The 72,089-nt window shown below is 41.7% G+C and overlaps 1 long non-coding RNA gene across 3 annotated transcripts; it reads right to left on the reverse strand.

Annotated features, from left to right (window-relative positions):
* Nucleotides 1–29,903: 29,903 nt before the first annotated feature.
* LOC138852836 (uncharacterized) lies at nt 29,904–38,772 on the reverse strand. Of its 3 annotated transcripts, none has more exons than XR_011392115.1 (4): nt 38,693–38,772; nt 36,948–37,099; nt 35,409–35,558; nt 29,904–29,927 (listed from the first exon to the last, which is right to left on the reverse strand). It is a non-coding gene; the product is annotated as an uncharacterized lncRNA (long non-coding RNA). The 3 variants fall into 3 exon arrangements; XR_011392116.1 differs by lacking the exon at nt 29,904–29,927 and adding an exon at nt 30,781–30,950; XR_011392117.1 differs by lacking the exon at nt 29,904–29,927 and adding an exon at nt 34,531–34,766.
* Nucleotides 38,773–72,089: the final 33,317 nt, after the last annotated feature.

Consider the following 72,089-nt stretch of genomic DNA (forward strand, 5'->3'; position numbering starts at 1 on the left):
AAAGTGTTAAATGAATTGGTAGATGCGTATAATTCAACTCCGCACTCGGGGATTGGTGGTAAAACCCCATTGCAAGTCCATGATATTACGACATTGAATGATATAAGGAATCAGTTTCGCATAAATTATAAAAATGGAAGATCCAATAAGAAACGAATCAGTAAGAAATTGGCTGTTGGAGACACAACAACAGTGACTCTTAGCAGATCATCCGCGTTTAACCGAGGGTTTCACACACAACATACAGAGGAAATATTTAAAATATATAGAATTAATAATTCTCAACCTATAACAACATATCATTTGAAAGATTTGAAAGGTGAAAAGATTAAAGGAACATTTTATCGCGAAGAATTGACCCCAGTCATACCACCTCCAGAATATATTATCGACAGAGTATTGAAACGAAAAAAAATTGGTGGAATTACGCATTATTTGGTATCTTATAAAGGTTATGATTCCACTTTTAATTCGTGGGTCAAAGAAGGAGATTTGTTGAAGGTACAATGAAAAAATCATTATTAGAAAAAATTAAAGAATTAATTACATTACTTAATAGTCTCCCACGCAATCAACGGAAGAGTTTATTACAACAGTTTAAGAAAACACACACAAGTTGTATCTGAGATTTTCAAGAATTTGATCAAGAATAAAATACCATTAGACCCTAAAATATTTAAAAAGTACAAGAACGAGATTTGATCATTAGCTTGTAAGAAAATTGGTTTTCAGCGTAAAAAGAAATATTTGCTGAGTATCAGAGGTGGAAATCTTCTTAGTATTATATTACCTCTAGCAGTAGATATTATTTCAAGATTGTTTAATAAATCATGAAAGAATTTTATCTTGTACCAACTTCACTTATGAAACGCAAACCTCTCGAGATAGTAAAATTGGGAGGTGATGAGAATTTAGGAGGAGGAGGTGGATGCTTGAAGCGTGGTGTTAAACGCAAGATTAAGCTCAGTCCCGTCAGGGAAGTCAACCCACCTGCTCTCACCTCGGTGAAACCTCAGAAAACCCCAGATTTGTCAAGATTCATGCACATAAGAGTAAGTGCGAGAAATATAGAATATGTGAAATCAATGTTGGTATTATTGCAAAGAAATCCTTTGGTGAGTTGGGATGAGAATGGTGACCTTCTTACCCCCATTACTGGACGTAATATTATTGAAATATTAAATGTTTTATCAGAAAACAATGTGAAATCAGCAAGAAGAATCGATTCTGATTACTTAACAGAAATAAAGCATTTATTAAATATAACAGGTATACATTTTGATTTCGTGAAGAATACAAAAGTGAGAAGACAATTATTACATAAAGGAGGCGGTGTAAGGAGAGAGGAATCATCGTGGATAACATATTAGGTGAGTATATAAACTCTGTGATGTTATGTTTTTACTCAGTGTGTGTTATAAGAGTGTGGAGATGGCTGAACGTCTTCTATACGTCTGTAGTGATTCCAGTCTTGATTTATTTCCCGCCAATACACCTTCGGCTTTCATTAATAAATTATATGACCCCATTATATTAGATAATAAAATTGATTATGAGGTTGCTCTGAAAAATATAATTTACCCCAAGACGCATTATATACCACAAAAGAATTTGAAGATATGTATTAAATATGAGAAATCTACATTAAATAAATATATGCATAAAATTGATATGAGCAAAATTATTGGAGGTGATATGGCAAGGATTTTAGAGGCAATAAATGAGGATATTAATGAAAATCTGCTAATAGCAGTTAAACATATAACGGGTATTATCATCCACAAAAACTCAATTGTGTTCACATATCATCCAGGAATAAACAGAGTGGTTATTAACTTGAAAAAAAAAATTATACTACCTTCTGATATTACCAGTGGTTATGTGGGGTTGGAATTTGATAAAGAAGGAAGCGATATGTTAGGGTTCTCAGGTAATGAAATTTTGTATGTCTTTACCAATAAAAAAGAGATTATTTTTAACGAGTCTGGTGTGAAGGCGGTAAACCCACCCGATCCTGAATCAGGTATTAATTATATGTTAATTTATAGTGATTTGATTGATCCCATTAATTTTGGCGATCAGTTGGTATCTCTTTTGGGAGTAGTTGATATTAATACATTAAGATCTAATTATGACCCCACAATGTATAAACCACTTAATAAAAAGATAATTGATCAAGTGAGTATTAAGTTCGCTGATCAGAAAGGAAGGTTAATTCAATATAATGACAAGTGTTCTACTGTATGTGTACTACATTTAAGACCTATAAAACGAGAGTGAATGATCAAGTTGAGTTAATATTGAACGAACCGTCAAGATGAGAACGAGTTTCTCCCCTCCTTCAGTGGAATCATTCCTGAAACTCTGATACTTCGAGGGTGAAAGGGGGAGGTTTAGATATCATATTATATAAAGCTAGAGGGAGGGGCGGAGGATTAATGTCATTTCTCGGTGGGATGGCCAGAAAAGCATTACCATTCTTATTGAATACCTTTGCTCCGGGAGTATTACAATACGGACAAAATGTGTTGAACGATGTTAATAATGGTATTGCATTGAAAAATTCTGCGAGAAATAGAGGTGTAGAAACATTGAAGGTGTCGGACAGAAGTTATTATCCGGAGGAAGTAGAAAGATTGGTTTGAAACGATTGAAATTTAATAATAAAAGAAAGTGGAATATTTAATTAATTTTAGTTTATTGTTAACTGTCATATTGTTAGTATGTCGGCTGGTGCTCTATACGTTACACCAGGGGGGCTCAACGCCCCCGTCCCCAATTATTCTCATTCCATAACTGATGGATTCCCAAAATTACCAGGACACACCATTATTGAATCCTCAATAGCAGCTAGACGCACATGTGAAGTATTACCAGTAAATCAAGGATCTGATAAATTTCTCGAATTTAGAATACAAAGTTCAGAAGGTCATTTTTTAGATTTAACAAGTCTGGCCTTGGAAATGAAAATAGATATAACAAATGAGGATGGGAGTGCACTGGGAGACGGAGATAAGGTCATATTTGTGAACTCTATAAGTCAGACAATATTCAAATCTGTGTGTTTGTATCTCAATAAACAACTTATAGAATCGAATCCATTTTATTCATATACGGGTTATATTAAACTGCTTAAGCATTTATCCCCATCAAAATTAGATACATTGGGAAGAATAGCATTCTTTCGTAATAATGAGACAGTAAGTAGTACTATTACATCAGCTGATTTCGATGATATTAAGAAAGGCGAAGGTAAATTATCGAATGGAGTGAATACTTGTTTCCCTTTGATGCTGGATGTGAGTAGTTTTGACGAATATATCCTGGATAGTGTCGAATGTCGATTGAGACTTTAATTGCATTCACCCGCATGGGCAATTATGACTCCATTATGCGGAAAAACATATAAATATAATATTAATTCCATTAAATTATGGATCGATAAAGTTATTCCGTATACGAATGCATTAATTGCATTGAATTCAAGCATGAGGGTAAACCCGCAGGGGTGTGAATATCTGTTCAAGAAGACATTATTTAAATCATATATTCTGGCATCTAATCAAACAATTGATCGCAGATAATCCTTGTGGACAAGTCATACCCGATAAGATATTTATTATATTAGTTGATATGAAGACATATGATGGAGGATATAATTTTAATCCATTATATTTTCAACATGAAGATTTGAATAATTTCGGGGTTACAATTAATTCAGAAATTATTCTTAATATTGACTAAGTTTCCTACACATGCGAGTAGGTTATATTACGCTACCTTGAAATCTCTGGGTTTGGAGGCTGATCATCTGATTACACATAAGAGTTTTCTCCAAGGCAGAACTATATTAGGTGTTGACCTGAGTTTTTTTTTTTATATTTTATTTAAAACAATACAATACATTAAATAGATAAAAGAACACAGTATCAATTCTTACACAGAATTATAAATTTCATTGTCAAAAGCACACAGACGTTTAACTTTGTGCTGACACAAACTGTCCCTCATCCCCTATGCATTATATCCCATGCACCTATGTTAAGCAAGATTTTATTTAAAACAGTACAGAACAGTTAATAAATAAAATAATACAAGACCTATCCGGCAACAGATGTGATAACCTTCCATCGCCTAATAAACCACACAACTCCGTGTGGCTTCTAACACCCCCCCCCCCTTTTACCCCCGTATTCTAAATCAAACAGGTTTACCACAGCTCACGGACATATTGACATATATACATTAATATAACAGTTGTCATGCTTGTCCACAAAGTGTATTAAACGACCACAAGACTGCCTGAACAGTGTACTAACAAGAGTCATGGTTTAGATATATATCACAACAAACATTACATTGCTACAACATAAAAGGCATGTAGCACACAAGTATTTCACTACAGGAAAGACACCTATCCTAAAAATTATCACCAACACAAACGTGTTTGAAGCCTCAGCCCCCCCCTTGCATGTCCCACCCCCCCTTGCATGTCCCCCCCCTCCTTGCATGTCCCACCCCCCCTTGCATGTCCCCCCAAACCTATTCACAACCAAACATACAAATTATACAGTAAAGAAAAAGAATACAACATCGTAACACATTGATACAGTACATGTATATACAGAAGCCATTTCACAAATAATTCCTCAAGTAATTACAAAGGGTCTGTCCTTGTGCATACAAGAGGCCTCATAACAGCAGGTCCTGCACAAGTAACACTACCAGTGTTTTTATACATTGTGTATGCATAGGTATAAAATACATACCCAATACTTGACATAGAACATAAGAATGCTCCTCAAACCTCCACCATACAGACCCCACCCACTATCATACAACATATAGTCCAAGATTCATACACACAGCAGCAGCATACGCCACCTCAACCGCACCAGCGTACCTTAGGCGCACACAGGCGCAGGCAGCAACACCTCTAACCAGAACCTAACACTACTCATACTCCACAATTTGCAGACACATCTGAACAGCACATATCAAGCCACTTTCATCCTAACACTGGGCACATGCCCCTCTCTCAAGGAGCACGCTATCTGGTGCTCCCAGACACACGCCATTAACCGTCGCTGCCATCAAGCAGCAGACCTCATCACACCTTCCACGACTATTCCCGCCCCTATCTAAACCCCCCTCACACCTGGCTAAGGTTTCCTCCCTCGCTGCCCCACTTGTACTTTTGCATGCCCACTTGGGCCCTGGGGGCCACGTTTGCCATGCTCTCCATGCACGACACCCGTGCCACCTGGCACCACCTGCTGTCGCTGCTAACCTCCACTAGCACACCGCCCCCCATCTACCGATGCTTTCTTCCCTGTTCGTTGAGCCGGCGTCAGGACGTCGTCAGAGTCCGACATTGCTGCAGCCCTCTTCCTCGTCCCAGCGTCCTCCTCCATGTTTGTGACCGGATCGTCCACACGATGAACCTCCACCACCACCTTCGTCTCTGCCTGCCTTCTGACGAGGGGTCACCACGTCACCGCCAGCCCCACCAGCACCAACAACCTCCTTCTGCTGCTGCTCGACCGCCACAGACACGATCTCCGGACTGGCCGTCGTCACAGCCGGGGAAGACCACATCCGTAGATGAGAACATGGTATGCAAAACAGACGCTATTGTCGCATCCAAGTCCTCCACTTCCACCGTCACCTGGTCCTCCCCGGAAGCCTGCTGTACCACCGGCGATGCAGGTGACTCGAGAGACGACAGCTCCAGATTCGACACCACCACTGGCTCCTCAATCTCCTCACTCCAAAGCCGACCGTGGCCACCATCTCCTTTTCGTCCATGTATGGGAGCCTCCTGCCCATCGTCATTCGTTGACCCACCGGCCGGCCTTCTGGCCTGCCCGCGCTGCCCACACTCTGCTGCCATATGATCATATTCACCGCAGAGGCGACACGTCTGTCGTTGACCAGCATAAGACACCATGACCTGTGTGCGGAAGTCATCAAGGTACACATACGATGGTATGGCCTGGCGTAGAGACATCTTAAGGGTAAACGAACCGTCTGGGACACAAGCATACGCCCCAGCCACCCGCATGCCTTGTTTAGCCATGTGTACCACTCCGTATCTTCTGAAAACACTGCGGAGATCCGTTGCATCGGCCTCGAAGGGCACACTGCACAGTTTCACCCACGTATATTGTCGAGAGACATCCACCATACGCACATGCACGTCAGGGGACACATCTACGCAGAGATCTTGGAATTGCTCAACCAGCTGCTCGTACACTGGCTCGTAGAATAGTTTTACAAATATCCGGTATGCGCCATTTAATGCCACACCGTACAAATCCTTGTCCGCAATACCATAAGTGTCACGGATAATCTTAGGTAGCAAAACTTGTTCATTCTCAGGCGTAATCGCCCCCCGAACAAGCTGTATACCAACGGTATTCACCCGCCTCCTCACGCTGAATAACATGACGTCACTGGATAGCTTGCTAGACTGTCAGCAGAGAGGTATGAGGCATGTTCACACTCCCTGGCAGCTAGGTCGCGAATGTCCTGAGAAGTGAACAGGTGAAGAATGCTATATCTGTCGAGAAGAATGGTAATTTGAGAATAGATATGGCATTTGGTAAACCGAAAGATGAGAATAGAATTTGTCTGATGTTTGGTGAAACTAATGCGATTTTAAATATAAATGAAAATAGAACAGTGATTGTCATACACGAGTATAGACCATGAATTGTGAAGAAATAAATATTGCCTTGAAACATCATACGGGAAGATACGCCTCGTATTTGGGATGTTTTGCCGCAAATAATATAAATGAAGTTATTATGAGGATAAAAGATAAGCCGGTAATTTTCATCATTAATATATTGAACGACCAAGATGAAAATATGGCTCATTGGATTACTATACATGTGAACAAACACATATTATATTTAGATAGTTTCGGGGTGGATTTAAAACATTATACAAATATATATGAGAAAATTATATACAAGAGAAATTTCATGTACGGTATTAATCAGAGGATTCAACATGAAAAATTATTGGTGTGCAGCTTATATGCTATATAGTTTGTGTATAAATTAACAAATTATGGCGTAAAGAAAATTATGCCGTATTTGTTTAAAGATTTTGGTAGAAATAAATTAACGAATGATCAATTTATATTGAAATATGCATATGAGCATTTCAATATACCCTCATGTTCAAGCGTATTTGCTAATAATTCAGCGTGGAATTATGAAAATCTGTGTAAAATATTGGAATTATCGTACGGCGGGTAGAGCCTGAGGCATTTAGAGGCGGAGCAAAGGTAACAACTCTGGTGTAAATGTCCGTGCTGGGTCACTGTTTGGATCTGCTGTAATTCAAGAACAAGTAGGGTCAAGGATGAATCCAATTCAGTATCCCGTTGGAGGTGTCTGCGAGGAGGAGGGAAGACAGTATCCCTGTTTATGTTGGATTAATCAACTTCATCCTCCTGCGGAAAATGGTAATTGATTTTTGTTCATTAACCAAGTGAATCTTGTTGTAATATTGAAAAAATCTTTTTTCTTTTACACATAAATGATTTTTAGAAGTGTATGTATTAACCAGTAAAAACTTTTATACTTTAATGCAAATAAAGGTACACCTTATTCTTCTAATCGGGAATTTTTTTTTTCTTTGCCAGATGTGAATATAATGCGGATGCTGGAACTTATTCGCACAAATCAAATCCGACAGGAGCAAATGATTTGAGAGTTGATGGGTTTGTTAGGAGCGAGATCTACCCCGCCTCCTACCCATCTGTATGGAGATGCTGCTGCTGCCCCTCCTACCATCGCGTCTTCTCCCCGACCTCATGTGGATGTTGAGAATGTGTCTCCTACTCACGGGGTTGATGTTAACGCTTTTATCCAGGATATTGTAACTCCTACCCACGCCGAGATCGCACCTTCTCCCAACCAGTCTCATGTGGGTGCCGCTATGTGTAGCGCTAATAATATGAATGAAGAGATTAATATGAGAGGAGAATGTGCCAGTAGTTGTTATTGTGATAAATGTGTATGGAGTGAGATGGAATATTTCATGACAAATTCCCAACCTAGTTCATGTATTGATGAGGATTCCCCGTCTTTCCCCATAAATTATCCACCAGCTTCCCCACCATCATCCTCCCCAGAAGTTTATTATATATCAGATGATCCAGAACAAAATGCACAGAATTTTTTCAAGAGAAGAAAAATTACTCTACGTTGATTTTAGTCAATGAATTGTGGCTTTTTTCAATGAATTTGTATTTTTTTGTATTACCAGAAATGTATATGAAATGTAATGGTTGTATAATAAATAATGAAAATATTGTGTATTAGTGTTATCCTGAAATGTGAAATCATTTGGGTTATCCTGAGTTAAGAGTGAAAATGTTTTCCCTATGTTGTATATGAAATGTGTAGGGGGGAAGTCGACAAGATTCAGCATGTGTGCGGGGTCATCACGTGACGTCACTGACATAGGGGGAAGTCGACAAGATTCAGCTTGTATGTGTGAGGTCATCACGTGACGTCACTGACTGCTGAGTAAACACAGGTGGGGTGACGTCACACTTGTTTAGACCTGTAGTAAGAGAGAGCACCATGCCCCATAGGAGGAGTTCATTTGAATGCTTACCCCCAGAGGGGGGAATCCAAAAAAACTCGATCCAAGGAGATGGAGGAGAAATACTTGATCCAAGGAGATCATAAGAATTTCGAAACCCCATAGGGGGAATCCAAAAAACTTGATCCGAGGAGATGGAGTCTTTGTATTATCGAGAAAACTTGATCCAAGGAAGTAGAGTCATTGTATTATTTTGATATCGAGAAAAAAAATTGGGGTTGAAGTGGGAGTCCATTTTGAATGCTTATACCCAGAGGGGGGAATCCAAAAAACTTGATCCGAGGAGATGGCGACTTTGTAATTATCGAGAAAACCTTGATCCAAGGAGATGGAGGAGAAATTTTGGGGGTGGAAGGAGGGGTACCCAAAAACTTGATCCAAGGGGACGGAGGAGAAATTTTGGGGGTGGAAGGAGGGGTACCCAAAAACTTGATCCAAGGAGATGGAGTCTTTGTATTATCGAGAAAAAAAAAATTGGGGTGGGGGTGAACGCGGGAGGAACCTCAAAAATTTGATCCGAGGAGAGCACAAGAAAATTAAAAAAAAATTGAAAAAAATCGGAAAATTCGGGGCGCGGGGGCGATCCGGACGACGCTGCAGAAGGCGCAGCAGAAGGCGCGGGCGGGCGCGACGGGCGGGGCGCGAGGGGCGTGGGCGGGTGGGGGTCGTGGGTGGGGGGTTGAGAGTGAGGTGGTCTCGAGGGTGAGGTGGTCTCGAGGGCGAGGTTAAGGTCATTAGCATATAGGTGTGAAAAGGGAGCCACTCAGAGGAAGCCATACTGTGGGAGCCATACAGAAGAAAACTACACTACTATTTTATATATATATATATATATATATATATATATATATATATATATATATATATATTATATCTATATATATATATATATTATATATATATATATTATATGTATATATATATATATTATATGTATATATATATATATATATATATTATATGTATATATATATATATATATATATATATTATATATATATATAAAATATATATATATATATATATATATTATATATATATATAAAATATATATATATATATATATATATATATATATATATATATATATATATATATATATATATATATATATATTATATATATATAATATATAATATATATATATATTACATATATATATATTATATATATATATATATATATATATTATATATATAATATATATATATAATATATTATATATATAATATATTATATATATTATATAATATATTATATATATAATATATTAGATATACTATATATATATATATATATTATATATATAATATTATATATATATATATATATATATATATATATATATATATATATATATATATATATATATTTTTTTATCACACTGGCCGATTCCCACTAAAGCAGGGTGGCCCGAAAAAGAAAAACTTTCACCATCATTCACTCCATCACTGTCTTGCCAGAAGGGTGCTTTACACTATGGTTTTTAAACTGCAACATTAACACCCCTCCTTCAGAGTGCAGGCACTGTACTTCCCATCTCCAGGACTCAAGTCCGGCCTGCCGGTTTCCCTGAACCCCTTCATAAATGTTACTTTGCTCACACTCCAACAGCACGTCAAGTATTAAAAACCATTTGTCTCCATTCACTCCTATCAAACACGCTCACACATGCCTGCTGGAAGTCCAAGCCCCTCGCACACAAAACCTCCTTTACCCCCTCCCTCCAACCTTTCCTAGGCCGACCCCTACCCCGCCTTCCTTCCACTACAGACTGATACACTCTTGAAGTTATTCTGTTTCGCTCCATTCTCTCCACATGTCTGAACCACCTCAACAACCCTTCCTCAGCCCTCTGGACAACAGTTTTGGTAATCCCGCACCTCCTCCTAACTTCCAAACTACGAATTCTCTGCATTATATTCACACCACACATTGCTCTCAGACATGACATCTCCACTGCCTCCAGCCTTCTCCTCGCTGCAACATTCATCACCCATGCTTCACACCCATATAAGAGTGTTGGTAAAACTATACTCTCATACATTCCCCTCTTTGCCTCCAAGGACAAAGTTCTTTGTCTCCACAGACTCCTAAGTTCACCACTCACCCTTTTCCCCTCATCAATTCTATGATTCACCTCATCTTTCATAGACCCCTCCGCTGACATGTCCACTCCCAAATATCTGAATACATTCACCTCCTCCATACTCTCTCCCTCCAATCTGATATCCAATCTTTCATCACCTAATCTTTTTATCCTCATAACCTTACTCTTTCCTGTATTCACTTTCAATTTTCTTCTTTTGCACACCCTACCAAATTCATCCACCAATCTCTGCAACTTCTCTTCAGAATCTCCCAAGAGCACAGTGTCATCAGCAAAGAGCAACTGTGACAACTCCCACTTTATGTGTGATTCTTTATCTTTTAACTCCACGCCTCTTGCCAAGACCCTCGCATTTACTTCTCTTACAACCCCATCTATAAATATATTAAACAACCACGGTGACATCACACATCCTTGTCTAAGGCCTACTTTTACTGGGAAATAATTTCCCTCTTTCCTACATACTCTAACTTGAGCCTCACTATCCTCGTAAAAACTCTTCACTGCTTTCAGTAACCTACCTCCTACACCATACACTTGCAACATCTGCAACATCTGCCACATTTCCCCCCTATCCACCCTGTCATATGCCTTTTCCAAATCCATAAATGCCACAAAGACCTCTTTAGCCTTATCTAAATACTGTTCACTTATATGTTTCACTGTAAACACCCCCTACCTTTCCTAAAGCCTCCTTGTTCATCTGCTATCCTATTCTCCGTCTTACTCTTAATTCTTTCAATAATAACTCTACCATACACTTTGCCAGGTATACTCAACAGACTTATCCCCCTATAATTTTTGCACTCTCTTTTATCCCCTTTGCCTTTATACAAAGGAACTATGCATGCTCTCTGCCAATACCTAGGTACCTTACCCTCTTCCATACATTTATTAAATAATTGCACCAACCACTCCAAAACTATATCCCCACCTGCTTTTAACATTTCTATCTTTATCCCATCAATCCCAGCTGCCTTACCTCCTTTCATTTTACCTACTGCCTCACGAACTTTCCCCACACTCACAACTGGCTCTTCAACTCTCCTACAAGATGTTGTTCCTCCTTGCCCTATACACGAAATCACAGCTTCCCTATCTTCATCAACATTTAACAATTCCTCAAAATATTCCCTCCATCTTCCCAATACCTCTAACTCTCCATTTAATAACTCTCCTCTCCTATTTTTAACTGACAAATCCATTTGTTTTCTAGGCTTTCTTAACTTGTTAATCTCACTCCAAAACTTGTTCTTATTTTCAACAAAATTTGTTGATAACATCTCACCCGGGGACGGAGTGATTGACATGCTCATAAAGCAGTATTCTTTAACGGTGCTCCCAGCATTTTGCGATCTAGTTCCGGTTCTAGGAAACTGTCAGCGATCATTGTGCACCATACAGTCAGTAAACAAACCTACAAAGTATAGCAAGGTTTCCAGAGTTTGAAAAAAATGATAAAGTCAGATAATTTACAAATTAAATATGAAAGTGCGAGTTGTTTACGTTGTGAGGGGCAGCAAGGCGGCTGGTCAGTGATGGCGCCAGTGTTGATTAATTAGATATTAACAACAGGTCCAGGTTGTGATCTTAATCAGAAAAACGTGCAGATATCTGGTCAGTGATGGCCGTAGTGTAGTGATATAGTTATTAATGTCCGACTTGGATAAGAAAGAAAGATAAAAACAGTAAATTTTGATTATTAGTGGAACGATAGCCGCTAATTTGCAGTGTTCAGAGTGACGCTTTTGCGCCGACCTGTGTTAGTTTACGCACGGTCTCGCGCCTTCTTACGAGGACCACGCATTCGTGAGAGCACGCACGAATGCTGGGATGTTCCCTGTGAGTTCCATGTTCGTTTACGCATGATTACGCACACGAACGTTTGTGACCAAGTGTTTTTCTTTCAAGACACTTCTGCAGCGAGTGTGGCGTGTTCTGTGTTAGTTTATGCACAGCCACGCCAGTAATACGTGTGCTACCCGTACCTCGCTAATTCGTGTGCATTCGTGGGCGTTTGCGCGTGCACCTACGCCACACCATCGTTCGTTTTGGCGATAGTGTGACAACTAACACCCCAAGTCCTCATATTGTGTTAGTTTACGCACAATTGCGAATCTGTCGTGTATCTCGTGCATTCGTGTGATTTGTGCGTATGCTGTGGCGTTGCGCTGACCAGCCAGTGTACTTCGTGCACTGGTCCAGTTCGCCAGGCGCCTGTGCTGTGTTAGTTTACGCATAGCATCTGACTGTCCTCGCCATTCGTGCATTTGTGGGTCATATGCGTGTGCTCAGTGCTTTGGGAAAACATCCGCTTGTGACCTACATGTGCACCGTACGATTCCAGTGAGTGACGTAATCATGGCTTGTGCACCACTGTGAACCCAGTGTGGGCTGTCAACCGTCCTGGGAACTGTGGCACACAGCTACGAGCCTCGTTGGGGCGCCTGTACTGCCATGTCATCCCGGGAACCAAGAGGCAAACGGCCCATGTCATCATGCGATGACGACTTTCACGGCGACATGGAGGAAGTGGAAGGGCCGGCGATGAAACCCAAGGACAACGTTCACTTCGGGGGCGATGCCCCAGAAGCGCCTCAGATGACGCCAGCTGCTTCCCCAGATGGTCCAGGGACGATGGGGACAGCCGAGGCCAACCCAAGCCCGGCCCAGCAGGTGGACACCCCCCAACATATGGGGACCATGGCAGAGACCCAGGACCCTCCTCCTCAGCAGATGGCACCAGGGACAACCAACCCAGACGAAGCCCCACAGGCAACAGAGGAGAACAAGATGGTACAAGGGCGCTCAAGACCTCAGAACCGTGCTGCAAGGCAACCACCTGTGTATCTTCAACAAGTTCATGATCCCTCACTACAATGTGGTGAAGAACCTGGAGGCGACCATGCCTTCCATCAAGCTCAGCTCCGACTTCACGCTCAGGGGAGAGATAGTGGCGACGCCGCGTGACGAGGACACATACGATCGACTGAAGTCAATGGCTGCAGAGAATCCGAGGATAAGGGAGCTCCTTGCTCAAGAAAAGATGCACAAAGGGGTTGTGCTTCACGTCCCTGTACCCATCCCAGCAGAGCGCTTCCTCGATGTACCCAACATTGTCAAGGCAGAAAGGCTGACCACCGGGACCAACAAGATCCCAACACGGAATATGTTGATCCACCACCGAGGGCTCCTACCATCCCACATTGCACTGGGGGTGTGGGGGCAGTTCAAGACCCGGCCATATGTAGAGGGCCCGCTACAATGTTACAACTGCCAGGGCTTCAACCATATCGCGGCTACCTGCCAACATGTGAAGAAGTGTGGAGTCTGCAGCAAGCAGCACGACTCCAAGGATTGCATTGCATTGCTCAAGCATCCTGCCCCCGAGACCCCACGCCCCGAACCCAAGTGTGCCAACTGCGGCAAGAAACACCACGCATGGAACCAGGGCTGCCCCTGTTATGGTACAGCGGTGGCAACAGGTGCGACAGCGGATGGCCCCTGCGGCGACGACGACCCAGCCCAGCTCAGTAAAGGCCCAACAGCAACAGGCGGGGACATCGTCCAATGCCCCACAGGGCCCGAATATGGCCTCTCCACGCCCCAACCCATGGAACTATCAGCACCGGCCGCTGGCGGTAGCCAGCACAGCTCCCTCGACGGCGGACACACCCTACAGCAGAGAGTTCCCAGCACTAGGGGATCACCAGAGAAGACTGGTTGCACCGCCAACATTGAGGCAAGGGGAACAACGGCAAGGGCAAGTCTCACAGCCTCAGCAAAAGCAGAACAAAGGAACACAACAAGCCCAGCTCAGGGACGCCGCTCAAGGAGCTGCAGCTACACAGCACCAAACAGGACACCAGCAAGGGCCTTCCCGACAGAGGCAGTCCCCACCCGAATGCAGCGGGAAGCAGGCCACAGCACCCTGTCAGATGGCACAGAGAGCCACGGAGGCTTGCGTGACCTGCGGGACAGCAGCGACAACGATCGCAGGAGTGGGCCAACAACCACAGACCACAGCCAAGGAAACCCTGTCCCCCCAGAGGGAGGGCACCTCGCCAGTTCACATTGTCACCATAATCAAGCTTGTGGTAGAGGTGCTGTCCATGCTAATCCCATCAATGAAGGACAGGAAGGTCTGCAAGGATCTCCTGACTGCCGTGTACAGCATGGCTCTCCTGGAGAGGGCCGACGCAGCATCCCTTCATGCCCACCTCACCCAGGTCTTCACGCCCGAGGAATTGGTAGAACACGCACGGATATTCCGGAGAAACACGGACCAACAGGAGGAGATGGAGTCAGACGGGTCACCCGACAGTCCCTAAAAATCTTCCGGTGGAACATTTGTGGTCTGAGGCAGAAACTCCACCTAGCTATCCAGGCAGCAGTCCAGGATGAGATAGATGTGTTTCTGTTCCATGAAACCCTTGCCAAACCCCCACCTGCCCCACAGCCATGCATCCCTGGGTTCTCTGCATACCTGCAGCATGGTGGGCCCCCCGCCAGGGGCACCGCAATCTATGTGCGGAATTCCATTCCGCACTCAATCGTCATTGACCCTGTCAACTGCGGTGAAGGGGTGGAGGTGCAAGCCGCCACGCTGCGACTACCATCTGGACCACTGACTATTTACAATGTGTACCGAAGCGCACAGTTTACCCTCGACCTCTCGGAGGTTGCAGCCTTGTCCATATCTCGCCTCGAGGGCGTGTTCGTGGCGGGGGACATCAACGCCCATCATGAGCTTCTCCGTTCTGTCTCCCATACCAATGAGACGGGCAGGCACTTGGCGGCGGTGCTCGAGGATGTTCCCGAGATCGTCCTCCTCAACAATGGTGAGCCGACACACCACGGCGGCAACCGACGATGTCACTCTCCTCTCTCGGAGACTGCAGCCTGGGGTGAGGTGGGAGCTCCACCCTCTTCTCACCAGCGACCACTTTGCGATCGTCACCACGCTGGCGCTCACTCAGCACACTCCATACACACCGCCTCCACGGTGGAATTCAAGAAGGCTGACTGGCAGTGCTTCCAGGATGTTATACAGCAATGGTGGGAGACGACCTCCCTCTCTGACAATCCTGATGCGGCTGCCCAGAACCTTCAAGCAGCCTTCACCCATGCGGCCGAGGTGGCCATCCCACTTACCAAGGCTGGAGGCACCATCAAGCGGGACTGGTGGTTCTACGACAATACAGTCAAGGAGCAGAATCACCGTGTCAATTGTGCCCGTAGGCTCCACAGACGCAACCCTACAGCTGACACCCTTCGGCTACTGAGGGGGGTGGTGAGGCACTCTCGCCACATCTCCCACAGAGTCCGCCTGGCAAAGTGGTTTGAATGGTGTGCCTCCTTCGACCATGCCACTACCCTGTCTGAGATCTGGGCGAAAATAGGTATAGCTACTGGAAAACGAAGAGGAACAGCGCGTGCTCACCATGACCCGGCTGGTGAAGCAGAGAGCCTGGTCGAGCTCTTCACCTCCAGGGCAGCAACAGCCCGCCTGCCACAAGATGTGCAGAACCTTCAGGCTGTCCTCCTCCCAGACAGGACTGCCAGGCTGCAGGCCGCATGCTACGAACACGATGACACCGACATTGACTTCAGCGATCGGGAGCTGAAGGCAGCATTCAGGACATTTCGGGACACCACCCCCGGCCAGGATGGTATCACCTACAGCATGATCGCAAGGGAGGGCCCCTCTGGACACGATGCGCTCTTGGAGGTCATCAACTGCTCCTGGAGGGCTGGGCAACTCCCCACTGCATGGAAGGAGGCCATCATTTTGCCCATCCCCAAGCCCAGGGACCCTGAAAACATGAGGCCCATCTCTCTCACCAGCTGTCTTTCAAAGATTGCTGAAAGGATGATCCTTGAGCGACTATGGTGGAAGCTCGGCCCGGAACACCGTCATATATACGGCTTCACACGAGGAGTGGGCACTGCCGAGAGCATCACCACCCTCCTGGCAGGCATTGGGTCAAACAAGAGACCCAAAATTGTTGTCTTCCTGGACCTCGAGAAAGCCTTTGAGCTTGCCAGCGCACCAGCCATCCTCAACCTCCTAGCACGCAGGGGCGTGAGGGGTAGGCTCCTTGCCTGGATCTCTGCATACCTGCAGGACAGGTGTGCACGAGTGCGCTTCCAGGGACAGGTGTCCACCCTCAGGCCCCTGGAAAATGGCACCCCGCAGGGAGGGGTCCTCAGCCCCGCTCTCTTCAATGTCCTGATGCATGAGCTGGTGCAGCTGCCGTTCTCTTTAGGCACCCAGCTGCTCAGCTACGCCGATGATCTTGCCCTCATCATCACCGAGAGATGCGGTTTGATGCTTAGAGCCCAACGTGACCTTAACCTCCTCTCCACCACCTGTCGTCGCCTTGGCCTCAAGGTCTCGGCAGAAAAATCCAAGGCCATGATCCTGCACGCCAAAGTGCCGGAAGGGAGACTGCAGGTGTCGGGCATCAATCTCGGCTGGGTAGGCAGCTACCTGTACCTGGGAGTGCACATTGACAATCGGCTCTCCTTTCGGAATCAGGCAGAGTATGTCAGAGAGCGGACCATGCAATGGGTCACTGCCATGTGGGCCCTCGCCAACCCTAGGTCGGGGGCCAGCCGTGACATTCTCCGATTATTCTACGTGCAGGCGGTGCGCTCTCTCGTCGACTATGGTGCACTTACCCTGGTCCATGCCCACCCCTCGCACCTTCGAAGACTCGACGTCGTCCAAAATACTGCAGCTCGGATCATGCTGGGCGCGCCAAGGTGGACAAACACCGTGCCACTGAATCATGAGGCTCAACTGCAGCCCCTACATGATAGGATCGCCCTTGTGGCTGCCAGGAGGGTGGCCAAGTACGTACAACTCCCTGGTGGAGAGGGACTGCTGCAAGACCTCCTTGAACGTCAACAGGGAGACCTCAGGGAGTTTAACGGCTGGCTGTGGGTGTGGTCAGTGGCAGATGTAGCGAGCAAACTTCTCCCCATGGCGCTTATCGTGGACAAGGGCTCTGACCAGCCTGTGACGGGGTACTCTGTACTCCCGCCCTGGGCACCAGAAGCAGTTGTGGTCCACATCCAAGACCTCCCAGTTAGCAAGCGTCACTGTCCACAACACGTGCTGCAGCAAAGGGCTGCAATGAGTATTGCAGCAGCAGAGCACCCTGGGTGTGCCATATATTACACCGATGGCTTCCGGGATCCAGAGGCTGGCCGCACAGGTGCCGGGGTACACCATGTCACTCTGACGGCCGGATGGCAACTCCAGGATCACTGCACCATCCTCCAGGCAGAACTTCATGCCATCCAGAGGGCCCTGTAACACGCGCTCCTGGATCATCGGCGACCCCCAGTCATTCACGTCGATTCCAGAGTGGCGATTCAGGCCATCATGCACAGGGAGCCCAGGGACAACATCTGGCTAATTACTGCCATCAGGAAGGACCTGCAGACACTTAATGAGCAGGGATGGCAAGCAACAATCAACTGGATTCCGAGCCACATCAACCTCCCTGGGAATGATGCGGCGGATGGCGCAGCGAAGTCAGCAACCCTTGAACCCCAGCCAGTGACCACCATCGCCATCAGCCGCAGACAGGTGGACCTGTGGGCAGCCGCTGCAGCCAGGCGCCCGCTACCAGGGCCAGGCACATCGCGGAGCCGGATCTGGTACGACAGGGCGACCCGAGGGGAGCCCCCGCCGAGCATGAGGAGGCTAGACAGGAAGTTACAGGTTGGGATACACCAGCTGCGACTTGGCTACCCTACTGCCAAAAGACTCATCGACCGTGTGCGAGAGGAGTGCTGCTGCCATTGCAACCAGATGGTCCCCGAGCCACTAGTGCACTACCTCCTCGACTGCCCCGCGACGGTGTCATTCCGACGGAGGCACTTCCCAATGGCGCCTGGAGACCCGAACCGAGAAGACACCGCAGCCCGGCTGGTGTACCTGGCCGTCCGTGACCTGGGAACTCTCATCCCCATCCTGGCTGCCCACTCACCGCCTCGATGACGACGCCACATACAACGAAGAGTCGCCACGACCTCTCCATCTATTAACTCTCCTACTCTTCCTTCTTTCACTCCCCTACCTCCCTTCCCCCATCATTTAAAAAAAAAAAAAAAAAAAAAAATTCCAAAGGAGACTGTACCTGTTTTCTAGGTAAAAGTCTGAACTCGTCTAGAACCCATGCCACACTACCAACAACTTGACGGGGCGACAAGTGCCCAAAGACCCTTAACCCTGGCGATGCCTGCCAATGAAGCCCAAGTGGACGCCTGCTGATGAAGACCAAGTGACGCCTGCTGATGAAGATGAGAAGCGAGATGACACTCCCGTCCAGGGAGTCGCCGCAAGAGAGAAGAGGAGGTTACCCTCCAGCCGGAGGGCCCAAGAAAGTCGACAGAAGAAAGAAGATGAATGACACCCCCAACCGAGGACCACAGCCGGGTCACCATATGGAGAAGACCCGGGCCGGAAGTACCGGCAAACCTCTAATGAATGAATGAATGAACATCTCACCCACTCTCTCATTTGCTCTCTTTTTACATTGCTTCACCACTCTCTTAACCTCTCTCTTTTTCTCCATATACTCTTCCCTCCTTGCATCACTACTACTTTGTAAAAACTTCTCATATGCTAACTTTTTCTCCCTTACTACTCTCTTCACATCATTCCACCAATCGCTCCTCTTCTCTCCCGCACCCACTTTCCTGTAACCACAAACTTCTGCTGAACACTAACACTACATTTTTAAACCTACCCCATACCTCTTCGACACCATTGCCTATGCTCTCATTAGCCCATCTATCCTCCAATAGCTGTTTATATCTTACCCTAACTGCCTCCTCTTTTAGTTTATAAACAAAAGTCGGCCGTCTCCCACCAAGGCAGGGTGACCCAAAAAGAAAAAAAATCCCAAAAAAGAAAATACTATCATCATTCAACACTTTCACCTCACTCACACAATCACTGTTTTTGCAGAGGTGCTCAGAACACAACAGTTCAGAAGCATATACGTATGAAGATACACAACATATCCCTCCAAACTGTTAATATCCCAAAAACCCCTCCTTTAGAGTGCAAGCATTGTACTTCCCATTTCCAGGACTCAAGTCCGGCTATGTAAAAAATAACCGGTTTCCCTGAATCCCTTCACTAAATATTACCCTACTCGCACTCCAACAGATCGTCAGGTCCCAAATACCATTCGTCTCCATTCACTCCTATCGAACACGCTCATGCATGCCTGCTGGAAGTCCAAGCCCCTCGCCCACAAAACCTCCCTTACCACTTCCTTCCAACCTTTTCGAGGACGACCCCTACCCCGCCTTCCTTCTACAGATTTAAATGCTCTCCATGTCATTCTACTTTGATCCATTCTCTCTAAATGACCAAACCACCTCAACAACCCCTCTTCAGCCCTCTGACTAATACTTTTATTAACTCCACACCTTCTCCTAATTTCCACACTCCGAATTTTCTGCATAATATTTACACCACACATTGCCCTTAGACAGGACATCTCCACTGCCTCCAACCGCCTCCTTGCTGCTGCATTCACAACCCAAGCTTCACACCCATATAAGAGTGTTGGTACTACTATACTTTCATACATTCCCTTCTTTGCCTCCATAGATAACGTTTTTTGACTCCACATATACCTCAACGCACCACTCACCTTTTTTCCTTCATCAATTCTATGATTAACCTCATCCTTCATAAATCCATCCACCGACACGTCAACTCCCAAGTATCTGAAAACATTCACTTCTTCCATACTCCTCCTCCCCAATTTGATATCCATTTTTTCTTTATCTAAATCATTTGATACCCTCATCACCTTTCTCTTTTCTATGTTCACTTTCAACTTTCTACCTTTACACACATTCCCAAACTCATCCACTAACCTTTGCAATTTTTCTTTAGAATCTCCCATAAGCACAGTATCATCAGCAAAAAGTAACTGTCAATTCCCATTTTGTATTTGATTCCCCATAATTTAATCCCACCCCTCTCCCGAACACCCTAGCATTTACTTCTTTTACAACCCCATCTACAAATATATTAAACAACCATGGTGACATTACACATCCCTGTCTAAGACCTACTTTTACCGGGAAGTAGTCTCCCTCTCTTCTACACACTCTAACCTGAGCCTCACTATTCTCATAAAAACTCTTTACAGCATTTAGTAACTTACCACCTATTCCATATACTTGCAACATCTGCCACATTGCTCCCCTATCCACTATCATATGCCTTTTCTAAATCCATAAATGCAATAAAAACTTCCCTACCTTTATCTAAATACTGTTCACATATATGATTCAATGTAAACACGATCTACACATCCCCTACCCACTCTGAAACCTCCTTGCTCATCCGCAATCCTACATTCTGTCTTACCTCTAATTCTTTCAATAATAACCCTACCGTACGCTTTTCCTGGTATACTCAATAAACTTATTCCTCTATAATTTTTACAATCTCTTTTGCTCCCCTTCCCTTTACATAAAGGGACTATACATGCTCTCCGCCAATCCCTAGGTACCTTCCCCTCTTTCATACATTTATTAAACAAAAGTACCAACCACTCCAACACTATATCCCCCCCCCCCTGCTTTTAACATTTGTCATGATCCCATCAGTTCCAGCTGCTTTACCCCCTTTCATTCTACGTAATGCCTCACGTACCTCCCCCACACTTACATTCTGCTCTTCTTCACTCCTAAAAGATGGTATACCTCCCTGGCCTGTGCATGAAATTACTGCCTCCCTTTCTTCAACATTTAAAAGTTCCTCAAAATATTCTCGCCATCTACCTAATACCTCCCTCTCCCCATCTACTCACTCCCCTACTCTGTTTTTAACTGACAAATCCATACGTTCCCTAGGCTTTCTTAACTTGTTTAACTCCAAAACTTTCTTATTTTCAACAAAATTTCTTGACAGTGCCTCTCCCACTATCATCTGCTCTCCTTTTGCACTCTCACCACTCTCTTCACCTTTCTTTTACTCTCCATATACTCTGCTCTTCTTATAACACTTCTGCTTTGTAAAAACCTCTCATAAGTTAACTTTTTCTCTTTTATCACACCCTTTACTTCAACATTCCACCAATCACTCCTCTTTCCTCCTGCCCCCACCCTCCTATAACCACAATCTTCTACCCCACATTCTAATGCATTTTTAAAACTCGTCCAACCCTCTTCACCCCCCCCCCTCACTATTCATCTTTGCACTAGCCCACCTTTCTGCCAATAGTCGCTTATATCTCACCCGAACTTCCTCCTCCCTTAGTTTATACACTTTCACTTCCCTCCTACTTGTTGTTGCCACCTTCCTCTTGTCCCATCTACCTCTTACTCTAACTGTAGCTACAACTAAATAATGATCCGATATATCAGTTGCCCCTCCATAAACATGTACATACCTTGTATATTTATTTATCCTCTTTTTCATAAAATATGTATTACTTATTACCAAATCTCTTTCTACACATAGCTCAATTAAAGGCTCCCCATTTACATTTACCCCTGGCACCCCAAATTTACCTACTACTCCCTCCACATCATTTTTACCCACTTTAGCATTGAAATCCCCAACCACAAGTACTCTCACACTTGGTTCAAAACTCCCCACGCATTCACTCAACATTTCCCAAAATCTCTCTCCTCTACACCTCTCTCTTCTCCAGGTGCATATACACTTACTATAACCCACTTTTCACATCCAAATTTTATTTTACTCCACATAATCCTTGAGTTAATTCATTTATAGTCCCTCTTTTCCTGCCATATCTTATCCTTCAACATTATTGCTACTCCTTCTTTAGCTCTAACTATTGAAACCCCTGACCTAATCCCATTAATTCCTCTCCAATGAAACTCTCCCACCCCCTTCAGCTTTGTTTCACTTAAAGCCAGGACATCCAGCTTCTTATTCATAACATCCACAATCATCTCTTTCTTATCATTTGCACAACATCCACACACATTCAGACTTCCCACTTTGACAATTTTCTTATTCTTTTTAGTAATCTTTACAGGAAAAGGGGTTACTAGCCCATTGTTCCCGGCATTTTAGTTGACTTTTACAACACGCATGGCTTACGGAGGAAAGATTCTTATACCACTTCCCCATGGATATAAAAGGAAAAGTAATAAGACCAAGAACTATTAAGATAAAATCAAAGAAAATTCAGATGAGTGTGTATAAATAAACGTGTACATGTATGTGTAGTGTGACCTAAGTGTAAGTAGAAGTAGCAAGACATACCTGTAATCTTGCATATTTATGAGACAGACAAAAAACACCAGCAATCCTACCATCATGTAAAACAATTACAGGCTTTTGTTTTACATTCACTTGGCAGGACGGTAGTACCTCCCTGGGTGGTTGCTGGGTGGTTGCCTGCGAATGTGAAAAAGAGCGAGTGTTTAAAATACAAGTGAGGGTAAGTTTAACGAGAGAAATTCGTTACTGAAAAATTATATTAATGGAGAAAAACATGCATTTGGATAATTATTTTTAAATGATAAAAAAGACATTAATCCATCAGATACCTAAAAGAGGAATGTTTAAAATATCTTTCAAAAAAATCGTATTTGACAATTCAGTGTAAAAGCAAAATTCAATCTTTTTTTTTTTACTTTATGCAGTTCAGATTCACTGCGAAATGCAAAACATTTAAATACAAAAATGGGTTAATATTTATCAAGAGAACAAAAATGACGATAACAGATTTTTTTTACTGGATCTTGCAGTCGTATTTAATGTCGATCGAATCAGATTCCACACAGTCTTGCTCAAGAAAAGTTTGTTTTCCAGAAGTCTTCATTTGGTTCGGTCTCTGCGGAGAGCGGACAAGAAGGCACCACCGAACTGATGGATATGACGGGTTTTTCATCTCGGGGTGAAGAAGCTGCATCAAGCCAAGCTTCACCTAAAACATTTCTACCTGAAGTGGGAGATGAATGAACAGCAGCAGTTGCCTTATTCTCTGACTCTTCCCCTTTGTGTTTTTGTAGCTGATTGGCATTTTTCACTGGCGTGTTGTGCACTTGTGGTTTATTTAGAGGTAGTTTAACTTTGAAGTTGTGCGCATATTCAGATGAGGAGGTTGAAGGAGACTCTGTGGAAGTCATGGTATCACTGGAAGAGATACTCTCAGGAGTTGTCCACTGCATGCGAGGCTGAACATCGCTTCCACTGCCTTTGAACTTCGTTGGTATAATATAAGTATCCTTCTCCCAAGAGGCGGGAAATTCTGTACTGGTAAGACTTCCGAGAAATTCGATGAAACTACTGTTATCTGGAAGCTTCATTGTTCGTATCGCTCTTGGGCCGTACGGACAGGCTGCGCAGTAGCTCCTGACTCTGTTGATTGCTGCGCAGTTTTCCTCAGTGCACTCACAATGGCGGAAGGTGCACGTAGGCGAGTCAACACCGTCTGCCTTCAATTGGTGACAGGCTCGTTCAACAATCAGAATACACATCTACTGCTTACTGCGATACTCCGAGATACATATGGTATCAATAATGAAGATCTTTATGGTGTCTCTTTGAACGGAAATTCGAGGCTTTTTGTCAAATTCAGACAAAATAGTACTTACGAAAATATGGTTGCCACTTATCAGGATGTGATCAAAACTGTTAATCCTGGTGTCACTGTTCGCCTTCACGACGTCTCCCGTTTTTACACCTGGATCAAGGTACGAAACGTTCCTTTTGAGGCGGACGAGAGTGATTTGAGGAATGTTTTTGCACGCTATGGCACGGTTCATATGGCAACTATGGGACGGTGGCATGATGGTCCTCTAGTTGGTATGCTGGAGGGGTCTTTCTCCCTGAAAATGTCCCTCAAGCACCCTATTCCGTCGTATGTGGTTATGGAGGACTTTCGTACGCAAGTGTACGTTACGTACTCAGGACAAAGGCGTACGTGCAGGCTTTGTGGGATGTATGACCATATGGCGGCGCAATGCCCTACAAGACGTGATAAAACGACGGAAGTAAGGCGGTTTGATGTTTCAACGGAGCAGCGTTCATATGCTGCTGCTACACAACAACATATATTGCCTCGTAAATCATGGAGTGAGGAGATAGAGGGTGAGGTTGAAGACTCGCCGATATGTCTAACCCTCCCTGGTGCAGTGGAGGACGTGGGCGTGGTATCGGCGACGACAGAGGAAGATCTCGTTCATACTCAGGTTGACGTGGAGCAATCTATTCAAGAAGTTCTGAATGTTTTATTGGATGCTTCCACATCTGAGGGGCTTCACGGTGGTTTAGAGGATGTAAGTGTGAAGGAGAAGGACGGGGCATCCTCCGGGCATATTGCTGAACATCAGGTTGTGGTCGTGGAAGTTCATAGGAACAACAGTTCTGAAGATGAGATGGATACTGGCCGCAGTTCTCGTAAGAGAGTGGCGGTGATATCTGACTCTCAAGATGTTTTGACACCAGGACAACGGTCGGGGAACAAAGCATGGTGCGATGTGACTCGTAGAGACAAGGGCAAATCTACATGTGTTCAGCATGTCAAGGAGAACGACACAGGGGGGGTGGGGGAAGAAGTGGAGATACACACAAGGGAACCAAGAATGTCAAGGTATCCAAGGGTAAACCTCCAATGAAACGTTCAAGTGTATTACTTTAAATATAAATGGGTTACGGTCTGTTGAAAAACGTAAGTATTTGGAGGTTTTGTTAAAAAATTATGTACCCGATGTTGTATTCTTACAAGAACACAATTATAAATCTTTAGGTGAATTGCTGATTCCTGAATATATTTTGTACATGGGCTGTTCTAATAGACTGAAAGGTGGTGTAGCAGTGTTAGTTAAAGAGGCTAGCCCGTTTTCTTTGCAAACATATGAGGTGGGAGAGGAGGGGAGGGTTGTTAGGGTTGATGGGGTGTGGGGTGGGGTACGGGTGGCCTTCCTGGGGGTGTACGGACCGGCGGAAGGTGACATGCGTGTAAAAAATGCGTTTTTTAGGGACGTGTTGGTGTACCATTTAAGATCACTGCCAGTCGTCACGATTATTGGGGGTGATTGGAATTGCATTGATCGTCGCAAGGATGTCGAACCGAGAGGGAGAGGTTTTTTTTCAGGATATTTAGGGGACCTTTTGCGGAGTGTTAATGTTACGGATGTGGGGGGGGGGATGAGGTGGGTGGGGTCATGCATACGTTCGTTAGAAGGGAGTATGCGGCAAGACTGGATCGCATATACGTTTCTAGAGGTGTCAGCGTCAGGAGTGTACGTGTGCTAAATGTGAGCTTTTCTGATCACAGAGGTGTTATGGCGGATGTTGACTGGGTAGGATTACCGAGGCGTTACAGAGGTTTCTGGAAGTTGAATGTGGGTTTAATGCACAAAAGAGGTGTGAGGGAAGATTTTGTGAGTGCTTGGAGAGGATGGTGGGCTGAATGGCAGGAGGGAATTGATATAGTCGAATGGTGGGATACTGTCGGTAAGGTGAAGGTGAGGAATTTTTATCAGCAGCAAGGAAAAGAAGACAAGAGAATGCAGTATGGGCTCTTGAACTATCTTGAAAATCAACTGCAAGCATGTTATACAAAGGGTGGGGGAGTGTATCCGGTGGTTGAAATTGAAAATTTAAAACGCTTAATTAGAGACTTTCACAATCGTATTTTTGATGCGGCGCGGATAGCAAGTGGAATTGATGAGGTTTTATGGGGTGACCGTCCTTCGGCGTTTGTCTTGCGAGAGCAGGGCAGACGCCGTAAGGCGACAGAATTAATGGGATTAGAGGTTCAGGAGTCATTGGGAAACTTTAGTAGGGGGCAGGTCCTTCGGTCAACGGAGGCTATGAATACCTTTGTAGACGCATGGTATGAATTGCAATACAAAAATGCTGGGATTTCTAAGGGGGCGCTGGGAGAAATGGGTGAATATGTACGTTGTAATCTAGAGTACATGGACAGGTTGGCTTTGAATGGACCTATAAGTGAAGAAGAGATTAGGTTAGCTGTGGAGGGTATGAGTGTAGGGAAGTCGCCGGGGATTGACGGAATCCCTTGTGATTTTTACAAGGACAATTGGGATTGTATTCGCGATTTTTTGGTGATATTATTTAATGCCATGAAAAGTAGTGGCATTATGGGACAGCAACAAAGAACAGGGGTGGTTGTTCTAGTCCCGAAAAAAAAATCTGGGAATTATATACATAATTATAGGGCAATTTCATTAATGTGTGGCGACTATAAAATTTTTGCGAAATTATTAGGAAATAGGATAAAACGGGTTTTGGAGAGAGTTCTGGACGAGGGACAATATGGTGTGCCAGGACGATCTATGTGTGTGGGACAAGGAATTATTCGCAGGTTCATTGAGGAAAGCGGGAGGGGTAATAAGGGTGGAATATTAGCTTTAGATTGGCACGCTGCATACGATTGCGTGGAGAGAGATGCATTATGGAAGTTTATGCAGTGGCAAGGTTTCGGAAAGGAAATTGTTAGTTGGGCACAGGTTTTGTACGAGCAGGCTACGTTTAGGGTGCAGGTAAACGGTAGGTTGGGAAAAGTTGTTAGGATGCATAGGGGATTACGGCAGGGGTGTCCTATATCACAAATTCTTTTTGCGTTGATTCAGGACCCGTTTTTTAGAGCCGTGAGGGGGATTGTACGACAGGATGACAAGCAAGGTTGGGTGGGGGTACAATCAGGAATTATAGGTTACGTGGACGACACTACGGTTTTATTTCGTGGAGCCAAGGTTTTAGGAAAAGTGAGCGAATTGGTGGAATGTTTCGGGAAAGCAACCGGAATGACGGTTAATAAGGAAAAATCAATGCTTATGGAGGTGGGGGATTGTGCGGGTGTGGTATTAGGCCAGAGGGAAGGCTGGCCTTTAGTAAATCAAATTAAGGTGTGTGGGATTGTGCATAGGGATAACATACAGGATGCGAGGAAGGTGAATTCAAGTGAGGCTGTAGAGAGGGTTTTAGGTCGTTTAACAGGTTTGAGGGAAGGAGGCTTGTCTATACATCAGCGCGCAATTGTGGTGAATGTGATTTTGTTCAGTAAGTTGTGGCATGTGGCATGTATTTATCCGTTACATCCATATGATGAAAAGCGTATGTTAACGCGTGTATATAGATATATTTGGGGTTCAGGTTGTGATTGGTTAACGAGGGATGTGGTGTCGCTCCCGGTTGGCCGGGGTGGCCTGGGGCTAATGAATCTGCATAATAGGATGTTAGGCATGTATGTCAAGCATAGCTACTTGAGAGAGGGTAGAATGGCCGGCACGGGTTTGACCTGGATAAGACGGGACTTGGTACGTTGGTTGACCGGAACGGATGTAAAGAGATGTGAGGACATGTTGAGGATGTTAATTTATGTAAAAGATCCACGCAAGATCAAGATCGGCAAATTGGCACTGGTAGAGGGCAGGGAGGTAGTGGCTAAGGTGGAGGGAATATATCCAATGTATGCATGGAAGGACATATGGGGTCGTTTAAAAGCATTAAGGTTACGAGCCAAGGTCAGGGAGATAATGTTTAAATTTTTACATAATATACTGCCGTCCGGGGAAGTTTTAGCGAATAGGCGCGTGCAGGAGGGGGGGCTGTGTTGTGTGTGTGGAGATCCTGATACGGTCTTTCATGCAGTTTATTTCTGTAAGAGATTGGAACACGTAAGGTTGTGGTTTGGTAAGGTGTTAAGAATGGTGGGTGGGGGTGGGTTTAGTGTCTTAAGAGCTTTAAGTTTAGATGTGGGGGGGGTCGAAACACCGGTACAGAATGCAATCGGATATTTAGTGACGGATTTTGTATATACGTCATGGGTATATAGGCATTTATCTGTGAGGGAGAGAATCAGAGCACTGGTAGCGATATTTTATGGTACACAACAGAGAAATAAAGACATTACGGGAAATAGATGGTTTTTCTTATTTTCAAAGGGATATTGCAGATTCAAGGTCAGGGATTTATGGGAGTTAATACCTTAAAGGGTACACGAGGCTGGCTTCTTGAATATGTGTGAGTGAAGGTGGCATACGATTGGTATGGGTGCGGTTTAATGTATAAATGATAGGTATGATCGTTAGTTTGGATGATGTTTTATTCAAACAAATATATATACTATTGCTTGGAAACTAATTTTTGTTCTTAAATTGACGTGATTAAGAGAGTGGGTCTCTTGTGAAGCAAACTCATGAACTGCATGACAGGTGTTATGTAAAAGCACCTTGAGCAACTTATATATATAGTTTTTCATTTTATATTTTCCTTGTATCAGCCATGTGGATGATACCTGGTAACGTTCTGCTTGGGGTCTCCTGGGATATATGTTTTGGAATGTGATCAGATATGAGGGTAACAATTTTGTATTATGTGTACATAATCTCTCATGTGTGTGTGTATATGTGATAAGAATGTGGTGTGTGTATGTTGCATAATGTTACTTGTTTGGCAATTCAGAATTATCTCATGCTATTAAGTGGAACCCTTTGTGTAATGTACTGAATATTTTTGTATCTTTGCAGTTGTCAAGTAAATTGACTACCAGTTTCATTACATATCGTTCGTTTTTGGATATTTTGTTATATATGCACTTGTTTATGTATTATGTCTTTACAAAGGTTTTATTGACATAAAATCAAACACTAAGGCATATTATTGATGAATAGTTTCTCTTTGTTTATAATGTATATAAGAGGGTTTTAATTAAGGTAACGAAGAATTTGTATATTCTTGTGTTACCTTGGGATAGGTACATAATGAATAGGGGACTGACGAATATTTATAACCGTTCTAGTGTATATATTGACAATTGTAATTATACTTACTATGAATGTAATGATAGGTAATCCTATGATTATTTAATGTATTGTATATTTTTTAAATTATAAAAAAAAAAAAAAAAAAAAAAAAAAAAAAAAAAAAAAATGTTTAAGGCTTTAATTTTTGTTATAATGTTATACGTATTGTTGTATGCTTTTATATGATATTTCATCATGTATGGTTTAGGGAAATACTAGTTGGCTTAGGTGTAAATATCGGATATGTGCTGCAGCATACTTTATAAGGTGTATTATGTTCATGTATTATGTTTTGTATACCTGTTTAATGAAGGATGGATTTTTATATATTTAATATGTTGTTATATGACGTTTTAAATAAAATAAAAAAAAAACGCCTTTCAGACATGACCTGTAACAAGACAAATTTAGTAATAGTATTACAATTAGATATTTTATAATGTAGCAAAGTAACTCTAGCTGTTCCTATGAAAGACAAACCTAATTACTTACCATACTGATTTAGATGCTGCAATTATTTTAATCAAAAAGAATAGATGCTGCAATACAATATGCCTAACAGACTACAAGGACCGAATGGATAATAGTCCTCCATCAGTAGTTTTTTATATATTCATAGGAATGAAATAAACCCATTAGGGTCACACAGCACTTCAACATCACACAAGGTCACACTTCACCACGGCTCCAATTGTCTTCAACTTCACGCAAGGTCATTTCTTTACTCAACTTGTTATATAGTTAATATAATTTTGTGTCTGGGATTTCATCCCTTCAAAAGTGCCGCGATGACGGTGAAGGACTCTTCATCCAAGGAATCTGAGCTACCCACTCCTTCCGTAATTAAATTCCTAATGGTTTTAGTGCCTCCCTGTAAATATATATAGTTCTACCCCAAGGTGTATATCTGCATACCATTCTTATATATTCTACGACATTGTGATTCGCTTAAACGTCATATAAACTGAGATATATGGGAAGCGCTAAAGCTGTGAGGGTCATACAGCACCTGGGGAATGAGTGGTAATTTCATCCAAGCTTTAAGGAAACTCCCAAAGGACTATTCAGCACTTCAAAGCAACTGCTTGACAAATTAAAACCTAGGTCGACATTATCTGTGCATGGGCGAGTGAAGCAAGTGTAATTCTCTGAAAAGGAGTACTGTGAATAAGAGTTGCCACAGCCAAGCGAATTGAAACCAGGGAAACTCGTATAATATTTAGGCATACTTACTTCAAGTAAATCCTTTTTTAATTACCTATGCTCGTTGTGTTCCCATCTCGGTGGGATATGGCCGTTTTGTTGAAATTTCTATTGACTGTAGCACTTGCTACCTCCTCTTTATTAATCCAATTCTTCCACCATTATTATTATTATTATGGGTGAGCGCTAAACCAGTAGGATTATACAGCGCCTGTGGGGGGGATGGAAGGTATTCAGGCTTAATTCAGGGAACTGGAGCACAGATCCAATTCCCTAGATCAAGAGCCCCTCACCAGCGTCATTGGGTCCACCATTATTAGTAAAGGAAAATTTCACAGTATATCGACGGCCCTACTGTTTTCAAATGAGCTGATGCAGATAACAGCTCCTCCTAGCTTGTAGCAAGTCAGAAATTCTTGACCTAACCCTGTTATAGTCGGACTTGAGTCCTGGAAATGGGAAGTACAATGCCTGCACTTTAAAGGAGGGGTTTGGGATATTGGCAGTTTGGAGGGATATGTTGTGTATCTCTATACGTATATGCTTCTAAACTGTTATATTCTGAGCACCTCTGCAAAAGCAGTGATAATGTGCGAGTGTGGTGAAAGTGTTGAATGATGAAAGTATTTTCTTTTTGGGGATTTTCTTTCTTTTTTTTGGGTCACCCTGCCTCGGTGGGAGACGACCGACTTGATGACTTTGCTGATGACACTGTGCTCTTGGGAGATTCTGAAGAGAAGTTGCAGAGATTGGTGGATGAATTTGGTAGGGTGTGCAAAAGAAGAAAATTAAAGGTGAATACAGGAAAGAGTAAGGTTATGAGGATAACAAAAAGATTAGGTGATGAAAGATTGAATATCAGATTGGAGGGAGAGAGTATGGAGGAGGTGAACGTATTCAGATATTTGGGAGTGGACGTGTCAGCGGATGGGTCTATGAAAGATGAGGTGAATCATAGAATTGATGAGGGAAAAAGAGTGAGTGGTGCACTTAGGAGTCTGTGGAGACAAAGAACTTTGTCCTTGGAGGCAAAGAGGGGAATGTATGAGAGTATAGTTTTACCAACGCTCTTATATGGGTGTGAAGCGTGGGTGATGAATGTTGCAGCGAGGAGAAGGCTGGAGGCAGTGGAGATGTCATGTCTGAGGGCAATGTGTGGTGTGAATATAATGCAGAGAATTCGTAGTTTGGAAGTTAGGAGGAGGTGCGGGATTACCAAAACTGTTGTCCAGAGGGCTGAGGAAGGGTTGTTGAGGTGGTTCGGACATGTAGAGAGAATGGAGCGAAACAGAATGACTTCAAGAGTGTATCAGTCTGTAGTGGAAGGAAGGCGGGGTAGGGGTCGGCCTAGGAAGGGTTGGAGGGAGGGGGTAAAGGAGGTTTTGTGTGCGAGGGGCTTGGACTTCCAGCAGGCATGCGTGAGCGTGTTTGATAGGAGTGAATGGAGACAAATGGTTTTTAATACTTGACGTGCTGTTGGAGTGTGAGCAAAGTAACATTTATGAAGGGATTCAGGGAAACCGGCAGGCCGGACTTGAGTCCTGGAGATGGGAAGTACAGTGCCTGCACTCTGAAGGAGGGGTGTTAATGTTGCAGTTTAAAAACTGTAGTGTAAAGCACCCTTCTGGCAAGACAGTGATGGAGTGAATGATGGTGAAAGTTTTTCTTTTTCGGGCCACCCTGCCTTGGTGGGAATCGGCCGGTGTGATAATAAAAAAAAAAAAAAAAAAAAAAATATATATATATATATATATATATATATATATATATATATATATATATATATATATATATATATATATATATATATTCTTTTCCTTGCATCAGCCAGCATGGTACAAGGATAATTTTTTTTTTTTTTTTTTTTTTACCTTTTTTTGTAATCAGATCCTCACGCTTTTTTATGCCTAATTTTTCAGTTTTTTCTTCACACATCTGAGTTTTTTGTGGATAGTTACTTCAACAGATGCTTTCACCTATCATATACCTTATACAATCTCCCACTTTTTATTAACTCTTATATCCCTTTATCTGTGTGATGTGTGCAAAATAGTTACAAACGCTATATTATTTATGTAGTGTAATACCGCTATCTCCCATTTTAATTCCATGTCATAAAAATTAAATTCTACTTTCTATCTGCCACTCCACTGCTTTATCAGTCTTCTTGTAAATATTGTCAGTTTTATTATTTATTTTGCATATTTTTGCCTCAAAGTTATAAACATTGTAGAGGTAAGTACAGATCCTTGTGACAACCCATTATAATATTTCCCAAAGAGGATGCTTTTCCTCTATTCACAATAATAATAATAATAATAATATCGATTTAAGCGCATAACATGAAAGGGTTATACAACACTGCAGAAAGAAATGTGAGAAATTTGGTACACGCAAAGGTTAGGAGTGAGGGGTAGGGGATTGCAGAGGTAGGGGTTTGTGCAACAGGTTAGTTTCCATTAAAAATCAGTCTATCAAAGGTGGGACTTTCAGCGAGGAGGTCAGTTAGTGTGTTGGTGCACTGTAGACGTTGGAAATGAATCCCGCATGCCCACTGATAGGACAATCTATTAAGCTGTGGAGTGACAGTACTCGCAGAGCAGTGCCAATCGTTTCTCCTGAAGGTATCCCTGCATGAGTAGTGTGTGTCCGATATGTAAGGAGGATAGTGAAGTTTTAACAAATCCAACAGCAGTGGGAAGATGGCCTGAATTCCAAGCGTCGGTTTACAATTCGTTGTGGTTCAACTCGAACCAAAGTTGTTGCTTGTGGGTGTGAAGTTAAGAAAGCACTGAAAAACAGTCCGAGAAACGTATACCTCAGCAAGAACAGAGGTCATGAGCAGCTGAGTGGCCAAGTCCATTTGTGCATTACTCTCAACATCGGTATGTCCAAAAACTCCCCCCTCCCTAAAAAAAAGTTAAACTTTGTATTTACTAGAAATGCAACATAACCAAAGTTGCACACGAAGGACAAAGGGATAATCAAAGTCAAATTCCTGGATGGTTTGTAACGTACTTTGAGAATACGAAATAACTACAAATGATGAGATGGGCATGCTCACTATGTGTATATCAGCAGTAAGAATTGCATATAACTAGACTGTAAAAACACTGGCCGATTCTAGTAAATGATCTTGCTGACCTTGCATCATACCTACAGAAAAAACTGCATACCAGACACCATCGGGGGATTTAGTACCATTAATGTGCACTGCAATAGCATGAGAATGAGATTGGAAGTGTTCAAGAAGAGGAGTAAGGTTGTTGTAGGAACGTGAGCTTTCCCACATGGAAGTGGGGAGGAGCAAACATGACTGTCAGAAGTTCCCATGGAGTGAGGGAAAAGAAAGACGCAGGATTAAGGTAAAGGGGAGGTAAATTAATGGATGCGATTAGAGTGAATACAGAGAGGAAAGGGGCGAAATAAATGAGGATGTTGTTAAAATAAATTAGCCTTACTAATATACGCTACAATTTGCAATTTCCTCTCAGAGCCTCGAAACCATTGTAATAATTACTTTTTATTCCTCTGTGTTGAAGTTTCCAAATCAGTCTCTCATTTTGAAACAATTCAGAGTACAGCAGAAAGGGAGAATACATTAAAATCCTTCAGAAGTTACTATATTCATGAACCAAAGATTTGAATCAAACCTGATTACTTTCAATACTCCGAGTGCTGTCATGACACCTGAAGATTCTGGGGCTTCAAATAATAAAAAATATTAAAACAAAAATATAATTACAATAATAAAATGTAATAAAATAATTATAAAATTCGTTGATTTCCAGTTGACAACTACCCTTTACTTCGGCGAGTAAAACTTTAGATACATCTTTTCTATCCTGGACCACTGTCAAGCTTAGCAGAGAGACATGAAGAGAAAGCCAGAAGTCGGGTCAGCAGAATTATTACTTTTATGGGGAGTGCTAAACCCGAAGGGTCTTACAGCGCCTGGGAAATAAACAATCAAGAGTCGGTCGGAGTAGGAGGGCCAGGTCAGGTGAAGAGGCGAGAAGGCCAAGATCTGGTCAGGCGAGATGAGAAAGATGATTTTTTTAGTTAAAATATGTAAATTATTACCACTTTGAATCGAAACTGCTGATAATTTATTATTTTTCGGATTATTTCCTGCATACCACTTAAGATATTTTTACTAAAAAGTCCATTATTTTAGCGACAAACTTCAGGACAAGTTATGCTCTCTGAATTCAAATTATTTGACAAAAGTATTGGGAAAGGCAAGCAACAACGGAAACCAAACACAAGACTACAATTCATTTCTGGAAAATGGACCAAGAGCTAATTCAACAAAATGGCGTCAATGACAGCTATAAGAAGGGCAGAGTCCTTGAAAAGGATTAGCTTATGGGATAACTAAGATTTCCGATATGGTGAAAATGTCCATAGTATTAGTAATGCGCATTGAAACAATTCAGCGTCAAAAATGTGGTTCTCTTTCTTGCTAGTAATTATTTTCAGCGTAAGTGACAAGCCGCCAAAGATTTTTAAGACAACACATCTACAAAGGCAATGAAACGGTAGCATCTTGGGATTATGAACAATTACGAAATACATAGGACATTGTAAGCACCTGTATAGCAAATGTTAACTGAAGTTAATCGAATTCATCTGCCATTTTAATAAAATGCAGTCTTCATGCAAATACCGTATCTGGAGAAGTGAAGTTGCAATCACCCATAATGTGTAAGTCTTGGAGTCCTCCTGCCTGCTGTTCCTGCCCGTACGATGCATGTGCCATCAGTCTAGTATCACGAGGCTGAGATGGTGCTGTCGCTTGGTTGTAATTCATCATTTGCTGTAAAAAAAAAAAAAAAAAAAAATACTAAAAAATTTAAAATATTTCGTCATTCCCATACCACAAGATGCCTAGTGCAGACACTATCTTAAAACAGAAAATTCTTTGGAAATCACTAATTCTGTATAAATTATAGTTTATTCTACTATTTAACTATCTTTCGCCTATTTATAATGTTTGTACTAAACAAATAAGAGAAATGCAAAAAATGGTGTAGAATACACTCAATGAAAATTAGGATGCCATGAACATAAAGAACATGGTCAATATCTCCCAAGATCAAAACTCTTCAAAACTTTCCCAGTAGCTAAGCATCAATAATACTGCCAGAAAAAAATATACAAGATTTTCAGAGAACATTGCTGTTACAAAGGTATTTTTTCCCTAAGAAAAAACACGTTAAGCTGATTCAAAGAATTGAAGCTGCCTTTTCCTTTTTAGAATCAAACCTGATTAACCCCTATTTTCCGGGTACTGGCCCTTCTCAAGATAAAATACTAATTATCGGTTCAAGACCAACTCTCACAATGGAAAGAAAATCTAGATAACACTATTTCGTCCTGGTGCATATTTTAGTCACGAATAAAAGAGAAAAGCAAAGAAAGCCAGAAGATAGGTCAGGTGAGGAGAGGAGAAAACCAAAGTAAGCTCAACTGAGATAAGAAATAAGATATGGAACAGGTCAAGTGTGCTGCTCTGAAGATTTAATCATTTCACAATGTATAGGGTGAGGCAAGCATCAAGAGAAACCAAACATGGACGATTCATGTTTGGAATGTGTATAAGAGCAAATTCAAGAAGACGACTTCTATGAAGGCCAGAAGACGGACAGTCACCGAGAAAGGACGTGCTTTTGGGATGTTTATAGTGTCTCATATGGTGGAAATACATGTTAAGAATGCTAGAAACGTAACGCCTCTATAAGCCTGTCACAAATTACCTTAAAACTTCCCAAATATACACCTAACACTGTCCAAATTCTTGAGTCTAAGCATTTATTCCTCTCAATCGCTTTCCAAGATCGTTCATTCACTATTATATGTAATCGTTAACCTATCGTCGTCTTGATAAACCTGGCTCAAGTCGTTTAACTCCACAAGCTCTCCCATTCAACTTCGTTTTACTGTCCTAGTATATCCAAACGACCTTCCTAACATTAACGATAAGTTCTTCTATTACATTCATGCACAATCAAACAAATGAACTTTAAAATGTGCTTCTTTTTCTGGCTAATAATTATTTTTAGGAAAAGTGTTACACCGCCTACGTCTACTACAACAAACATAACAGAAACAGGAACGGAAGCATAACAGAATTAAAAAATATTAAGCAAGACACGGGAAAGTGTAGACAATTATATACTAAATGTAAAGAGAAATTAATAAATACACTATCTGGAGTGTGGAAGTTGCTATCATCCATAAAGGCAATACTTGTTGGCCTCCTGCCAACTGCTTCTGCCTGTAAGATGCACGTGCCATCAGACTAGGATCTCTAGACTTCGATGATGCTGTCGCTCGGTAGGAATTGTCCATCATTTGCTGTAACATGAGTAAATGGTATAAAACAGTTATTTTATTTTATTTGTAACACTATAGTGAAAAAATGAACAGTAGAAGACATTAATACGCTTCAGAAAATACTACATATTGAAGATATTACTGACGATTCATTCTATAAAAAGGAAGACCTTTAGTCCAAATAGGACCTAGGTGTAAATTTATAAAAATTCTAAAATAGTTAAGAAAAAAATTTGGAATTGGTGGAATCAAATCGATTACTGAAGAATACATTTTCTAAAGACTTCAGTTTTCCCATTCGTGGGCTTTTATTAGGACAAGAGTGTCACTCCACCATGATTATAATCATGGGGAAGCGCTAAAACCATAGGGGTCATACAGCGTCTGTAGGGGGATTTTGGAAGGTATTCAGACTCGTTTCAGGGAAATTGAGCACAATCCGATTCCCTAGATCAAGAACCCCTTACCAGCATCAAGGAACCTTCCCTGAGGGGCACTCCACTTTCAGCTGTGTAAATTTAAATTCAATTTTATTAAGATTATTCCAAATGTAAAATAAGGGAATGCCTCTTCTGATCATCTTCAAACCCAAAATGGCTATGTATCTTAACTGAAAGTATATTCATATTAATTTTGGGCAGAACGCGTGCCAATTTGCTATTTTTTGGCCAATTTTACTAAAACTGAATTAAAAAGAAATACTCTTTCTTATAAGATTGCAGGGAATTTTAAAAAGAATGTAAATGAGAAAATAATGTAAATAAAAATATGCAAGCTATCATAACTAAGTTTAACAAGAGGAGACTTAACTATTTTTCGGACCATTCTCTCCCCTCAAGGAAGGTTCCTTGATGTTGGTGAGGGGCTCTTGATTTAGGGAATTGGATCCGTGCTCCAGTTCCCCGAATTATGCCTGAATGCCTTCCACATCCCCCCCCCCCAGGCGCTGTATAATCCTCCGGGTTTAGCGCTTCCCCCTTAATTATAATAATAATAATCGGACCATTCTCAGCAACATTTTAGTTTGATTCCTCACAAATTTTTTGCTATTTTAATAGTCGACAACTCCTCATTCCATTGTGTAATTTATCTTGGGCAAGATGTGTGGGACTATCTGCACACTTGGGCGCCCTAGCACAACACAGGCTATTCCCAAATTTTCTTTCTGTATGAGCGGCTGCAAAACTTCAACACTACAAATATCCTCCTTAGTAGAAGAGTCATATATTTTATGAAGTATGTTCAACTTGTCCATGCCCTATTGACACTTTCATACTCCAAGTGATAAAGTATACTGTTATCTCATTGCTTTATTTTTGCCTTCATGTTGGCGAGGGGTACTTGATTATTGCCCGTTAAATTGGGCAATAAAAAGAGGGGGTGAGGTCATCACTAATTACGAATTAAGTAAATAAAGTAATCAATAATTACTAGCTAGGTTCCTCTGCATCTTTACCATAATACAAGGGAGTAGAGTCATGTATGGATTTATATAAAAATTAACTTGAATTTCAAAACAAAATCCCACTGTTAAAAGTATAGTCAACAGACCAACAATTACTCGAATTAATTTGGGGTTGAATTCTCCAGACTTCCCAACGCACACCCACTCACCTCGAGACCTGAACAGCTACTGAGAGCGTGGGAGTGCGTGTTGTCACCTTCATCTTCGGCGATTCCCACTAATCAAGAGAGATTTTTCCCACACATAATGTATAATAAACCCACAAATTTTGGGGGGAATTATATTTAACAGTAATTACAGTATTTATTCTAAATTTATTGTACCGTATTGTACTTCCCGATAATTTTATATTTTCCATGTGTGTACCTTGAAGCATTAACGAGAACAGATTTCGTATAAGTTGGGATAAGTGCCATTATATCTTCCATCTGACTTGCAACCTATCCCCAGGATAAGGTTCCAACCATCCTAAGAAGAGATTAATTTACTGTCAAAAAAATGATAAGCAAATTCATTTATTTTCCAAATTCATTATCCTGTTTTTTTCAAAAACAGATAAGCAGCTAGGATAACATGGAGGTTCTAATTGTTTACCCACAACTTTCAAGTGCTTACAATTAGTCCTGCAAACTAATTACTGCAAGTTTAGAGAACTGTTTACTATTTTATCCGATGGCGTATTTAACAATTTCGAGGCAGATGAACCACAATTAACACATTAGCTGCATATTTTTTTGTTTACAATAGCTTAGTCTTACTTGAATATAGTTTATGCCTGTATTAAATACAACCCATCAGCGTTAATAACAAGAAGCTTATCACAGGGAATGTTACTGCAAACTGGCCGTCGAAAGATTAAGCAGAAATATATGACAAGAAACTTGGGAAACACGTGAACATATGATGTAGTAGCTAAGGACAGGAAGAGAGACAGTGAGTTAAATAAGAAGAAAATAAAGAGCACAGAAAAAGAGTGAGGTCGATAACACAAGTGAAACGACAGGAATGTGCCTGAGAGCCTTGATTATAGTCTCTACTGTTTTCTTAGATAAACTTTGGAACTAATTCACAACAGCAAAATTAATTATTTACCTGGAAAAAATAAATACGTATTCCCACTCACTGAGGGTTGAAACTTAATTGGAAAATAAAGAATTACCAGGCTCAAAGTGCCTTTTGTTGACTATAATGAAGAACATAAGAAAGAAGGAACACTGCAACAGGCCTACTGACCCATGCGGAGCAGGTCCATTTCCCCCCCCCCGGATTAGACCAATGACCCACCCAGTCTGATCACCTCCACTCAAGGATGGATGGAGCACTGCACCAGACCCAGCAGCACAAGCTAGCCAGGTCCAACTCACACCCACCCACACCCACTCATGTATTTATCTAACGTATTTTTAAAACTACACAACGTTTTAGCCTGAATAACTGTACTCGGGAGTTTGTTCCACTCATCCACAACTCTATTACCAAACCAGTGCTTTCCTATATCCTTTCTGAATCTGAATTTTTCCAACTTGAAACCATTGCTGCGAGTCCTGTCTTGGCCGGAAATTTTCAGCACGCTATTTACATCCCCTTTATTTATTCCTGTTTTCCATTTATACACCTCGATCACATCCCCCCTAATTCTACGCCTTTCGAGAGAATGCAGATTCAGGGCCCTCTCAGTCTATCCTCATAGGGAAGATTTCTGATACATGGGATCATCTTTGTCATCCTCCTCTGTACAGAATAATTATCCCTTTATAACAAAAGCTTGTTCAGCAATGCCCGTGTTTTCTTCAAAGTGCTACCTGGTCCCACTGCTTGCTTGTGTGACCCTGGTGTAATATACTAAGAACGAACTTTTGTACAAATTTAGAAATTTCTGTTTCCCATATAAGGCCAAAAGTATTGCAACCTAGCCGCACCGACCCTGTCCTCCTGATTCATGAACTAGTCATATTGTTCTCTCCTCTTCCCTCCCAGTTAATGAACTAGTTAGACTGGTTTAACAGTTAAATAAGACATATAATGTAAAACTGCATTTTGATTGCTGACCGAACAGTCAGGTACTGGAATGCGAGAGTATCTTGTAAGCAGACGTTCCGGGCAGCTGAATGGCTGCTGAATAATATAATGAACGTCAGGATGATTGCACCTGACCTTTTGAACTGCTAATGGGTTGCTGACGAATACAGTGAACATCAGGATAGTTAATTACAGTGACGTCCTGGCCAACAGCCTGGACCAGTTAGCTTACTGAAGTGCTTATGCTTGACAGAGCTTCGGAGAGCAAAACGTTGCCACAATAAAATGTCACATTAGCTCCATACGCCTTGAATAATGTGACACTGAAGCAACATAACGAAATCTTGCTACAGAGTACATCTTACACAACCTTACTATTTAATTACTAGTTATAAGCGAGAAGCGTGTGATCTGACAGGGACCTGCTTAGTTAGCATAGGCCAGTAGAGTTGCCGCAGTGCTCCTCAGTTTTTACCTTTCTTCCTCTACTAACGAACCTGTTTCCTGTGATGTCTCAGTAAATGAAAACCGACAAGTTGATGAGAAATTTGTGCAATATTTGGGTATTTTCATCCTGGAAACGTCTCGCAAACCAGTGGCTTTTGTGATGTCTGGAGTTGCTACCCTTTACCTTCGGCAGTATAAAGAAGGGCATCATCATCATGATTCAATTTGACATAGTTCTGGACTATAGAACTGACATCTCCAGGCTGAAGGACTGACCACCTCAGAGCTGTTCCAAGGTTGATGGACTGATAGCATCCTCTTTACCTAGTGACAAGCTCCGTCACTAGGTACATGATTTTCATACTACATAGCAGCACACGAGAGACGGATCTCAAACAAGTTGTCTCTAGTGACATGGTTCTCAAACAAGTAGATTGATTAAAAACAAATACGTCCCTAGGCTCCAACAAAATGTCCTGTTTTTTTTAGAGAATACAACGAGGAACTGTGTAAACCACTGGCTAGTCTTCAATATGCCACTACAAATATTGTTCAAGAAATGTGAAAAAATATTCAGTGATATTCCTTTCAACAAAATGGAAGATACTGTGGGATCATTTGTGTGACTTTAATAGTGGTCAAATTATTGGAATATATATATATATATATATATATATATATATATATATATATATATATATATATATATATATATATATATATATATATATATATATATATATATATATACAACTCGAAGCTCATTCTTTTCTAACAAATTTACTAATATTTTTCACTAAGGAATTTGAGGCAGTGGATAATGACAGGGAAATAATTCCATGTCTGTACCTCTGTAAATATTTTGATGAAGTTCTATAAAGAAGTGTAATGAAGAAAGTGAAATTCACCGTATAGGAGAAATTCTCTCATGCATCGAGGCATGACTAATACAAAACACTGTATTATTCTTTCAAGGTGTTACACACCCGTGTGGATCATCCAGCATTGGTTTATGTAGTGCTGTAATGATCTTCATATTACAAAATAGACATTAATGAAATAAAAAGTAGAACTTACAGAGATTTGAGCAATAAAGCGAAGAGATGAATCAATGCATATGGTGTGAGGGCTGAGTGAGGCGAGTATACTGGGAAGAATTACATATCAAGAAAGGTAATTTCTGGCATGAGGCTACTGTTTCTTCTTCTATTATTATTATTACTATAATTATTATTAATAAAGTGATAAAATGGGACAAAATAAAAGGATACTTTTATAAATCTAATGTTTCACCTACACGAGGCTTTACTAAGCCTCGGTGTAGTCCCCTATTTCTGTAGGCGTCTTTTTACAACCTGTAATCTAAACCCGTAAGTCATGCAAAACTTGGGTAATGGGAAGTAGTCAAGTTTGATCCAAGGAAGGAAAGATTTGATCCAGTTTCTTGGATCAAGTCCCCTTCACGCTAAGTGCTTGGGACACTTACTGTGTTCTACTTACCTGCCTCATTCGAGTAAAAACGTTCCTCTGAACGAATCTTCTTGGACTTCCTACTCATTTCTGCTCTTTTTGATTATAATAATAATAATAATATAATACTCATTTCTGAAACACTGCAAGCGCCTGATGATGTGTTGACTGCAACACGAATGGCCTAGAGCTATCAGTCAACTCCTCCTGTGGTTGTTTTGCATATATATATATATATATATATATATATATATATATATATATATATATATATATACAAAACAACCACTGTGAAAGAATAGTGAAATTCCAAGGGCTTTCGTGACTTCTTACATTATCAAGGAACTATATAGTTCCCGAGTAAGTCAGCTAGTAGCTAGTGGGTCCCTGTCTATCACAACTCAATCCTGCATCTGTGTATCCAGCCTAGCGTGCCTCGTTATCAAGTCACTCTGCGATCTCATTGCTTTTCAAATCTGACTTGTTATTTTTTATTGCGTATGTGAAAGCGTGCAATATATTCAGGAACTGCAAGTCACTGGTGAAATATGTTCCTTGGGGTAAAAATAGTTTACTGTGTAAACATTCTGAAAAGTTGCTACTGGTGCAAGCAAGCATCCGGAGTATTTTTACAATCTCGGGGAAACTCCAAATCCGTATGGCTCAGGTGAGAGGGGTGAGGAGTAATCAGGTTTAGTCCGAGGAGGCGAGGATAACTCTAATTCCCTGGATCATGAGCACTTCACCAACTTCGTCGTTTTATTAATGAATTATCAGCTAGCTGCCGGCTACAGAAAGTCTGACTGGATGATAATCGAGTAATCCTGCCAACCTACTCCTGACAAGTGCGAGGTGCCGCAGGACAACTGTGAAAAAATTTAGTCACGTGAAGCGACTGCAAACTTGTTCATACTGGCGGTCTCACTCATTACCTTTCAAAGTTTATTTTATTTGTTTATTACATGGGAGGAGTGCAAAAGCCGTGAGGGTTATACAGAGACTTGGGGAATGAAAGGCGATCAGAGATGATTAAAAAAAAAGGGAACACAGCTCAAGTTTCTTGAATCAAGAGCCCCTCACCGGCGTCAAGGTTTCAAGATTATTCTTTACATTCAATAGGCACTGAGTGTTATAACGCGATAAAGAGCGAATTTCAGTGTTCAGTCATACCACGGTCCTGTGTGTGTGTGTGTGTGTGTGTGTGTGTGTGTGTGTGTGTGTGTGTGTGTGTGTGTGTGTACTCACCTATTTGTACTCACCTATTTGTGGTTGCAGGGGTCGAGTCTTAGCTCCTGGCCCCGCCTCTTCACCGGTTGCTACTGGGCCCTCTCTCTTCCCGCTCCATGAGCTTTATCAAACCTCGTCTTAAAACTGTGTATGGTTCCTGCCTCCACTACGTCATTTTCTAGGCTATTCCACTGCCTGACAACTCTATGACCGAAGAAATACTTCCTAATATCTCTCTGACTCATTTGTGTCTTCAACTTCCAATTGTGGCCTCTTGTTTCTGTGTCCCCTCCCTGGAACATCCTGTCTTTGTCCACCTTGTCTATTCCACGCAGTATTTTATATGTCGTTATCATGTCTCCCCTGACCCTCCTGTCCTCCAGTGTCGTCAGGCCGATTTCCCTTAATCTTTCTTCATGGGACATTCCCCTTAGCTCTGGAACTAACCTTGTCGCAAACCTTTGTACTTTCTCTAGTTTCTTGACGTGCTTTATCAAGTGCGGGTTCCAAACAGGTGCTGCATACTCCAGTATGGGCCTGACATACACGGTGTACAGTGTCTTGAACGATTCCTTACTAAGGTATCGGAATGCTGTTCTCAGGTTTGCCAGGCGCCCATATGCTGCAGCAGTTATCTGGTTGATGTGTGCTTCCGGAGACATGCTCGGTGTTATACTCACCCCAAGATCTTTCTCCTTGAGTGAGGTTTGCAGTCTTTGGCCACCTAGCCTATACTCTGTGGTCTTCTGTGCCCTTCCCCTATCTTCATGACTTTGCATTTGGCAGGATTAAATTCGAGAAGCCATTTGCTGGACCAGGTGTCCAGTCTGTCCAGGTCTCTGAAGTCCTGCCTGGTCCTCATCTGATTTAATTCTCCTCATTAACTTCACATCATCTGCAAACAGGGACACTTCTGAGTCTAACCCTTCCATCAGGTCGTTCACATATACCAAAAATAGCACTGGTCCTAGGACCGACCCCTGTGGGACCCCGCTCGTCACAGGTGCCCACTGTGATACATCATTACGTACCATGACTCGTTGTTGCCTCCCTGTCAGGTATTCTCTGATCCATTGCAGTGCCCTTCCTGTTATATGCGCCTGATGCTCTAGCTTCTGCACTAATCTCTTGTGAGGAACTGTGTCAAAGGCCTTCTTGCAGTCCAAGAAGATGCAATCAACCCACCCCTCTCTCTCGTGTCTTACTTCTGTTATTTTATCATAAAACTCCAGAAGGTTTGTGACACAGGATTTGCCTTCCATGAATCCGTGCTGGTTGGCATTTATACTCTTGTTCCGTTCCAGGTGCTCCACCACTCTCCTGATAATCTTCTCCATAACTTTGCATACTATACACGTCAATGACACAGGTCTATAGTTTAGTGCCTGTCTCCTTTTTTAAAAATGGGAACTACATTTGCCGTCTTCCATACCTCAGGTAGTTGCCCAGTTTCCAGGGACGTGTTGTGTGTGTGTGTGTGTGTGTGTGTGTGTGTGTGTGTAATTTAAGTCATTATTATGCGGCACATTTGTAACTAGCCCCTCGAGGCACCTTGATGCTGGTAAAGGGTTCTTGATGTAAGGAATTGAACCTATCCTCCATTTCATTCCATCAAACTTAATTATCTCCCATTCTCCCATTCGCTGTATGACCCCTACTGGTTTAGCAATTCCCCTTAAATATAATAATAATAACAATAATAATAATAATAATAATAATAATAATAATAATAATAATAATAATAATAATAATAATAACAACAATAATAAATCGTGGCATGGATTCAATAAGGTGCTGGAAACATTCCATAAGGATCCTCGTGCAACTGCTTAGTTGTTGCAGATTTGTCGGCAGCACATTCATGCAGAGAATTTCTTGTTCCACCACATTCCAAAGGTTTGTGCCAAATTCTGACACAATCATCTGCATGTCGCAGCAGAAATCGCGATTCGTCAGACAAGGCGACGTTTTTTTTAGTCTTCAGCTGTCCAGTTTTGGTGACCTTGCGCTCACTGTAGCGCCAGTTTCCCGTTCGTAGCTAACAGGAGTGGACACTGGTGTTGTCTTCTACTACTGTTGCCCATCCACTTCAAGGGTCGACATGCTCTGCGTTCAGATATGCTCATCTGCATACCACTGTTTCTGTCAGTTTGAGCCAGTCTCATTATCTAGGCATATTTGCCCACAAAACTGCTGCTCATTCGATGTTTCGTGTTCTCTGTAAACTCTAGACACTGTTGTTCATGAAAGTCCCAGGAGATCAGCAGTCTCTGAGATACTTACACGACCCCGTCTTGAACCAACAATTATTCACGGTCAAAGTCTCTTAGATCACACTTCTTCCCCATTCTAATGAACAACAGCTGAACCTCTTGACCATGTCTGCATACTCTTAGGTAATGAGATGTTTCCACGTGATTGGCTGATTAACGTGCAGGTATACAGGTTTACCTAATGAAGGAGCTAATGAGTGCATTTTGTTGGATTTAAATTTGATGACCACCTTCCAATATTCCTTTTGCGTGCATTGAGGTAGAGAATGTTGAGCTTATGGAGAACGGGGATACCTTCCCAGCGACCGAAATAACAGATTTTGTGCCACCACTGAAGGCACTGCACTGACATATTGTCTCTAACAACATGCACATTGGAGAAGCCAGGCATAAAAATTAAAAAAAAAAAAACAGAGAAAAGGGAATTCATGCACAATTTGTATGTATTCCATCAATCACTGAATTACTCCTTTATGATAAAGTTGATAAATTAGCCAAAGAATGTACCCGGAAGTAAAATGTACAATATAACTTTGGTATATCTGCATCAAGAATTATTGAGAAAAAATAATAAAACTGAATATCTTAGGAATGTAGTTAGAAGCCTAAGTATATCTATAACTTCAACATAGTTAAGCATATTTAATGAGCAACTTGCAGTGTGAACAGACTGACTTATGTCGTAGTAGCCAGACCCAGTCTTGGTTACAGATACTTCTGGCAGTTTGGCAGAAGCACAGATGATGATCAAACTAAATGTAAAATGTGTGACCAACCTTACATTAACTTTCTTAAACATAATGTGCTTCATTGTCTTCTTTTTGAGGAATATATAGACAGTGTATAACGTAAGTGTTATGTCAACGTATTTTATTAATAAAACAAGACACCAGACGTATTAAGCAAATATCCTAAAGTTGCTGGGGGTGCAACGGACGAATAGATGCAGAAGCAGCAGTCAACATACACAACACGAAGCATCCCTAAGCTTCCCCAGCACTCGGGCTGCGTCCCAAAGTTGGGGCTTGGCTCCAAAAGGATCCTGTAGTGCTTGCTGCTCTTACACTTCCTGACATCGTCTGCTGCTAAGTAGCTGCCACACCCTTCGAGCCCCGTGAGGGCTGGGTTAGTAGCAATCCAAGGGCCTAGCTTCTCCCTAGGAGCCCCGGGGATTGGGGCTAGGACAAGGGAAAATTGGTTCCAGAAGATGAAGAGGTACAAACACCTCTTCCCATGGAAGACATTAGTCAAGACACTCCCTCGATGGGGAGCAAAGGCCGGGTAATGTCCAGACCCTGGCCTGGACATTACCGGCGAACCTCATACTGCTCAACCTAGGAGTAGATGCGAAGAGCACCGTAGTCGTGGAGATTCTGAAACAGAAGCAAGGCGCCTGACGCTTATATACTAACGTCAGGTGGAAATGGGACGGGTAGCAGACGAGGGTATAGTCACTGGTAGGCGGGATTCCCCAGTGGAAGTAGGTCCTACCCAAAGAGATGGGTTAGTTGTAGTAGTAGTTGTCGTAGTCGTAAAGGTTATATACATGTCCTCAGAATCAAGATTCCATGATGTTGCAGTGTCTGACAAGTTGTACAAGAATGGTATACAATACCGACAAGATGAAATTAAGACACATGTGCAACATCTGGGTATCTTTATTGTAGACGTTTCGCCATCCAGTAGCTTTATCAATACATATTCCAGGACATAACTTGAAGATAGTAGAACTATGTACAGAAGATGAGGTAATCAGTCCCTCAACCTAGGAGTAGGTGCGAAGAGCACCGTAGTCGTGGAGATTCTGAAACAGAAGCAAGGCGCCTGACGCTTATATACTAACGTCAGGTGGAAATGGGACGGGTAGCAGACGAGGGCATAGTCACTGGTAGGCGGGATTCCCCAGTGGAAATAGATCCTACCTAAAGAGATGGGTTAGTTGTAGTAGTAGTTGTCGTAGTCGTTTTCTCTTATTCTCTTTATTCCTCTTCTCCTCGGTCTCTTTATCTTCTCTCTCTCTCCTCTCCCCACTCTTTTTCTCAGTTTCTTCTCCCTCTCTCTTTCCTCCACGCCGAAGACTCAGTGTCAAGTTTTTAATATTCGTTTTATCAGACAATATCTTGATTATCATAATTCTTCTACGCACTCGTACTTGCTTGGTGACTTATTCATTTCCGGCTGTTAATTCGCTGGCTCGTTTCCTCTCTCTGCTGTGTGTGGGCACCACCTGCTACAGGTTATATCACCCTCTTGTGGGTAGCTGGCTGCCTTTGTCACAGCCTCCACCGCTTCTCTGCAATAACACACCTTGTAACTCTCATTGCTAGGGAGCCCTGTCTTTCTTAAGTACTAGAGCTCCTTGTCTTTCTTAAGGTGTGGACTTTTTGTCTTTCTAAAGTGGTAGATCACCGTGTCAGCCTCGGTTTATTTCTTAAGTGGTAGAGCTCCTTGTCTTAAGTGGCAGAGCTCCACATCAGTCTCAGCGGTACTGAACCTCGTGTTTCTCAAGTGGTAGCGCTCCTTGCTAGTCTCACTGGCAGCGAATTTTCCCCTTGTTAAATGGTGACAGACCTTGCCAGTCTCAGTGGTAGAGATCCTTGTCTTTCCGAGGTGGTAGCGAGGACAGGTTATAAGAGGTACCTTCGTAGAAACCAACTGTTATCAGTGCACTAGGCTGGAACAGGCAAAATATTTGCAAAGAAATACCTCAGCCATCGGAACTGAATCCAGGTCTACCAAGCTCCCCACAGCCTCACTGGTGTACCCAGCGTTAGGACAGACAAATTGCAGTTCTTCAGGCTACCTAACGTTATGAGGCATCCGTAGTCGAGTGGTTTAAAGTGTCAGTTTGTCGTGTAGAGCTGACAGAAAGACACTGTATGTATTCCTCCCAATACTGACAACCCATAGCTGCTTGCCGAGTTTTTAATGGTAGACGCTTAGCAGATCCCTATATATATATATAGCTTTATTGCTGACGACTTCTACTACACTTGCTTGTTGATTTCACTGTTCTTCTTGCCGAGGCCGTCCAGTGAATATGTGTTTCAGTTATTCAAAGTATTATGGTGATAAGTATTCTTTTACATTCTATAATCAACATATTCTTAGGTTAAAAGTTCATTACGAAGACCAAAACATTAATTATTATTATATATAAAAATGTAAGTATCTTATCTCTAATTATAATTACTTAAAATTGTTGGTTTCTCTGTTAATTAGTTCTGGTTCTGCTACAAACCCTGGAAGTTAATTAATAATATATTTGTAATATTATTCAGCGATTGAAGCTAATAAGTGGTAAGGTTATAGCTATTTAGCGTATCAATATATACACTGTCAGTACTCTGTATCTTATATTGCATTCTGTGGTGGAGTCCTTTGAATGTGGATTTGCGTTTAACAGTCCCAGAAGACTAAGGATGTGGAAGGGGTCGTTGTACACACCACCACTACCAGTAAGTGCAGCATCACCACCAGTAACCGCAGCATCACCAGTAACAGCAGCACTACCAGTAACTGCAGCACCACCGAGAGTTCCACTAATGATTGTTGTGCAATCAGTAACCACAGTAACAGTAACCACAGCACTGTCACCGGTAACTGCTGCACTAGCATCACCTGCAATTACTCCACTAGCACTGCCAGAAACCGAGCCATTTCCAGTAACCGCAGCACCACCACTAACCGCTGCACCGCTAGTAACAGCAGCAGCACTACAAACTGAAATACCACTAGCAGCACCCCCGGTATCCTCAGTACCAGCATCATCACGACCAATAACTACAATACCAGCACCACCAATAGCAGAAGCAACCCTAGTAACTTCACCACCAGTAACCACAGGACCACCAGTAACCACAGCACCACCAGTAACCGAAGCACCACTAGCAGCACCCCTAGTAGCCTCAGTACCACCGCCAGCACCACCAGTAATTGCATCACAAGCACCACGAGTAATGCATCACCACCAATAGCTTCAACAACACTAGTAACTACACCACCAACACTACCAGTAGCCACAGCACCAGCACCGCCAGTAGTCACACCAGAAACAACTGCAGCACCATTACCACAACCATTCTATTGATTTTCAAAAGGCCGTGAAAGTTTAATCAAACAAATCCATGGTTGAACGAACTATAATAGACTCGAGATATATTAAAAATAGTACTCAGAATATCCAAAAAGACTGGTAAGTCTTTGTTGGGAAGGTAATGTGAATTTATATATGAGAAAAATTGGGTGCTCTTGTTTTACAGTCCAGAATCTTTAATGATTGCAATATTAACATGAGTCCAGGAATGTATAAATTAAATTCGATTATAATGAATAAAATTTGTGAGGATTATAAGCTGTGTTGACAAAATTGCGCTTTTCTTGACATGTGACCTGACTAAAACCTCTCAACATCGGAAAGGAATTCATGTAGGATCATATGTGAGGTCATATCTCAACTTTCTCTTCGGATGCAATATTACTTCTGCCTGGAATATTATTATATTTAACTGTAGTAATAATGCATATTAGGATAGCACCTGTTTCCTGTCATCTTATTCCCGGGAGGCTGGGTAAATGACTCAGGTTCGATCCCCGGCTGGTCACAGTATATTATTTATTTTAAAACCATTTGCTTCCAGGGATGAATTAGTATGTATGTATGCATATATATATATATATATATATATATATATATATATATATATATATATATATATATATATATATATATATACATATATATATATATATATTTTTTTTATTTTATTATTTATTTTTTTTTATTATCACACCGGCCGATTCCCACCAAGGCAGGGTGGCCCGAAAAAGAAAAACTTTCACCATCATTCACTCCATCACTGTCTTGCCAGAAGGGTGCTTTACACTACCGTTTTTAAACTGCAACATTAACACCCCTCCTTCAGAGTGCAGGCACTGTACTTCCCATCTCCAGGACTCAAGTCCGGCCTGCCGGTTTCCCTGAATCCCTTCATAAATGTTACTTTGCTCACACTCCAACAGCACGTCAAGTATTAAAAACCATTTGTCTCCATTCACTCCTATCAAACACGCTCACGCATGCCTGCTGGAAGTCCAAGCCCCTCGCACACAAAACCTCCTTTACCCCCTCCCTCCAACCCTTCCTAGGCCGACCCCTACCCCGCCTTCCTTCCACTACAGACTGATACACTCTTGAAGTCATTCTGTTTCGCTCCATTCTCTCTACATGTCCGAACCACCTCAACAACCCTTCCTCAGTAAACAGGTGATTTTAAAATATGCAAAACAACCACTGTGAAAGAGTAGTGAAATTCCAAGCGCTTTCGTGACTACTCACATTGACAATGTGAGCAGTCACGAAAGCGCTTGGAATTTCACTACTCTTTCACAGTGGTTGTTTTGCATGTATATATATATATATATATATATATATATATATATATATATATATATATATATATATATATATATATATATATATATATATATATATATATATATATATATATATATATATATATATATAGTGTTTGAAACTTGTGATCTGAAAGTGTCAAGGTTGCCAGCAAAGATCCCATTTAGTACCTGAACTATATTGCTTTATTAGAAGTTGTACCAAATGTGATTAAGATAGTTGTACCAAATTTGGTAAAGTAGTTCCAATATCGGCAACCCTTGCAACATAAGCAGCCGCAGAAGGTGGTGCAGCAGTAGCAGGAGCAGGTGGAGATAGGGGGCAGTGGTGGTAGTGGTGATACATGTTGGTGGTGCAGAGTAAAACTGCTAAGTTATGATTGTTGCCAACTAACTGGCTGCTTCTATCAGTGGGTCCCGCCCCTGTGACGTCCCTATCACTGCCTTGACTACTAAATCCTGTCCCAGCCTCCAGGGAGGAACCACGCCACCTCCTCCATCATTTCCCACTCCCCTCCTTCATCACCACTCATCCTCTGCCTCTCCTCCATCATCTCACTGCTCCCCCTCCCTTTCTTCGCCACTCTTTTTCCTCACCTCTCTTTGTCCTCCCCTCCTCCATCACCTCTATTCATCCTTCCTTCCTACTATCTCAGTCACATCTTCTACTCTCCTTGTTTCGTTACACCTCGTATCATCTCCATCTCTTATCTGCCTTCCTATTCTCTTAGTATACTCCATCATATTTTCCCCCTATAACCTCTATTATGATTCCATCTCCATCAGTCTTACCCTTCCCACCATTTCATTTCCTTCCACTTCATTCGTATCCCACCCTTCCCTTCTCTTCCCTTCCATCCATCCTTTCTCTTCCCTTCCCTCCCCTCCTCAGTCTACCTATCTATCATTGTCCGTTAATTGTTCTTCAGTTCAGTCCTTCACTCATCTGAACACCTGCCTTCTCTCTCTCTCTCTCTCTCTCTCTCTCTGCATCTCTTTCTCTGTCTCTGCCTCTCTGTCTGCCTGTCTCTCTCTCTCGTGGCAGAGTTGCACGCCTCCTCTGGTCTAATAGCGGTGCTGTGTATGCAAGGTGCGTCCCATTTATTAAGTCTACCCATTTTGTAATATTGTATCTGAACATTGGTATTTTGTTGATCTCTGACGGTCGATCAGCTCAGCCTTGTTTGTGAAACCTGTTCGTCGACTGTGTGCAGTGATCTATCTGTCGATCGTATTTGCTTATCCTCTTATGATCTGTTGGCCAATCGTGGTATGATGTTTTTGTCCACTGTGTTACCATCTGTTTGTCGATCCTGTTATGAGGTATTTATTTATCGATGGTTTTGTTATCTGTTTTTGTAGTTGATCGTTTGTAATGCGTTTGTTGGACTATGTAGTTTATTTATTTGGCGAAAGTGATCTACTGTTTGTCGATGTTGCAGTCTATTGTTTTGTAGATTGCCTCTTTATTTTATTTTTTTTTTTGGCCCTTTTTCGTTTTCCGTTGAGGGTTCTTAAGTTTCTGTCTTTATACTAAACAATAATGGAATCCGTAACATCGATGGTATTTATTTGTTGCCAAACAGATGTCAGCACAAACAGATGTCAGCACAAACAGATGTCGGCACAAACAGATGTCGGCACAAACAGATGTCAGCACAAACAGATGTCAGCACAAACAGATGTCGGCACAAACAGATGTTAGCACAAACAGATGTCAACACAAACAGATGTCAACACAAACAGATGTCAGCACAAACAGATGTCAGCACAAACAGATGTCAGCACAAACAGATGTCAGCACAAACAGATGTCAGCACAAACAGATGTCGGCACAAACAGATGTCAGCACAAACAGATGTCGGCACAAACAGATGTCAGCACAAACAGATGTCAGCACAAACAGATGTCGGCACAAACAGATGTCGGCACAAACAGATGTCGGCACAAACAGATGTCAGCACAAACAGATGTCAGCACAAACAGGTGATTTGACAATTTTTAAACATGACTGTCCTGGAATAGAAACCTGTTTTTCAGAAATACTTTATATAGGCTTTTCTTCGAATTCACACGTGTGTGTGTGTGTGTGTGTGTGTGTGTGTGTGTGTGTGTGTGTGTGTGTGTGTGTGTGTGTGTGTGTGTGTGTGTGTGTGTGTGTGTGTGTGTGTGTGTGTGTATGTGTGTGTGTGTGCTCATGGGTCGAGACTCAGCTCCTGGCCCCGCCTCTTCACTGGTCGCTACTAGGTCCTGTCTCTCCCTGCTCCATGAGCTTTATCATACCTCGTCTTAAAACTATGTATGGTTCCTGCCTCCACTACATCACTTGCCAGACTATTCCACTTCCTGACCACTCTATGACTGAAAAAATACTTCCTAACATCCCTTTGACTCATGTGAGTCTTCAACTTCCAACTATGACCCCTTGTTTCTGTGTCCCAACTCTGGAACATCCCGTCTCTGTCCACCTTATCTGTTCCTCGCAGTATTTTGTATGTCGTTATCACGTCTCCCCTAACTTTCCTGTCCTCCAGTGTCGTCAGGCCGATTTCCCTTAACCTTTCATCGTAGGACATTTCCCTTAGCTCTGGAACTAGCCTTGTTGCACTTTCCGTGTTCCAGAATGCTGTCTGCGCTTCGCCATTTCCCTGCCATTTATTTTTTGTACATTTAAAGTTATTGTGTATGCATGCAAAGGTGATATGTGTACATTTTTTCTTCCCTCTGGGGACGTATCCAGATTCCAGCAAGTGGCTCCTGCCGGAAGGAACTGAACTTTTCTTCCCCTTCCATGAACTGCATCTGACTCCTTCTGGTTTTCCAATCCAACGTATAACCCCAACGGGTTTAACGCTCACCCTCGAATGGTATAATTAATAATAATGATAATAACAATATTAATAATAATAATTCACTGTGTACATCCGAAGTTAAGGTTCGCACATCGAAAGTTTTTATGAGTTAAAATTTTCACGGTAACACATACATTAGCTACACATGTTCTCGTCAAGGTACGATCGATCCACTAGCTATACCAGTCTGGAGCACACATGCTTAATCTGTCAGCATCCTCACCATCTCAACTTAACAAAAGCCTGGCTATTCAGAATCGAGTCCCGATTATCGGACGGAGGCTCAATCTTCCATCACTCTATGCTCTGAAGGACCCATACGGCTTTATCGCTTCATGAAATCTATTACATTACAATCATCAGCTAGACATCAGCCATACATGCAGCCCAGGATACTTCGAGTAGTCAAACTTTGCTTAGCCATGTCTCACCCAAACTCGCCAACAAGGTCCTGAAGTAATGAACTCGTGAGCCAAATTACTGCCATTTCTCATAACTTACAGGGGAGGTTGTGCCCTCTTGTTCGGACCCCCCATTAAGCTAATCTCCAGCTAAGGTTGGGCGGGTGCTTCTTTAGACCCGGCTGTGTGGTAAACTATGATGGGGAAGAGAGGTGGGGGAGGCAGAGAAGGAAAGAAAATAAATGTGTTGGTGTAGAAGGTGGAAAGGCAGAGGTGGAAAGGGGTGGAAGAAGCGATCAGAGCTGCAAGAGAGCGAACAGGAGATCAGTGCTGTAGGAGATGGAGGAAGATTTTAGAGCTGAAAGAGGTGAAGGAAGAGAGAAGCCGGCAGAGGTCGAGAAAGAGACTACAGGTGGAAGAGGGAGACGAGATTAGAGATGGAGGAAAAGACTCTAGAAAGTAGAGGAAATATGTTGTCGTGGCCATCGTGTTGGTGGTGGTAATGGGGAGTGTTGTCGTGGTCGTCACAAACAGCAGGTGGCCAGTAATGGGCAAGGAGAGGAACATGAGATCCATGATTTTTATTAAATTCACAGCAGCTGGGAAACAGAAGGCAATCAAGTTTGACTTGAGGAACTGGGAAAGTAGCTACAATTCTTTGGATGAAAAGACCTTTACCAGCATCAGTATATTGGGCCACTTGCGCGCTGGTCTGGAGTTTTGCGACTCACGCATCACGAGCTCAATCCCCACCTGTGTATGTTGTTTTTATCTCCCTCTGCTTCTCTCTCTCTCTCTCTCTCTCTCTCTCTCTCTCTCTCTCTCTCTCTCTCTCTCTCTCTCTCTCTCTCTCCGTCGTAGCCACTTTTTCTCCAGTTTCACTCCCTTTCTTACTCACGTCAAATTATTTTTTTTTTTATGCTTGCGCCAGGACCCTTTTAATTTCTATAAATTTCTTTAACAAGGACGAGTATTTATCAAAATATTTCTCTATCGTGCCTCTCATTATATAATTGGTCCCTTGATGTGTATCATGAAGTCCATGTCATTGATTCTCTCTCTCCAGATTTGCTAGATATGTTGTTAGTTATATCCCCAGGAAAGCAATCCATTTTCTGTGTTTAAGTTTTATTACTGCAGATTTCTGTGTTCTCACTAATATTATTTAACTCTCTTGCAAATATAATTTTTCCAGAATTTTCAATTTATTATTAGTCTCTCATTAATATTTCCTAACATCCTGGAATTTGTACATTTGTGTATCAACAGAAAATTCAAGCCTTACTATTCCAGAAACGAAATTGTCATTTTTACTAGCTACGCTTGTATCTATCACTCACGTAAACATTTATAACTGTGGCCTCACCTGGGTTTCATTCCAGTATTCTGAACTATCACTCAGATTTTCACTTCTGCCATTGTTAACACATCTGAAGTGATTTGTTCTGTAAAGTGACAATACGGGCATATTCCTAGCTCTCCACTGAAGACATCTTCGAGCTTGCGGTAGTGGACGCTAGTTCAGGATGAGGTGGTGGGGAAGAATTGGGCTGGTAGTGGTGGTAGGAAAGGGGAATAAAGTGGTGGGGAAGGAGTAAGGGAGAAGTAGTTGATAAGGGGGGGGGAAGATGCAGGGGAAGGTAGTAGGGAAGTAGCAGGAAGTGGTAATGGTATAATTACCGACAAAATGTTAGGTAAATGGACACAGACGCAACTAATGTGACATTTTATTGTGGCAACGTTTCGCTCTCCAGGAGCTTTATCAAGCCGGAACGGCTTGAAAAAGCTCCTGGAAAGCGACAAGTTGCCACAATAAAATGTCACATTAGTTGCATTTGTGTCCATTTACATAACAAGGAGCAGGAAAGGCGTTTTCCTGCTGGGAACCGTTGCAGTCCAACGAAGGTACCACGATCCAGCCGATCATGAACTGACTCAAGGAACTTATAAGGTTCTCTCTTGCAGACAGTTATTGATAATTCCTTTTATATACAAAGGGAGGGGGCTGAAGAGCTCAGAGCCGTTTACACTTAGTGTATCTGTTGCAATATAATTTTCAAAAGCGTTACTTCGCAGTCTGCCAAGTCTCTCGCTTTCGAATTATTATTATTATTATTATTATTATTATTATTATTATTATTATTATTATTATTATTATTATTATTATTATTATTATTATTATTATTATTATCATTATTATTATATCAGATTTAGTGGGGGAAAGAGAAGAGAGAGAGAATTGTTAGGGAAGGGACAGGAAGAGAGCAGAGGAGCGCAGTGTACACAGTGCATCAACTTATCATATATTAATACGTTTTTAAGTCATTTAGCACAATACTTCCCTTAATGAATATATATGCGTAATTTAAACTAAAAGTTCTGCTAGTTCTTATGTCTGGTCTCATAATCCGGGAGGTACAATAGAAATTTTTGTTGCTTTCTTAGTTAAAGTTACACGCTTAGAGCTCTTATTGAACCTCAGCTCATTGTAAAGCCCGGCTCTAAGTCTGCAAGAGTCCCTTCCAGGATACGACTCAGAAAAGTCCGTTCATGCCCCAGGAACTTATTTACTGCTCAATGAACAGGCGCAACAAAACATTCGGAACGTCTTCACCCTCCCTAGAACCGAACCCGCGTCCAACATCTATAAGCTGACGCATTCCTCAGTCATTTGTTACCCAGCTCATTGGTTACACAACAAATCTGTTCTAAGTGAAAAAACCCTCATGAAAGCTCAGATAACATGTGTCCTACAGCTGTTAATCCTCGAGGACTTCTTCAAGAATGCTGAACTTAAGGTAGGCAATGCAGCGCATCGATGTGCAGTTACGAGCAACATTATTAAACTCGATAATCTTCATAATTATGTTCTTTGGGAAGCACTGATGCGGTAGGGGTCATAAAACGTCTGGGAAACCACGGAAAGGGCTGGGATTGAACCCATGGCAAATGAGACTTAAAACTCCAGGTATGGGTCACACACATTGTTGTGTTCTTGGACAGTGGCAAGCCCAGTGAGCCCTACAAACAAGTTCGACAGGACGGAAGTGTTTACCCCTTTAAGTAAGTAAGTAAGTAAGTAAGTAAATTTATTCAGGTATACACAATACAGTTACATAGAATTATCATACATAGCAGCATATGTGTAGAGAACCTAGGATAACCCAAAAAAGTCAGAGTGACTTATTTCCATTGGGGTCCTTTTACCTTATTATTATAATATAAAGGTTATAATATTTTCTTATTATTCTGTAATGAAGATAACATCTTATTATCATACTAAAAAGACTATCTACTACACGAGGGTCATTAAGACTATCTACAATACGAGGGTCATTACTAGGGATAAGGTAAAATTTACACGTATTTTAGCTAAAAAATAGAAAATCATTCCCCTCCCTTTCTGTTGCTTCATTCATCAGACACTTTTTGGCAGTCTTCTTGAACTGGTTCAAGCTATGACTGGCTTTGACATTTGTTACCAACAAGAACAGATTCTCTGTAGACTGAGAGGATAAACTACGTGCGACTCACTCATAACTTCATTATTATGTTCGTTGGGAGGACTAAACTCGTAGGAGTCATACAACGCCTAGAGAAACGGGAGGCAAGCTGGTTCGATCCAAGGAAAGGGATGATAGGTCTAATTCCTTGGATTTAAAGGCTCCTCACCGGCAACATGGTCCCCTCCCTTGGAGGGGATCTTACTTACATTCACCAGCTTGCAAGTGCTCTTGTCCCTCTGCCTTTCTGCCCAAGTCGTGGTTTATGTAATTACCAGAGCACTTAGAGACCATTAGCAAATTTTAGGCAAGTGTATTTTGACTTTAGCAGTTTAACTGATTTTAAGTGATGCGAGTTATAATAACTAGGTGTAATGTAACATATATTTTTGTTTTGTGATTTGTGGTTCTAATATTTTTTTTTTGTAATGTAGTCTTGGCTTGCTAGTATTAGTGGATATAATTATTTTCATCCTTTAATTGTCAAAAAATAATCAATAACCTCATAGTCAGAGTGCTTTGTAAAGTTTGACAACTTCCTTCCTTCAGATTGGAAACACGAGGCTCCCTCCAAGTCAACTGATGGGTGAGCAACAAAGCCTATCACCAGATTCTGAAAAAGTGCCATGTATTTTTGCGAGTGGGTCGTCGCCCGTTACTCTTTGTTCTAAATGATCCACACAGGTTTAATGCTTCATGAAATACAATACAGTATACGAGTGCGCTTTTAATACAGATGATAGCTATGTTTTTAATTATCGAAGACTGCTTTGTGACATCGTTATTTTATATGCTGTTTCGTCTTTTCCTCTAATTACCTTCATTCTCTCACACTTGCTGCTTTCTTCTTCTCTCGTGCATTGCTAATAACCCTCACAAGTTTATTTTATTATATATCAATATTATTATTATTATTATTATTATTATTATTATTATTATTATTATTATTATTATTATTATTATTATTATTATTATTATTATTATTATTATTATTATTATTATTAGTCATATAATGGCACATTACAGTCATGCCAGAAAGAGCTGAAAGAACTTAGAAAGGAATCTTACTAAAGTAGTTGGCTAAATACTTAATGTATGTACGATGAGAGAAATATACCTACTGGTGTGTAAATACGCAGGTTTCAATATTTAATGCATGTATAAGTATGAATGTATGATGTGTAGCAAACAGTTGAGCATGGGAAGTGGAAGCGTTTATGTGGATGCCCGCTTACGAGGTGCTAACAACGGCAGGACTTCCGGTTGCGTAAGTTGAATGAGGATAAGAAAAGTTCTGTGCTTAGAATATCTGTTTGACTAAATGCATCATTCTGTTTCCAAGATGAACTTTGAATCGTTACATAATTAAATAATTTTGGAGTGGGGAGAGAGAGAGAGAAAGAGAGAGAGGAGTGATTGGGGGGGAAAAAAAAATGAATTCCTTATGCCACAGCGAAATGCCGCTGTTCAGCTGAAGCTTTTGTAATTCATTTGTTGCAGCGCTGTATAGTCCTTGTGGCTTAGCGCTTCTTTTTTATTATAATAATAATGTAATTCATTTGTAGGAGGTATTCTAAAAATTTTAGGAGATAAAGCTAAAATTCTTTTTTTTTTTAAGAAAAAAAAAAGATGTAGCAATAGAGTTTAATAATGTGAAGACGACTCTACTTTATACCCGGATTATACCTGGAGGGTGTTCCGCGGCCCATGACCAGGCCTCGAGGAGGATCAGGGTCAGATCAGTCAGGCTCTTACTGCTGGCTGCACGCAAACCCACGTACGAACCACAGTCCGACTGGTCAGATACTGACTTTAGGTGTCTGTCCAGCTCCCTGACGACAGCCAGGGGTCTATTGGTAATCCCCCTATGTATGCTGGGAGGCAGTTGAGCAGTCTTGAGCCCCTAACACTTACTGTGTTGTCTCTTAGAGTACTCGTGGCGCCCCTGATTTTTATTGGGGGGATGTTGTACCCCTTGTCGAGTCTTTTGCTTTCGTAGGGAGTGATTTTCTAGTCCCTCTAGGATTTTCCAAATGTATATTATGATGTATCTTTCTCGCCTGAGTTCCAAGGAATACAGGTCATGGGACTTCATCCGTTCCAAGTAACTGAGGTGCTTTATTGTACTTATATATGCAGTGAAAATTCTCTGTATATTTTCCAAGTCTGCAATTTCACTTACCTTGAAACTGGCCGTTAGTGTTTAGCAGAACTCCACCTTAGAGAGAACAAGCTTGGCACCCCTAGTTTTAAAGGTTCTCATTATCCATCCTATCATTCAGAACCTCAAAGGAATATATATTCAATTATATATATGAACTTTCAGAACTTCTAGCTAAGCATCTGGCTACAGTTATGGGAGGCATTTTCAATATAAGTTACTTTGAAAAATCCTGATCATTGAAACAAGCTAAATTTTCCGACAATATGATATCATTCCGAACTGAAAACTGTGTGAACTTATACAGGTAAGAAAATCTGTCGAACTTCCTTAAACTTTCCCCTAAAAAAGTGATCTTACTGAATGTTCGATCATTTTTTTTTTGTCGTAATATCTTCTCAGTTAATAATCAAACAGTAAGTAAATCTCTCCTGTTGTTTTTCAGCTTATTTATGGTAAAACTTTCCGTTTGAACTGTTTTCAGAAATTCCTACAGAATCAAATTTCATTTAGATTTATAGATAACATTTTGATCAGTTTGATCCATAAAATTAATATACAAATAAAAACAGACGAAATGAAATACTACCTGGAGCCTACCTGGAGGTTATTCCGGGGATCAACGCCCCCGCGGCCCGGTCCACGACCAGGCCTCCTATTGGATCAGGGCCTGATCAACCAGGCTGTTACTGCTGGCCGCAAACAGTCCAACGTGCGAACCACAGCCCGGCTGATCCGGCACTGACTTTAGGTATTTGTCCAGTTCTCTCTTGAAGGCAGCCAGGGGTTTATTGGTAATTCCCCTTATGCTTGGTGGGAGGCTGTTGAACAGTCTTGGGCTCCGGACACTTATGATGTTTTCTCGTAGTGTACCAATGGCGCCCCTACTTTTAATTGGGGGTATTTTGCATCGCCTGCCAAGTCTTTTGGTTTCATAGGGAGTGATTACTGTGTGCAGATTCGGGACCATTCCTTCCAGGATTTTGCAAGTGTAGATTATGATATAGCTCTCTCCTACGTTAAAGCGAGTACAAGTCAAGTGCTTCCAAGCGTTCCCAGTAGTTAAGGTGCTTGACTCTCTAGATCTGCAATTTCACCTGCTTTGAATGGAGATGTTAATGTACAGCAGTATTCCAGCCTAGAGAGAACATGTGATTTGAAAAGGATCATCATTGGCTTGGCATCTCTCGTTTTGAACGTTCTCATTATCCATCCTATCATTTTCTTTGCACTTGTGATCGTGGCACTGTTGTGATCCTTGAAAGTGAGATCCTCAGACATTACTATTCCCAGGTCCCTTACATTATTTCCGCTCTTTTTGTATGGCCAGAGTTTGTAGTATACTCTGTTCTAGTTATTATCCCCTCCAGTTTTCCATAACGGGGTAGTTGGAATTTGTCCTCATTGAACATCATATTGTTTTCCGTTCCCCATTGGAAAACTTTGTTTATATCTTCTTGGAGGTTAACCGCGTCCTCAGCAGATGACAGCCTCATGCAGATCCTAGTAGCAACCGCAAAGGATGATACGGTGCTGTGGGTTACATCTCTGTCTGTCTGATATGAAGATGAGGAACAAGATGGGGGTGAGTACTGTGCCTTGTGGTACAGAGCTCTTCACTATGGCAGCCTCCGATTTAATTCTGTTAACCACTACTCTTGGTGTTCGATTTGTTAGGAAGTTGAAGATCCATCTCCCCACTTTGCCAGTTACTCCTTTTGCACGTATTTTGTGCGCTATTACGCCATGTTCGCACTTGTCAAAAGCTTTTGCAAAGTCTGTGCATATTACATCTACATTCTGATTTTCTTCCAGTGCATCCAAGGCCATATCATAGTGATCCAGTAGTTGTGAGAGGCAGGAGCGACCTGCCCTGAACCCATGTTGCCCTGGATTGTGCAGTTTTTGAGAATCCAGGTGGTTTGCAATCCTGCTTCTTAGCACTCTTTTAAAGATTTTTATGATGTGGGACGTTAGAGCTATTGATCTATAGTTCTTAGGCAATGCTTTGCTGCCACCTTTATGGAGTGGGGCTATATCCGTTGTTTTAAGTGACTGTGGAATTTCACCCATGTCCAAGCTCCTTCTCAATAGTATACTTAAGGCACGTGAGAGGGATTTTTTGCAGTTCTTAATGAACACACAGTTCCACGAGTCTGGGCCTGGGGTTGAGTGCATGGGCATGTTGTCAATGGCTTTTTCAAAGTCTATCGGAGTTAGGGTAATGTCGGAAATCTGACATACATTGATGGAGTTTCGAGGCTCATTCATGAAGAAATCATTTGGATCGTTGATCCTCAGACTGATTAGTGGCTCACTAAACACAGAGTCGTACTGAGATTTCAGTATTTCACTCATTTCCTTGTTGTCATCTGTGTAAGTTCCATCCTTCTGAGTAAGGGTCTGATACTAGATGTGGTATTTGCCTTATTTCTGCCATATGGCAAGAAATATTTCGAATTTCTTTGAATTTCACTAATGGCTTTTAGCTCCTCCTGTCTCTCCTGGTTCATGTAAGAGTCCTTTAACTTAAGTTCGATAGTTTCCACTTCCTTGGTCAGCGTCTCCTTCCGTGTATCAGATATTCTAGCGTTCCTGAGGAGCTCAGTGATTCTTCGTCGTCTTCTGTAGAGGGAGCGTCTTTCTCTCTCCAGTTTACTCCTGTTCTTCTTCTTTCTTAGGGAAATATGCCTAGAACATGCTTCAGAAAGAAGATTTTATAAAATATTCAGTCCTGTGCATATATACCTTTGATGTACCTTTACCTTTGAAGAGTTTTCGTATCAAGATTTACAGATGAAGGGATATAAAAACCGAATTATTTCAAAAGTGAATAGTGAATGGGCTATATGATGATCAGAGGGTACCTACACGTGCCAGCTGTTCCATAAACATTCTCCTACTTACAGGTTCACTGAAAATTTGAAGCCCATCGGAGGAGGTGTTCTCAAGTTAACCACATCCTTAGGGGGAGTAAAAGATCACTGTACCCGAGATTATGTACCGGCTCTGAAGGAAAACCGTACACAAATATGATATTTAGTGGTTTACTAAACATAAAAACGGGAATTTTCAATATTTCTCACTTTTCTTCTCTCATTTATATTAAGTTTCACATTTTGCTCAATCTTATAAGATCTAATTTGTTTTTGTTTACTTTAAGAGACTGGAATGCGTGTACCTAATAAGGACGACTGAAAAGTTGAATTAAAATTCTGTAAATTGGCATCTAGGTAGTAATAGCAATCCAGAACTACCTTTGAGTAAGCTATAAAAGCCTTGAAGGATTGAAACCGATCGAAAGAGGCATTCACAAACTTAAAAAAACACTATTTTAGATCAATTTTTATTCTAAAAATTTATCTTATCTGGACACACAAGAGTTTAAGATTTGGAGGTAACTACAAGAGGTAACACTAGCGATGTGAGGGCAAGTAACACTAGCGATGTGAGGGCAAGTAACACTAGCGATGTGAGGACAAGTAACACTAGCGATGTGAGGGCAAGTAACACTAGCGATGTGAGGACACGTAACACCGTAAAGACGTGATGACTAGCAACAGTAAAGTGATGTGTGGACTAACAATACTGTAGGAAGGTGAAACCTAGTAACACCGCAGAGCATGAAGACTGCTAACACTAGAGATGTAAATATAGGTAACTGAAGTAACTTATTTCTTAAATAAAATAATTTGAAGTGTAAATATAAGAAGTAGTCTCGAAAACAGCTAAATAAATGGATAAGTATGCATCTTAATATGACATTTATAAAGGTAGTGTTTCACTCATCAGGGATATTGTCTAGCTAATCATATATTACATGGACACAACGAAATACAATAGCAACAGTAATAGTATTAGTACTACTACTATTACTACTACTACTATTATTACTACAGCTAAAACTGCTCACTGTGCTCATGTATATATTAGTTTGACAAAGCCCCTGGCAGGCGACACATTACATCAAATATCTCATTCAGTTACGTATGTGTTTATTTACGTAATTAGATTATTAAAAAAACAGCGTAATGAAGAATCGAACTTGATCGCATTAGTCTAAAAGTCTTAGAACAAAATTAATCACTCTCCCAGCCAGCTGATGAAGTCTTGGCTTGAGATGTAACAGTACGGGTCTAAATTTATTTGTTTTTAAAGTCTGTTCCCCATCATTTCCTCGCATCACTGAAAATATTTCCAGGCAGCATCTCATATATATGAGATGGGAACACATTTTTAAATAATTTTTTTTTGGGGGGGAGGGATATCTAAATACATATAATGAAATATGGTTAAATTGTAAATTAAGTGAAACTTCAACACTTCCGGAAGCAGCCAGTAGTAAAGTAGATTAAAACAGTAGCCCAGTAATTGTTTTATGTGACGACAGGAAACACCAAACAGCTTCCTCAAGACGAGGATGTTTCACAAACAAAAGTTCCAGTGTTCCTGCATTAACCACAATTAAGAAGCAGTGTGGTTGGCTTGTGTGTGTGTGTGGGGGGGGGGGAGAGGCAGAGAGCGTTGAAACAGCTCCCATTCCATATCGCCCAGTGACCGCATCCTCGGAGGAAACCATCAATTGCTGGCTTGACGTGGCTACGGGAGCACCGCCCTGGAGATGACGCTACCATTATATGGATTAATGCAAAATGTCTCGTCCGGGCACTCAGAGTGCTGCGAGCGAGCGGTGTGAAGTGAGTTCACGGTGGTGGCGTTCCGGAGAGGCGCTTCAAGATGAGACAAGATGACCAACAAGTGTCGTACGTGGGACACATGTTAATGTGTAGCGTGATAGTTGATGGCAAAGTCGCATGAAACTGCCTAAGTCTTAGTTACCTGGACCTGGAGTTTACCTGGAGAGAGTTCCGGGGGTCAACGCCCCTGCGGCCCGGTCTGTGACCAGGCCTCATGGTAGATCAGGGCCTGATCAACCAGGCTGTTACTGCTGGCTGCACGCAATCCAACGTACGAGCCACAGCCCGGCTGGTCAGGTACCGACTTTAGGTGCCTGTCCAGTGCCTGCTTGAAGACAGTCAGGGGTCTATTGGTAATCCCCCTTATGTATGCTGGGAGGCAGTTGAACAGTCTTGGGCCCCTGACACTTATTGTGTTGTCTCTTAGCGTGTTAGTGACGCCCCTGCTTTTCATTGGAGGGATGTTGCATCGTGTGCCGAGTCTTTTGCTTTCGGAGAGAATAATTTTCGTGTGCAAGTTTGGTACTAGTCCCTCTAGGATTTTCCAGGTGTATATAATCATGTATCTCTCCCGCCTGCGTTCCAGGGAGTACAGGTTCAAGAACTTCAAGCGCTCCCAGTAATTAAGGTGTTTTATCTCCGTTATGCGCGCCGTGAAGGTTCTCTGTACATTTTCTAGGTCAGCAATTTCACCTGCCTTGAAAGGTGCTGTTAGTGTGCAGCAATATTCCAGCCTAGATAGAACAAGTGACCTGAAGAGTGTCATCATGGGCTTGGCATCCCTAGTTTTGAAGGTTCTCGTTATCCATCCTGTCATTTTTCTAGCAGATGCAACTGATACAATTTTATGGTCCTTGAAGGTGAGATCCTCCGACATGATCACTCCCAGGTCTTTGACGTTGGTGTTTCGCTCTATTGTGTGGCTGGAATTTGTTTTATACTCTGATGAAGATTTAATTTCCTCGTGTTTACCATATCGGAGTAATTGAAATTTCTCATCGTTGAACTTCATATTGTTTTCTGCAGTCCATTGAAAGATTTGGTTGATGTCCGCCTGGAGCCTTGCAGTTATGACACTCTGCTTGAGCGAAACGTTGTAATAAAGGCTTACGCTGTTTCGCGGGTCTATGTCATTTACTTGAGGGCTCGTTACCTCGTGTACCCACGATATGTAATGCGCAATACATCGTCTACTAATAATTAACTATGCAAATTGTCCATTCTTCATATACCTCAGGCAAACTATGATAAAAAATAAACTATTTTTACCATTACAAATTCAAATATTGGACGCACACACAACAAATATTGAAGATCAGGTGTTATAATAAGCAAGAGAGATGTTGAGTTGCAACAAGATCTCCTCCCTCACTCTCAGATTATCAACACCCTAGAATGTGTCTAGCAGGTATTTTATGCCTCCTTGGGTGGTGATGGTGAGGTAATTTGTGCGTGCGTACGTGTGTGTGTGTGTGTGTGTGTGTGTGTGTGTGTGTGTGTGTGTGTGTGTGTGTGTGTGTGTGTGTGTGTGTGTGTGTGTGTGTGTGTGTGTGTATGTACTGGCATATGCTGTATGTATTTACCTATATGTGGTGCTGGTTGTAGGGGTCGACTTTTAGGTCTTGGCCCCTTCCTCTCAACATGCCGCTCGCCAGATTCACTCCCTTTAAGCCTCGTGAGCCCTGGTCTTGAAACTGTGCACAGCCTGCCTCCACCACTTCTTCAGAAAGGTTATTCTGCTTCCTGACCACCCTGAGACTGAAGACGTACTTCCTGACATGCCTATGACTCATCTGTGCCAGTCTATCCTTATCTACCCTCTCAATTCCTCTAGGTATTTTGTAGGCCGTTAACATGTCATCCCTGGTTCTTCTGTCGTCAGTTTCAGTTCCGTTAGCGTTTCCTCATAGCTTATACCTCGTAGTCCTGGAATTAGCCTCTGCACTTTATACAGTCTCTTAACATGCCTTCTGAGGTGTGGGTTCCATGCTAGTAATCCATACTTTACGACAGGCCTAACATATATGCTTGAAAGCGCCACGAATGATTGGTGATATTCCTGAAAACTGATCATAGATTTGCCAAACGAGCAATGGCTGCAGAGGTTATTCTGGTGATGTGCATTTCCGGTGATTTTCTTATCACTTTGCTCACCCCTAAGTCTTTCTCTCTAAATGAAGTCTGCATGCAGCCTCTATTCCCCGGAGTCTATACTCCGTGTTCGGTCTTCTTGCTCCTTCTCCAGTCTTCATAACCTTACATTTGCTGAGGTTGTACTGAAGTAGCCTCATATATGATCATGCCTTTTTTTTTAATTTTCTCATAGTTTTACATCATCACCAAACAAAGATAAATCCGACTCAATCCCATCTGGGATGTATATCCCAGAAACCGACCTAACGGAACCCCGCTTGTTATTCCTCCACATTCTGACATCTTTCAGATAATCCCTCTGCTTCCTTTCCCTAAGATACTCTTTGATCCACTGGAGCACATTTCATGTTAAGGTAAAGTAAGATTTGTTCGGATTTTTAAACCAGAGGGTTAGCGACCCAAGATAACCCAAGAAAGTCATTGCGTCCATTGGAGTCCTTCGCAACAGTCGACTAACACCCAGGTACCTACTTACTGCTAGGTGAACAGGGACATCAGTAGGTTTAAAAACATTTCCTTCCAGCGTCGGGGATCGAGCCCCGGACACTCGGTTATTCCTGCTTGTTCTTCAGATTTTTTGTAGGGTACAGCATCAAATACCTTTTAGCTGTCCAAGAAAATATTATCCACCCATCTCTCTCTTGCTCCTGTCTCACTTCAAAATCTTTGTTATAGACCTCCAACAGGTTTGTGAGACAACATTTGCCATATCCAAACCTGTGCTTGTCATCAATAATGAAGCCACTTCTCTCCAAGTATTCTACCACTCTCCTGCATGGTATATATATAAGTGATATTGGTCTGTCATGCAATGTTTTCCCTTCTCATTTTTTTTAAATACTGGGACAACATTTGTTGTATTCTAGATCTCTGGTATCTGTTCTGTATCCATTAGACTTGTAGGTCTTAACAAGTTGTTCAGACAGTGTTTCTGCCCTCTCATATAATCCATGGTGACACCTTTGTCAGGTTCCATTACCTTTGATGTATTCAGGTCACCTAAAAGTTTTTCTCCTCTTCCCCTGCTTTATATACTCTGTTTCCGGTGCCTGTCGGTTTTGCAGTTTCCTCATGATTATCTGGTATTGTTCATGCTTCCACTATGAACAGCTCTTTAAATTATTTGTTCCGCACTTCGCAGGCTTCCCTGTTGTTTCTCGTGAGCTCTCCTGCTCCTTCTTTCTTCAGTCGAGTTACCTGATTTTTCATTTTCGTCTTTCTTCTGATGTGGCTGTGAAAGAGTTTCAGTTCACTTGCTCTTTGCTGCTATGTCATTCTCAAATTGTCGCTCAGTCTCTCTGTTTACATATTTGTTTCTGGCTCTTCTGCTCATATCTCTACTCTCACGTGTCCTTCGCTTTCTACAGTTTTTCTACACTCTCGTGCCTTTATTTTTTCCATCTCTGCGTTTTTTGGTTGGACCAAGTGCTCTGCCTTCGCCATTTTCCCCGGTCTTCTTCTAGGTGTGAAATACTCCCCTTCTTACGGCCATTTTTCATTCTGGTATTCCTTCTTCTCATCAGTTGATTTTCCTTTCAGTTCCTTACCCAATGCACTCATTAAGACGTTCTCTCAGCCCATTAAAAGTTTTCCCTTTTAAGGTCTGGTTTCTCGCTCACTCCAAATGCCATTCTACCCACAATATTTCATTATGCAATGTGTTTCAAATTCTCTACAGTATGGTCGCTAGCACCCAAGGGCTTTCATATTCTATTACACCTCTGTCAGACGTATTTGCACTAAATACTAGATCCCGTCATGTTAGCTCATTTCTATGTCTGTCTGTCTGTCTGTCTCGTAATGTTCTCAACCATCGCCATCAACTTTGATTTCCACGTTTCCAGTTCCTAGTCTATTCTTAATGGTTAAAATCACCCATAATTAGAAGCTTTGCTTCAGCCCTGTGAGTTATTCTTGCTTGGTCTACTACCGAGTTAACCGTTGTTTTCTTGCATTCATATTTCTGCTACCGGGTTGTAGATCACTGCAAATACTGCATTTGATTCCCTAGTCTTGACTGTGCCCAGCCATTTGACTCCTCTATCCTTCCATATTACTTGATATCCTGCTGGGAATATAACATTTATTATCCTTTTATTTAGCTTCATCTCTGTGATAGCTATGATGTCAGGATTCACCCTGGGTATTCGTTTTTTCAATTGATCACCCTTGTTTAATAATCCAACTGCATTGGTAAACTACACTCTTGAGCATTCGTTCTTTTGCCATGCACTAGTTTATGCTGTCTAGTCTTTCTGTGTATTGCACAGCTGTCATGAACAGGGGAGACAGGACCGGGGCTGGTGTATGCAGTGTTACAAGGGAAGGAATCAGAGATAAAGCTGTAAGCAGGTGGGGAGAGAGGGTAATATGTGAGTATGTGTGTGTGTGTGTACGCGCGTCGGAGACAGTCAATCGCCGTAGCTTCTGACTCAACCGTCGACCCAACAAAGAAACATCCGCTACAGCTCCTGGTACACGCCCCTCAATCTAGGTCTCGACAGTCCAGGTTCTTTTTGTAATGCATAGAGTGTGATTCATGGGCGTCGTTAGCACATTTTCGCCTTCCCCACCATTCAGATTTATTGAGCCGAGTCATGAGACCATACCTTATGCCCTAGCTTCTCCGGAAGTGTGCAGAGAGTGGCGTATCCGTCGAAAAATACATATAAAAAAACCCTCATGAAGTCCCTAACATCTCTATAATTAATTTTCGATTTTTAGTTTCTTCTCTAAACAAGGGAGTAAAATCGACAATGTCAATAGGCAGTAACCTGTTACGGGATCAACTTTTACTAAAGTTAGAAACCAAATATTTGTCAGATATCACTGAAAAAAATCTATAACTGCTCAGGATTGGAAATCATGATCATAGATTGAGTTAGTGGACTTTTAAGTGGCCACAATGTTCGTCAAGAAATGGTTAAATTGTACTGTCAGATTCAATGTAAATATTAATCAATGTAAATTCCTGAAATGTTACAAACAGTATTGTAGTGGACATAAAAAATGAAAAAAAAAAACAGCAATGACCAGACAGTATGGTATGAAACTTGGTAAGTGACACCCACAAACTGGTTTTTTTTAAGATGACTCACGAAATCGTAATGAAACTATTGCAAACAAATCAGCGGTCTAGAGTTTAGAGATTCTCTGATCGCGGATTCAAACCCCATCCGTGGTATGGTTTGCTTTTATTAAACCAGACACGTGAGCAAACACTTGGATTTATTTATTAGAAAACGTTTCGGTCCTGGGACCTTCAAGTGCTCAGAGTGATCAACAAATATAACAGTTTTACAGCGTAAAAAATTAGGAATCATTAAATTCCGAGGGAAAAATGGAAAATGGTTTTTCTGAAAGGCTTTAAACTTTCAGCACTGACTGAGGTTTATGAAAACAAAGTTTGGTTCACTTTGAGGTTTTTCTGGTTTGTGGGCCACCAAAAATTCCTTCTTTTAATTTAACATAACTGACTTCTGAAAATTTCTTAACAAGAAAGAAACTCTTGAATTCGCTTTAACCACAGTTTTAAATTTTTTTTATTCAACCAAAATTAATGTGGATGGGTGACAGGAAAATCTTTGGATGAATCAGTGGAAGAAAGTGGACACTGCTCGTTCCTTACTTGTATGCAGTTCTTTGTTACCAATCGCGTCTAATAATTTCCACTGGCTATCCAGTAAGCACAGGAAACAAAAGTATTTCACGAACTCTCCTTATAAGCCCCTTAACACACCATTGATGCTGAGATCATCACAGACATACCATTGATACGTGCAGTACCGGTTTGCATCGAAGAGACTTTTCATGTTATCGTACGGTCAAGAAAGCTCTCTACTGTTTCTACATAATGTAAACTCACTCCACACAAGCCTCTGGGGCGCCACCAACGTCACATACAAAACTGAAGACCTATACAATTGGAAATTAACTGAAGCACCACTCTTTGAAAACACACCCAAAAGAAAATTTCGGGAAACACATCCCAGCACCAAGGTCAGTCATCACTTAGCAACTGACAACAGATACAGTGCAGTGTTTTCCTGAAACTCCAATGTGACCATTTGAGAACAAGGTAATGTGAGAAGTCGCATCCTCACAAAAACTTTGATACTTCGAGATGTGATCTGCACACTTTTACGTCCCCGGAAAGACGTCAGCCATTAGGAGATATACAGCACCTCGATGACTCAAGACGTATCGTTTCTAGTCACCTTTAGTGCGCTCTCCTCATAGCTTCGTTTCTTCTGAAGAGAACCTCAGCTGGAGGTCAAAATACAGACTACCATTCTTCCTCTTTTTTATGTCCTGTAGGAATTCCTCTCTCAACTATTAGTAATGTCTTTCATGAGTCCCAACGTTTATGCATGATATAAACCACTGAGAGCAAACAAACATGGGCAGACGCACGTGAAAATATACGCCAAAATCATTGTTCTTTCAGGGATACAGAAACAATACCAATCTTTAATAACTTTTAAAGAAAACACCTTATATACGCAGGTGTCTATCAGAATCAAATTCATGTATGATTTTCACAATAATTTCGATATTAATTAGGCAATAAAATGAATAATACCTACAAAATAACAATAATGATAATTTTAATACTCACCATATTATTCTTCAAATCTAAAGAAAAAGATTTATTTAATAACTTTGAGTCACAGGTGGAACCTCAGGGTGATCTGCACTCATAAATTGGCAATGAAGGTCGTAGAGTTTTGTTATTGTGAGACTTTGTGCGAGGCATTTACTCTTCGGAGATTTATGAGTGTAATGAGAAGGCTCACTGGACATCATATTAACATGTTCATGGACATCGTTATCCTTCTCACTCGTTGTTTTGTTTGCAGGGACTTTTTTTGCCACGTTTATCCCCAGTCAGGGAGCTCGTTACTGTGTTTCTGTGTTGCATTTCTCA

This window comes from Cherax quadricarinatus, chromosome 17 (assembly GCF_038502225.1).
Source record: "Cherax quadricarinatus isolate ZL_2023a chromosome 17, ASM3850222v1, whole genome shotgun sequence".
Classification (NCBI taxonomy): domain Eukaryota; kingdom Metazoa; phylum Arthropoda; class Malacostraca; order Decapoda; family Parastacidae; genus Cherax; species Cherax quadricarinatus.